Genomic DNA, 66,869 nt, shown 5'->3' with positions numbered 1-66,869 from the left:
CTCTTCATTTCCCCCTTGTGGATGGTGCTGATCATATTGACAACCTTCTTGTCATGCCACCTGATCGCAAGAAGCTTGTCTGACTTCTTCAGGTGAACATCTCCCCTGGATGATGATGATGCTTCGGGGAAACTAGGCCACTCTTTCCTATAGCTCCGTACAGTGCCAACAGTGCCAATGCCGTGTTCAGCAAGGTATTTGGAGAGTTTCGGTGCTGTGTAATAATTGTCTGTGTACAGCACATGATTACCACCAAAATACCTCTCCATCAGCACTTTTACAACGGAGCCAGAGAAGCCAAGGGGGTCTTTCCTATTCACATCCATTGTGCTAGCCGAGTAAATGACAAAATCCATTATATACCCCGTCTCACAGTCACACAGCACAAAGAACTTTATCTCAAAGCGGTGGCGTTTGCTGGGGATGTACTGCCTGAATTTGAGACGTCCTCTGAACAATACCAGGGACTCGTCTATGACGACTTTCTGCATAGGCCTGAAAAATCGCATAAATCGATCCCTAATCTTGTTGAGGAAATCCCTCACTTTCCACAAAGGGTCAGTTTGGGACGGGTTGTCATTATCAGCGAAGTGCAGGTATCCAAGCAGCTGTCGGAACCGATCCCGTGACATATACTTCCCGAATATGGGGATAGTAGTTATGTCATCCACGAGCCAGTACTCCTCCAACTCATGTCTCTTTATATGGGGCATCAAAAACATGAGTGCAATTAAAACATACAGCTCTCTGATCCCGACAGGCAACCACGACACTTGCTTTGGCGAGCCAATAGGTCCCAGCCCTTGTGCTGCACACTGAGTTGCATACCTATTGGTCTCATCGCTGACATGCTGCACAATTTCATCATCAAGGAAGGCCAGGAAGTAATCAACAAACTCATCACCTGCGTTGCATGGGAAGGCAGGCTGTATTCCAGCATTTGTCATATCAAACGGTGGATTGTGTGGCTGGAAATCTCCACCGTCAGTCCAAACAAATGCATCAACTTGCCCTGTGCGTGGTTCAGTGGCAGGGGCAGGTTGCATTTCACTTGTTTCCCCGTGAGAAGGAGCTGATGTAGAGGCAATGGGTGAGGCAGGAGGTGAGGCAGGAGGCAAGCAGGAGGTGGGTGAGGCATGAGGCAACGGGGAGGGGGGTGAGTGCGGGGGCGGTGAGTGGGGGGGTGGCGCGGGTGAGGGAACTGAGCGGGGGGCAGGCGGGGGGGTTCTGACCTGGTGCGTGGTGAAACTTGACCCTTTCTACCCCACTTATCACCTCGCTTATCGCCTTGCTTATCGCCCAGCTTTGCCCTCCAACTGCCACGCATCCCCTTTGTTCTAGGCCTGCCTGCACAGCCTGCACGGCCTGCCTTCCCTCGCTTTGCAGGCTTTGGTAATTCGTACTCCTCAGATGATGTAGACTGAGGAGAGGGCACGACAGATGATGATGATGATGATGTGAGGGCAATTGGGCTAGGGGAACGGGAAATTGATGGGAAATGCGTACTAGGGCCTGGTGTGGGAGACGTGAGCCTGCGCTTCACTCCCTTCCCACGTGCAATACCAGATTTGCCCATAGGAGCCTTTCCTTTCCCAGAGTAAGTTGGGGGTGGTGGGGGGGAATCAACACGATCACTTTCATCACTGTCACTATCAATGGAAAATGGTTCACCACCAATCACTGCCAAATCATCACTGCTTGCTGTGAGTGTATCACTTTCACTGCCACAATCAAGAGTAGTACTTACTGTTTTGTCCAGCTCAGTTCTAATTTCAGGAGTGCTCAACCCCTTCTGCCTCGCCGTCGGCAGTTCCTTTACCGGTGTAGAGGTAGAGGGAACACTAGCACTAAACATTGTAGAGGAGGAAGCGAGCGACGATGAGTCGGGACGGAGTGCCATTATCACGCACAGAGCTGGACAGATACTGACTGACGCGGGTCAGGGCAGGGGTGGGGGGGGTCCCCTCGGGGTTGGAGGAGGGAGGTGTGGGATGGCTGGCGTGAAAGAACTCGACAGCTACTCTTGCGTGAGAATATTTGCGCGCCGGGAAAACACGCGGTGTTCAAAATATTCACGATCATTCCAGAATGCCACCCGCGGTTTGGTCCAGTTTTGTCGCCGTCATTCTGGAATGACACCCGCGGTTAAGGGGTTAACCTATATATCTCAGATCTCAGTTGATCAGAAGTATTGTATCTGGTGTTAAACATATTTTAATCACTGTAGTGCATGTACTACTCTTTTTTTCTTATTTACATATTGCTATTGCATGGCAGTGACGTCTTTGATCAAAATGTCAATAATGAACTGGCAACACTGTGGCATTTTTGAAGTTATTACATTTGATGAAATTTTATCCTGAACAGCTTCACTAAGCTGTTCCCTTACTGAGGAGCTACTCAAAATTAAATCAACACAGGTTTTGAAGACTGCTTCTGCTTTTGAATGGAGGTCTTATACAGCAGTGGATGGATGCACTAGTATTCCTTTCTTATAACTAGCTGTCTAACCATTTGGCATAAAACAATTCAGCCCTTCCTAAGGTATCAGTCTACCATGCGTATGGTATAAAAGATAGGGCTGGCGTGCCAAAAGATATGGACTACTCTTTTCACTTTTTTTTTTTTTTTTTTTTTTGCGCCAACTGTTAAATAACTGGGATAACCAACCAGGTGAGTAACTATGTAGTCAACAAAAGAATGTATTATCGGTTAGATACATTTTTTTCTTTTTTGAATATCAGTCATTAACTTTATAAGAATTATTTTTTCACAACTAAGCCTTAGCCTCATACGTACACCCAAGATTAAAATGCCCCACATGTATGGTAGCCTATACAATACCTGGGGTTATATGCAGACAAAGGTCTTCCCTTACCAACCAAACTCTCCCGTTTATTGATAGGAAAGAGGTAAATTTATCGTTTAAGCCCCCGACTCCCCTTTAACTCTATGTTTTCAAAAACCTACTGATTTTAGTGTTTTCTGTACGATCTTGATTATCGATTTTACCGATTTTTTTTAGAAGGGCTAAACTCAAGGTCCAGCATAAATCATACCCTATTTCCATTTCATTTATGAAAATATCCTGTAACCTGATACTGCCTCTTTCAGTTTTTGTTATGGTATAACAACTCGTTTCATAAATGGGCCAAATACATGTAAATTAATTAAACTTACCTGGGCAAGCCATGATGCTCACTTGCTGTCCCTCCTGACGGGCTTCCCTTGCTCGTGTCCACTATTGATATGTAATAGATGGACGAATCTTAACACGCTCACTGGAGGACCAGTTTGCTCTTTTCAACTTAATTTCTTAATTCCCCATTAATTTCCTTCTTACTGGATCGAAAGTAGTCGGAAAAGACACACAAAAGTTCCATGAGTGTAACTGTCCCTACTGTAAATGCAGCACAACCAACCATTAATAAGGGAAAACACACACACACACACACACACACACAGTAAAGTCAACAGGAAAACCCCTAGGATCAGAAAAGTTGTCAACATTACAATTTCGGCGATTATCTCGGTATATACTGTACGTGTACTTTGAAGTAAAATTCGTATGTAGGCTAGAGGTGAATTTTAAAAATATTTTCAGTAGCTCAAATTAACAAACTACACTACAGTTAATCTATCTATCTATCTATTGCCAGACGCCATAATCCCTTAAGGGGTGGCCATTTGACTTTGAGTTATTGGTTTTATGGGGAGGGGCACTAACCCTCTACCAACCCACTTGTTGACACGTAGGGAGCAAGTATGAGTTGGTTATATGGTTACTACCAAGCGTTGTAAATGGTTTCTTGGCTTACAGGAAACCATTTGGTTTGTCACTCAGTGTAAAGCCACCTGTAAAGGAAAGAAGAGCAATAAGAGGAGACAGGAAAGATGGGAAATATAGGAAGAGAGGAGGGCAAGCACAGAAAAAGAATGATAATGGATAAGGAAGAAGTAGGCAACACAACTACAGTTATTACGACATATTATTTATCAACAATCTTGCATCACAGTAGGTGATGAGATGTATTTTTAGACGAATCTGCAGTCAGCCAGCATCTGGATTGCGAGGAGTTTGCATGAACATGGCGCAGAGTCACGAGGGACATATGTCGTTGATGCCGGGACGTCGGGTCAGGTAAATTAGCCCTTCCTTCATCTCCTTGTGGGGTGGGTATCACCCCCTCACTCTCTCCTCCTGGGGTGGTGGTGTCGGGTTCACCCCGGCGTGCGTGCATTTCATTTACTGGTTGGTAACCATATAACCAAATTATGGAGCCTGGTGTTTTAGTGTACAGTATAATTAAGGCGCTCTAATCGGATTGGGCCTGTGCAAGTTTCCATATGCAAGGGGTGATTAGGATTAATTGCTCACGTATTGCCATTCAGGAATGAGGGAGGCTGGTCCCTCTCATCTTAAATGTCAGGACCAACATACCTAGCCCCGGGCTCCTACGCTCCTCATGGGGCAACACAGGTTTAAATAATGAATATATATAGATAGATAGATAGATATGCTATGCTAGGTGTTTAAGGGCCAGCTTCCCATCCCTTGAATGCCTATTCTGCAGCTGGGTTCCCTAGACCGGAGCTTAGGAGACTGAGAGACGCAGGGCACAAAAACTCATGGCAACAACCTTACACGGAACAGGTAGATGTCATAAACAGGAATCTAGGCAATTATATAACATGTACTGAGATCGGGAGTAGTAGTATCTCGCAGGATACTGTTGAGACAGTAGTTCAGGATAAAAGTGAATAGTAGCCTACAATGAGCAGCACTTAGGGTGTTGGGCAGGGGAATCGGTCACTGTCACTTTGAGGGAAATTTACACTGTGATTGGAATAGGCAGCTTGGCTATAGGTCTTATGTCGTGGAAGAATTATATTACTATAGCTGAGATACACATTCACTCGGGTCCCTGTAATCACTGCTCGGCTTCGCTCGCCGTCAGTGTTTCACTGTTGGTCTATACTTCCGGTACTGTAGCACTGACAGAATTTGGGCTCAGTTTCCCTCTAGTATTTTAACACACTGCCCGATGTCTAGGTCACTGTTTCACTGTCACTGCACTTCCAGTCACTCACTGTTGGGACTGGGTAGGGTGGCGGCGTTGGCAGAGGACGGTGGGAGAGCTCACAGCCCGGCTCTTGAAGAGGGCTGAGCTCCGCCAGGGGTCTCCATGTCCTGCGGCCATGGGATCACTCATAGGGGCGTCCTCTCTCGTCCGCGGCTGCGTGCAGCGAAGGGCCCCACACTGTTGGGGCTGGGAACTGGTGTCCGGCCCTTGGGACTGGGGCCGAAGAGTTTCCTGAAGTGCTCACTCAGGCGCCTGACAGAGGACAAGTGTTGTCTGCTTCGGGGTGGGGAGAGATCTCTCCTGGGGGCAGCCTTGGGGGCCCATCGGCTGCAGTTTCCTGCTGTCAGGGATGCCATCAGGGGTGGGCTGCGGCTTCGGCCTCTGTAGGAGTCCGTCAGGAGTCCATCTGGAGCCGGCTATGCAGAGAATAACCCTGGGGATAGTACAGGGCCTCTCCACGAATCCTCAAGGCTGAGGCCTTCCTCTTGAAGGTTGCTTCGCTGGTGGTAGACAGTAGAGTTGACTGCGCCCACGCCGGTCGGCGGGTCTAATGGCAGAACGCCCTCTCGTAGTGGAGTCACAGGGGGCAAGAGGCTTTGGTGCTCCTGGTGTGGCTGCTGGCCATTGTTGGGTTCCCATGGGCAACGAAACAAGGATGGCTAGCAGCTGTCCCATCATCGTAGGTGCGGCTACCGGCCGCCGCTTGGGCCCGACTCCCTGACGGGGATGCAGGCGAAGTGTGGCTAGTGGCTGTTACTTGCCTGTCAGCACGACTACCGGCCATCGCCTGAGCCCCGTGTGGAGGACGACATGCTGACGAGGAGCAGCTGCAGGCCGTCTCCTGGCGACAGGCACAGCTACCGGCCATCACCTGTGTCTTGTCCTCTGAGGCAACTACAGGAGGAGAGGGGATGTACCCTTCTCTCCCTAGCATGGCTACCGGTCATCACTGGTTCCTGTAGGGGGATATAGCAGCACCTGATGGGGGAGTGGCTACCGGTTGTCTCCTGCCATGTTGCCCGGCTACGGGCCATGGCCTTTTAAGGGCGCGGCTACCGGCCATCATCTGAGCCCGGCTACAGGCCATGGCGCTTAGGGGGGTGCAGCTACTGGCCGTCTCCTGCAGGGCAGAGTGGCTGTAGGCCATCTCTGGGAAGCCTTCCGAGCAGCTACCGGCCATCTCCTGAAGGTCTGAGCGGCTACTGGCCATCTCACAAAGGGCGCAGCTGCTGGCTGTCGCTGGGGTGGTGCTTGAAGTTAAGGAAGTAGCTCCACTCCAATCCTGTCGAGGGTCAGCTCACCCGCAAAGTAGTCTCTGTTTCCTGATATGGTGGTGGCGGGCGAGTTCTGGGTCATAGGGGCGCATGGCCCGGGCGGACTTATGTCCCTGTCACACGGGGTCGGGTCGCACTCTGTCTGCCCCTCTGTGGACTCCTCTCGGGGGTGTTGTGCTGCCCTCAGTGACTATTCCTGGCATTTTACTACCGTCGTTGGGGAAAAAGTCACGTCCCCGTGACTGGAGGTGATAGACTTTGGCATTCTCGGTGTGATGCATGGGTTGGAGATGTTGGAGGAGGGCATTCCATGCTGTGGTGGCCGGGTTTTCATCCATTTGGGTGTCGCAGGTGATGAAGAGGGTGGATGGGTTGGTGGTGGTGCAGAAGAGTCGCAGGAAGTAGAGGGGGCCACGGACATGATGTTTGTGTTCGAAGGGCGGTGCCCATTTGGCTTGTTGGATTCTCATGTTCGTAGGTCTTGTCTCCTGTAGAGAGCTGTGCTGAATGCTGGAGATCGCTGGGGAGCATGGGGTTTTATGACAAGGTAATGCGGCGTGGTGTCTCTGGGGAGTGGTGGTGGCCGGGATTTGTGCTTGGTGTAGTATGAGTGTGATCGGCTTGTGTCAGGAGAAGGAGTGTGGTTTTGCGATGAGGTGGGTGGTGTAGGGGTGGGGGCATATTGTGCGGGTGAGTGTGAAAGGTGGCCAGAGCGTGTGGTGGTTTATAGGGTTAGTGTGGGCGGTGAGTTGGGTGCATGTGGGCAGTGTGTTGGAGTCAAGTATGGTGGGGAGGTTGGTGGGGTGTGTGTGGGTGGAGGTGTGGCGTGTCACGAACTGGCGCGAGCGTGTTTATAAGTTCGTGACATTTTTGTTCACTGTGAAAACCGTGAATTCTATTGAAATTCCCAATAAGTATCACTCAATCAACCGCCCACGCATTCATTTGATTGGGACGGTTTTTAGAACATTTTTCACTGTTTCATAAGTGATCGTCCTTGCGTGTGACATTGGCGCTTTTGCTGAGTGATTTGTTGTGGGCATGTATCGCTCACATTATTTCCATTGGCTGTTAGCAAGCGCGGCCAGCCCTCGCCTCTCTCTCACAATTTGAAGTCAGTCAGACTTTGTGCGCCATGATAGCAGGTCGTTCTTCAGCGAGTTCCTGAAATCTCCACTCAGTGTGGTACAGCGTAGAGGTTCAGCGTGGTGGCAGCATCCTTCCTACGTAACGATGCCCAGTTCATCCCGCCTAGCCTCCCCCTTTTCTGACCAGTATTTCTTTTCATTTTTCCTAGGCTTAAGAGTTTAGCTTTTGAGTGAGGGATGAGTGTGTTCTCCTTATTTTGAATTCATTTGAGACTCATGTAACGTAAATTTATTTCACTGTAATTAATAAATTTACAGTTCTTTTTTCTTGAGCTTAATGTAATGTAAACTCGTGTTTTATTTCTCCACATTAAGCTTGTCTTACTTGCCGCTTCTAGTTTGCATAAAAGCTTTGTTATTCATAACTGGTACTTAGGCCAGTCCTCTTGTATTAAGCGTAAATTCGTTGTGCCAGCCTGGAGTTAATGCACCGGCAAGAACCTGTTTATCATCAATAGCATTAGTTACTGATTGTCAGGGGTTGAGTCACTTTCTCCAGAGGCTAACAGTACACAAACAGCACGTGTGAGTAATTAGTCTCTGCTGTGTACTGTTGAGAAAGTATATAAATTCTCGTCCTTAGAGAATCAGCGAAGTAAGCCGGCATAAAGTAAACTTACTGATTGCTTTTCACAAGTCAATTCATTGTCTTTATTTTCAAGCAAATCATATAACCTTTATTTAATTTTTAAATTCACAAAAACCCTGAGACATGGCGATGGGGCTGAGGGTGGTGATGGGCGGTGGGAGGGGTGAAATGTGGGCAGGTGGAAGAGAGGTTGGTGCATGGGCGGGACATGTGGTGGTGGGCATGGAGGATGGGGAGGTTGGAGGAGAGGTTGGTGCATGGGTGGGATATGTGGTGGTGGGCATGGAGGATGGGGAGGTTGGCGGAGTGAGTAGGGGTGGAGGGGTGGCAACGGGGCTGGGGGTGGTGATGGGCGATGGGTGGGGTGAAGTTTGGGCGGGTGGAGGAGGGGTTGCTGCGTGGGCAGGACATGTGGTGGTGGGTGTGGGGGATGGTGGGGAACGGGTAGGGGAAAGGTCGGGAGTTTGTGGCATTGGCGAGTCTTCAGGAGAGGTGTGATGCAGCGTGATGGGGAGAGGGGTGGAAGAGGATGGGGAGGGGGAGGCGGAGAGGGAAGGCGAGGGGGATATGTAGCTGTCTTAGGAGGTAGGGGGGGTGGGGCAGATTTGGCGGGTGGCATGGGGTGTGGGGTGGGAGTGGGGGAAGCGGGGGCACGGAATGGGCGCACATGGCAATTCCTGAGTGTGCGGGGCATGTTGTGATAATCAACCATCACTTGATAGAGGTTGGAGCCGTTGGTGATGGTGTAGGGTCCTGTGAAGCGAGGTGCAAGCTTGAGGGGTGTAGGGAGCTGTGCTATCATGACAGTGTTGCCCAGCTTGTACAGGTTGGAGGTGGTGTCAGGTCGGAGGTCTAGGTTACTATGTAGGTGAGAAAGCCGCCTTTTGAGATGGTGAAGGAGGTGGCGGGGGGTTGTAGGTGTTGCCGCATTGGTAGGAGGAGAGGCGCTTCCCCAAACACAAGTTCGTGAGGTGAGATGCCATCCTCTCGTGGGCAAGAGTTTTTGCCCCATTGCACGATCTTGATGTATGCGGGCCAGTCGTAGTTCTTTGTTTCTTCTATTCGGGTATGGAGCTGGTTCATTAAGGTAAGATGGCTTTGTTTGCAATTCGCGTTGCCCTGTGGCCAGTAGGGGGATGAGTGGGAGATGTGATACCCGAAGATCTGAGCTAACTCCTGCCAGATTTCACTGGTGAACTCTGGGGCGTTGTCAGAGTGGATAGCCTGTGGGATGCCAAAATATGGAGAGACATGATAGATTAATGTGTCAGCGACTGCAACGGCATGATGTTCCTTCACTGGGCAGGCGACGATGAGTTTAGAGTACGTATCAACAAAAGTGATGACGTACCGACAGCCTGATTTTGGTGGCAGGAGCCCCACTATATCGATTGATAGTAATTGCCAGGGCTTGTGGGCAGTGATGTGGCCTGACGGGCCGGCAGTGCGGGTGATATATTTCCCTAAAGCACACGCCCGGCAGGATTGAATAATGTCTGTGGCTAGGGTGGATGAGTAAGGGGTCCAGTATGCATCACTGAAAACCTGCAGGAGTTTCTTCACGTCCAGGTGGATCCCATTGTGGGTGTGCAGGTGTCAGAGGGCATCGAGGACGGTGTCAGAGGCGAGGACGATATGCCCTGACAGGGTGAACAGATGGTCACCCTGGCGATGTAATTTTTGGAAGAGATGCTGGGGGATCCATGAGGGTCGTTCTTTGTGTTGCCACTGTTGGAGGAGATCAGGCTCGGGCTGTACAGTGTTCATGGGGAGCTGGGAGAGGGCATCTGCATTTGTGTGGAGTTTGCCAGGGCGGTAGGAGAGCCCGTAGTTAAACTCCTCCATTGTTTCACACCATCTGATGAGCTGGGTGTTGTGCATGTCAGACTGCCACAGCCATTGAAGGGACTGGTGGTCGGTAATGATGGTAACTTGGGTCCCTGACAGGTACTCCTGGAAGTGTTCTAATGCCCAGACAATCCCCAGGCATTCCCTCTTTGTGGCAGCATAGTTTTTTCCACCTGATTGAGGGTACGGCTGACACAGGCAATGATGTGTTTGTGGCCCTCTTGGGCTTGGGCTAGCACAGCACCTATTGCTATCAGGGAGACATCAATGTAAAGTCAGAATGGGAGGGAGTAGTCAGGGAAGGCCATGACTGGGGCAGAGATGAGCTTGTCCTTAAGTTGTTGGAAGGCGTCTCATCTTTTGTCCGTCCAGATTAAGGATTCTCCCCTCCGGGTAAGGTCGTGGAGTGGCTTGGAAATGTGGGTGAACCCCTCCACAAAGCGTTGATACTAGGAGGTTAAGCCGAGGAAGGCCCAGACTATGTGGACGTCTTGTGACAGGGGGATGTCCGTGATTGCACGGAGCTTGTCTGAATCAGGGGATATGCCATCCCCTGATTCAGACATGCCCCAGCAGGGAGACGGTTCTGGTGGCTAGGATGCACTTGGAGGGCCGGAGTTTGAGGCCGGCCTGTTGGATGCATGAAAAGACTTTTGGGAGGCGCTGGAGGTGGTTGGCCCAGGTCCTGCTGAACACAATAACGTCATCTAAGTAGACCAGACAGATCTCCCAGGTGAGGCCGCAGAGGACAGACTCCATTAACCGTGAGAAGGTGGCAGGGGCATTACAGATGCCAAAGGGTAAGACATTAAACTCATACTGCTTTCCATTGCTGGTAGAGAAAGCAGTTTTGCCTCTGTCTTCCGGTCGCACTGGTACCTGCCATTACCCCGACTGGAGATCAAAGGTGGAGAACCAAGAAGTGCCGTATAGGGAATCGAGGAAGTCATCTATCCTGGGGAGTGGGGTGGCGTCCTTGACGGTCATGTCGTTGAGCCGGCGATAATCAACACAGAACCTCATGGTGCCATCCTTTTTCTTCACGAGTACGACAGGGGAGGACCAGGGGCTGGTGGAAGGGGAAACGACTCCTGCCTTGATCATTTCCTGGACCTGGTGGTCTTCCTACCATTGCTTGGGATTTTTCCGCCAAGATGGCTGGCGGATCGGCGGACCCATCATGTGGATCTCATGAGTGAGGTAGGTGGTATGTCCAATGTCGGCGGGCCCTGTTGCAAACAGGTCCTGGAAATCCAAGAGAAGGCAGCGGAGGATGTCTGATTGGTAGGAGGAGAGATGGTCGGGGATGGGGGGTAGGAGGAGGGGGAGCTGGGGGGAGGGGGGACAAGGCTCGGCCTCTTCCCTGTCTCCTACTACAAGCCCTTTAGGTAGTGTTAGGGGGGAGGGGGCGAGGTTTGCAATTCGGACTGCCATGACATGAGGGGGAAGAAAAGTCAGGGGCAAAAGGCAGGCCGAGAGGGTTCCAGGTGGTAGGTGGGGGGAGAACAGGACAGACCATGGGCCTGTTCAGGGTCAACCAGGCTTCGTGGTGGGGGGGTATCGTTACTGTGGAGGAGGTGGTAGCGGGGAATGTTGGAGAGGAGGGGAAGAGAGAGAAGGGGGGAGGGTTTTTCTGGGGTCGGGGCGTGCAAGTGCACACCGCTCTGGAGGGGAGGGGGGTCAGGGGACTTCCGGAACTGGAGCTGTCTGTTATGACAATCAATGGTGGCTTTCAATTCCTGTAGCAGGTCCAGTCCCAGGTATCCATCATAACTGCGGCAGATGGAGTCGAATATGAAGAATTTATGTTGCGTCGATGCCCGTTGGTGGGTGTCAACACGTAGGGCCCAAGGATAGGCAGGGGACCATCCCCCGCATCCACAAGATGAGTTGACATCGGGAAAAGCGGGCCAAAGGTCGACTTGTGACAGAAGTAGAAATGACTGTACAGGCAGAATCTGGCTGCTCCCGTGTTGACCAGAAGTTTGGCTTTCACCCCGTTCAGCCTCATCTTCTTGTAGACTGGGGGGCAATATCTGGGGGAAGTGGCCCCCACCACCGTGGGGAGGTGCAGGGGCAATCCTAAAAATCCAACTGTTGTGGACCGCCATCTTCTTCCTCTTGTTCCGTCTCCCCGGGTTCGGCTTCCTCCACGGTGCGGGTCCGTCTTCTGGCTTCCCTTTTTCCAGGGAGACTTTAAGTCGGCCTGGGGTGGTTGGCTTGCTCCTGGCAGCCTTCAGTTGGTCCCTGATGTTGTGGAGTGGGCACCTGGAGCTGCACGCAGAGAACTCCCAGGGAGTTATCAGGATAAGGTTAGGGTTCTCCTTATGGCTGGGCGTCTGTGGGTTGGGTGATCCCTGGGCAAGCTGGGTGTCGGGGTGGGGGTGGTATGTGGCATAGGCTGACGTGGCTTGGCTGGTGGTGCAGGTTTGTTCGTGGGGAACTTATTCACCATGTTGATTTGTTGACGGGTAGGGGGGGAGGTCAGAAGGCGTCGTGTGAGTTGGATGTCCCTGTCTAGGTCTCCCGTCGGGTCGTGGATCATGAAATGCTCCTTAACCATGCTGGGGAGGTCTCTGAGGAGGGTGTTGAAGGTGTGTTGCTCCTGAGTTTCGTCATCCGCCTCCAGGTAGGCGGCGGTAACCAGGTGCCTGGTCTGGATCAAGGTATCATCCAAGTTGCCATCATATGTCAGGCTATCCAACTGGGATAGTGCCACTTTTCCTAGTGAAGGTGTGATGGCTTGGATCACGAGCTTTGTGAAGTTTTGCCATGTGAGCCTCGGGACGTTTTTTTTGCATATTTGCTGCCACTTTACCCAGTAGTTGAAGTGTAACTGCTATTTTCTGTCTGTTGTCCTCAAACCCGATATCTAGTAATGGTTTTAATAATTGCTAGATACGTGTGGATGTCATATTGTTCCGGGTCGAATTTAGATAATTATACGAGAGGTTTGGTTGCCATTTTGCCGGTTCCCTGAGTGCCTCTCTCATATGCCTGGGTCAAGAACCACCGCTGTCCACCAGTGTTATGCTAGGTGTTTAAGGGTCAGCTTCCTGTCCCATGAACACCTAGTCTGCAGCTGGATTCCCTTTCTAGACCGGATCTTAGGAAACTAAGAGAGATACAGGGCACAAAAACTCAGGACAATAACCTACACGTATATTGGTAAATTTTAAATGTGGAACAGGCAAATGTCACAAACAGGAATCTAGGGAGTAGTAGTATCTCACAGGATACTGTTGAGACAATAGTTCAGGATAAAAGTGAATAGTACAATGAACAGCACTTAAGGTGTTGGGCAGAGGAATCAGTCACTGTCACTTGAGGGAAATTTACACTGTGGTTGGAATAGGCAGCTTGGCTATAGGTCTTATGTTGTGGAAGAATTATATTATTAGAGCTGAGATACACATTCACTCAGGTCCCTGTAATCACTGCTCGGCTTCGCTCGCCCTGTCACTGTTTCATTGTTGGTCTATACTTCCGGTACTGTAGCACTGACAGAATTTGGGCTGAGTTTCCCTCTAGTATTATAACACACTGCCCGATGTCTAGGTGACTGTTCACTGTCATTGCACTTCCACTGTCACTCACTGTCGAGACTGGGCATTGGCGGAGGGCGACGGGAGAGCTCACAGCCTGGCTCCTGAAGGGGGTTGAGCTCGGCCAGGGGCCTCCGTGTCCTGTAGTCACGGGATCACTCATAGGAGCATCCTTTTTCGTCCAGGGCTGCGTGTGGTGAAAGGCCCCACACTGTCAGGGCTGGAAACTGGTGTCCGGCCCTTGGGACTGGGGCCAAAGAGTTTCCTGAAGCACTCACTCAGGAGCCTGACGGAGGACGAGTGTCGTCTGCATTGGGGTGGGGAGAGGTCTTGCCCGGGGGTCCTGGGGGCAGCCTCAGGGGCCCATCGGCTGCAGTCTCCTGCTGTCAGGGACACCATCAGGGGTGGGCTGCAGCGTTAGCCTCCGTAGGAGTCTGTCAGGTAGGGTCCCTCTGGAGTCGGCTGCGCAGAAATTAACTCTGGGGATAGTACAGGGCCTCTCCACTAATCCTCAAGGCTGAGGCCTTCCTCCTGAAGGTTGCCTCTCTGGTGGTGGACAGTAGGGTCATCTACACCCCCGCCAGTCGGCAGGTCTGATGGCAGAACACCCTCTCATAGTGGAGTCACAGGGGGCGAGGGGGTTTGGTGTTCCTCCCCGGCGCGGCTGCTGACCACCGTTGGGTTCCCGTGGGCAACGAAACGAGAGCAGCTACCGGCCGTCCCTTCATCATAGGCATGGCTACCAGCCGTCGCCTGAGCCCCATGTGGAGGACAACGTACCAATGAGGAGTGGCTGCAGGCCATCTCCTGCCAAAGGATGCGGCTACTGGCCGTCGCCTGTGTCTTGTCCTCTGAGGCAACTACAGGAGGAGAGGGGACGTACCCTTCTCTCCCTAGCGAGGCTACCGGCCATTGCTGGTTCCTGTAGGGGGGTATAGCAGCACCTGACAGGGGAGTGGCTATCAGCCCTCTCTTGGTGTGTGGCCTGGCTACAGGCAGTGGCCTTTTAGGGGCACGGCTACCGCTCGTCACCTGAGCCTGACTACAGGTCGTGGCTCTTAGGGGGGAGCAACTACTGGCCGTCTCCTGCAGGACAGAGCGGCTGCAGGCCATCTCTGGGAAGCCTTCCGAGCAGCTACCAGCCGTATCCTGAAGGTCTGAGCGGCTACTGGCCATCTCACAAAGGGTGTGGCTGCTGGCTGTCGCTGGGGTTCTGCTTGGAGAGAAGGAAGTAGCTCCACCCCGATCCTGTCGAGGGTCAGCTCCCCCGCAAGGTAGTCTCCGTTTCCTGCTCTGGTGGCAGCGGGCGAGTCCCGAGTCATAGGGGCGTGTGGCCCGGACTGACTTATGTCCCTGTCTCCCGGGATCGGATCGCGCTCTGTCTGCCCCTCCGTGGGCTCCTCCCGGGGGTGTTGTGCTGCCCTTGGTGACTATTCCCGGCATTATAATATATACTGTATATATATACTGTATATATATATATATATATATATATATATATATATATATATATATATATACCACCTAACATAAGCAATTACAGTCGAACTAATTAAAACATAGGCTACAACAGCTGTGTATAAGAAAATTACCATATTTTATTCCATGAGAGATAATAAAATTAATATAAAGCAATAGAGATTACTGTCTAATATATTGTAAAGCCGAAATATAAAACTCGTACTGTAATGCTAGGTGTTCTAGGCTCAGCTTCCCGTTCCTTAAGCACCTAACGTGTAGTGGGGTTCTCTTTCGAGACCAAGGCTTAGACAAATAGGAGAGAGGCAGGACACAAAAACTCCAGGCAGTAACCTTACACGTGTATTACTCAGACAAGGGAATCAGCAGATGTTACAGACACGATATTCTGGGTGATCATAAACTCTTATAACTATGGTCCGTCTATTTTATGAAGAGCGCTTAGGCGTTGTCCCTCTTGGGAATTTCCTAGGCCACCTCGCTGCCAAGTGTGTACACCTCTCTGTCTCATGTCAGCTATTTACTACTTCTAAATGAAGTTTATTTACAGTATATATATATTTAATTCTTTAATAAGGCTATATCGTGTTATAAATGCCCCTTTTTTTTTCTTTTAATAACAATTATTTTTTATAAGTACCACAACACTTGGCAACGTTGCTTTCCAACGTTGCCACGCTTTTAAGGGTAGAGTGACCATGTTTATCCAGGTCATTTCCACTCTGGCCGCCACCTGAGATGGATGCTCTTACTCCTGCTACTCGCTCTCGTGTGCTCCGCAGTAGAGAAAAAGAACTTATTTACAACGTAAATTTTTTAGAAGAGAAGGCAGACAGAGGACCTATAATTGATCCCTCAAAAGCTGTTATAAACCACAAATAAACATCACACTTTAAGGAGAAAATCACAGTCATAATAAAAAATAATGTTAGAGACAGACAGACAGACAGACAGACAGACAGAAACAGAGAGTAGGGAGAAAGGGAATGAATAAGAGCGCAACAAGACAGACTGGCGGTCAGTCTGGAGACTTTTCCTCGAATTCTAAAAATTCATAAATGTATATAGACTTTTTATAGAAATATATCTATAAAAAATGCAATTTCTATATGCAGAGAGAGAGAGAGAGAGACAGAGAGAGTGGTATGCTGGGGGGGGAGAGTTGTCATTAGAACCTTGTTTCTAATCCAATTAAGTTGCCCAGTACAAAGTATGGCAACACTGTGGGACGGGGACTCCCCAAGAGGGACAACGCCCAAACGCTCTTTATAAAATAGACGGACCATAGATAAGGTTACTACTTCTCGCAGTATCTCGCAGGATACTGTTTGGGAATACAGTGAAAACAATACTTGAGGCGGAATGTTCTAAATTAGTAGAGTCCAGGACCTTTATGGGAGTGGAGAGGCTAGAGCTATTTCTCACAAAAGGGGGGAGGTGTAAGGCACTGGGGTCTAATTGTGATTATGGTAGTATGAGGTAGAGTCTAATGGTAGCGTGTTCACTTTGTTATTTTCTACTTGTAAGTTACTTTTGATCAATTACCGTCATTTACTCCACGGCCCTGGTGTTTATCTTATTACTGTATGGCCTTTCACTGTGTCTATTCTTCTTTCTAACACTTTGGTCTATCACTGTCAATTCACTATTCCACCTCATCAATGCTTGATCACTATTATTACACAGTCACAGTCACTATGGTTCATTTGGCGCCAAGGGTGCGGCTGAGGGACAACACAGCTCCGCTACTGATGGGGCTGGGCACCACCAGGAGTCTCCGTGCTCAGGGGGCACGGAATCATGCACAGGGGCATCTGCTCTCGACCAGGGCTATGGGTGGCGAAGGGGCCTGTACTCTCAGGGCTGGGGACAGGAGTGCGGCCCTCAGGACTGCGGCTGAACAACTGCCTGAACCGGCCGTTCAGGCTCCTGACGGAGGGGGAGGTCCTCCACCATTGAGGTGTAGAGAGTTCCCGCCCGGGCATTCTGGGGAGGGTCTGGGGTTCCCGAGGACTGCGGTCCCCAGGGCTGGGTGGCGTCGACAGGAGGGGGCTGCGGCACCGGTCTGCGTCAGGGTCCGTCAGGTGGGTCTCCTCCAGAGCCAGTCATAGGGAGCAGAGGCCAGGGAGACTACAGGGCCTCTCCAATACTCCTCTATGCCCTCTGCGCTGGGGGTCGGGCAACAGGCGTCAAGCTTAGGTGGCAGAGCGGCTCTCAGGCACTTCCTGCCGTAGGGCCCGGCTCCTGGCTGTGGCTTCCTAGGGGTGCGGCTACAAGCCGCCAAGGCCTGGCTACTGGCCGTGGCCTGAGAGGGTGAGTGTCTGCCAGCAAACCCAGGGACACCTTTGGAGTGGCTACAGGCCGACTCCTGCGGGAGCGGTGTAGAACGGCTACAGGTTGACTCAGGGGAACACCTTCGGAGTGGCTACTGGCGTCTGGCGAAGGCAGGAGCGGCTATTGGCCGTCTCCTTGTTACCCTCAGAGTGACTACCGGCTGCCTCCTTAGCGAGGGGCAAGCAGCTACTGGCCGTCTCAGGGGGAACACCTTTGGAGCAGCTACAAGCTGTCTGGCGAAGGCGGGAGCGGCTACAGGCTGACTCCTTTAGGAGGGGTTTGGAGCGGCTACCAGCCGTCTCAAGGGGAACACTTTCGGAGCGGCTACAGGTCGTCTGACGAAGGCGGGAGCAGCTACCGGCCGTCTCATTACGCTTAGAGCAGATACAGGCCGTCTCCTTAGCGACGGGCGAGTGGCTACTGGCCGTCTCAGGGGAAACGCCTTCGGAGCAGCTACAGGCCGTCTGACGAAGGTGGGAGCGGCTACAGGCCGACTCCTGCAGGAGGGATTGGGAGCGGCTGCCGGCCGTCTCCGGAAGGACACCTTCAGAGCAACCACAGGTCATCTCTTGGTGAAGGCGGGAGTGGCTACCGGCCGTCTCCTTATTACCCTCAGGATGGCTACTGGCCGCTTCCTTAGCAAGGGACAAGTGGCTACAGGCCGTCTCAAAGAGGAAGACACGTTCAGAGCAGCTACTAGCCGTCTCCTGACGAAGGTGGGAGCGGCTATTGGCCGTCTCCTTTGGGGTGCTGGCAGGAGCTGGATAGGCAGCTCCACCCCTTAGCTGGTTGGTGAAGGCTCGCCCAGAAAGTAGTGCAGTATTCCTGCTATGGTGACGGCAGGCGGGCTCCGGGTCATAGGGGCTCACGGCCAGGGCTGACTTAGGCCGTTGTCGCACCAAGTCCCGGCGCGCTGCTGCTGCTCCTCCGTGGGCTCCTTGTGGGGGTGTCCGGGAGGTCATGGGGGCACTATGCTGTATTCCTTGTGGGGGTAGCTGGGTGTTCCAGGGGGCACTATGTTGCATTTTACGTACCATATACTGTCTAATATTAATAGCTATAGATGATTTTAATATTAATACATTAGCACAGTATGAAAAAGTACTGTATATATTCTCCCACAAATGGTAATAAATATACAGATATGTATACTGTCAAACCTAACCTAACCTAACCTAACCCAACCTAACCAATGTTATCTTGAAATGTGTTATCCAGGCTGTATACAATTTATCCCGTATGTTGTTTAGGCCGTTAGGCGATTCGGCCATATGCCAGTTTGGGCGTTACGGCCCGAATGACTTACGGCCAAAACGACCAGGACCGATTCCATCCCCCCCTTGGGATTTATATATGGATCATTAGAGATTTTCTGACAAAAATGGGGATGAGCGAGAATAGTCTGCGAATCTCTGGCCTAACTTAAGGTTAGATAAGATAAATTTAGCTTGATAGGTCAGGTTAAAATAGGTTGTTCAGTTGGCTTAGGTTAGGTTGTCATTCGATTAGGTTGTTATGTGGTTGTTCAGGTGGCATAGATTAGGCTGTCGTCCGATTAGGTTATTATGTGGTTGTTCAGTTGGCTTAGGATAGGTTGTCGTTCGATTAGGTTGATATGTGGTTATTCAGTTGGCTTAGGATAGGTTGTCGTTCGATTAGGTTGATATGTGGTTATTCAGTTGGCTTAGGTTAGGTTGTCGTCCAAGTAGGTTGTTATGTGGTTCTTCAGTTGGCTCAGGTTAGGTTATTGTTCGATTAGGCTGTTATGTGGTAGTTTAGTTGTTAGGTTAGGTTAGGTCATTTAGTTAGGCGAGTTATAGAGGTTGGGGGCGTGGACTTTCTGACCACTACTTGGTGGTGGCCAGAATTAGAATTCAGGTAAGATGGAGGAATAGAAGAAGGGAAAGACGAGAGGAAGGAGTAGTTGCAAGGAGAGTGGAAAGGTTACAAGAGGATGAGAAAAAGGCAGAGTATAAGAGAGAAGTGGAGGAACGATTGGGCAAATATGAATTGGAGCTGGTGGGAGACGTGGAAGGTGTGTGCAGGATATTTACAGAAGAAATATGTGCAGCATGTGATGTGGTGTGTGGAAGAAGAGAAGACGGAGGGGGGTGCAAGGAACAGCGTGGTGGACTGAAGAGGTGAAACAGGCTGTGGCACAAAAGAAGAAAGCATATAATGAATGGATGAGAAATAGGGGCGTGGAAGAAGTTGAGAGGCGGAAGAGAGAGTTATATGTAGAAAGAAAGAGAGAGGTGAAAAGATTAGTAAGAGAGAGTAAGAAGAGAGTGGATGAGGAATTTGGAAGGAATTTGAGTGTAAAACGGAGGGACTGTAAGAAAATGTTCTGGAAAGAGGTGAAAAGAGTAAGAAAGGGTGGAAGTGAAGTTAGCAGGGGAGTGAAAGATAAAAGTGGTAGATTACTAGTGGAGAAGGGAGAAAAAGTGAGCAGATGGAGAGAACAATGAAGAATGTTAAATTGGGGAAAGCCCAAGGAATTGATGAAGTGTGTGGTGAAATGCTGAAGCATGGGGGAGAGATAGTAGTAGAATGGTTCTGGAAGATGTGCAGATTGGCCTGGGAGGAAGGTAGAGTCCCGGAGGATTGGAAGTCAGGTATAATTATTCCCTTGTACAAAGGAAAAGGGGAAAAAGAAGTGTGTGGTAATCATAGGGGCATTTGTCTTCTTAGTATAATAGGAAAAGTGTATGGTAGGATACTTATTGACAGAGTTAGAGAAAGAACAGAGGAATTAGTTGGAGAAGAACAGGGAGGCTTTAGGAAGGGAAGAGGTTGTGTAGATCAGATATTCATTCTTAGATCTTTAGTGGAAAAGTTTCTAGAGAAGGGAAAGAAGTTGTATGCGGCTTTCATGGATTTGGAGAAAGCATATGACAGGGTGGATAGACAAGGATTGTGGAAAGTGTTAAGAATATATGGAGTAGATGGGAAGTTGTTGAATGCTGTGAAGAGTATGTACGATGGTGCGAAGGCTGCAGTGCGTGTGGATGGTGAACTAAGTGAATTTTTCTCTTTGAAAGTTGGGTTGAAACAGGGATGTGTCATGTCTCCATGGTTGTTCAATCTGTACATGGATGGGGTAATAAAAGAGGTACAAGTTAGGGTAGTGGATGTTGGAGTGGCCCTGGTGAGAGAGGATAGTGTTTGGAAACTCCCTGTACTGTTGTTTGCAGATGATACTGTGTTGTTGAGTGAAGACGAAGGGGAGCTGCAAGGCTTGGTGGATGAGTTTGAGAGAGTGTGTAAGAAACGGCATCTAAAGGTGAATGTAGGGAAGAGTAAAGTGATGGTCTTTGAGAGAGGTGAAATCAGTGAATGTACAGCGAGGTTGGATGGTGAGGAACTGGAAAATGTGAGTACGTTTAAGTACTTGGGTAGTGTGATGAGTAAGGATGGAGGTTTGGAGGGTGAAGTGCTTGAAAGGGTACAGCAGGGAAGAAAAGTTGCTGGTTCTTTGAAAGCAGTGATAAGAAACAGGGAAGTGAGCATGGAATTCCATGTGAAAAAGTTACTACATGACAGTATTGTGATACCAACTCTATCGTGCGGAAGTTAAGCTTGGACGTTTTTGGAAGGACACAAGTCAAGAGTGAGAGCAGTGGAAATGAGTTATTTAAGAGGAGCCTGTGGAGTCACATGGAGAGACAGGCTGACGAATGAGGATATAAAGGAGCGTTGTGGTGTAGATGTGGATGTGATAGGATGCGTTATGAGGAACACACTGAGGTGGTTTGGCCATGTGGAGAGGATGGAGGGTGAAAGACTGACGAAGAGAGTGTATGTGAGTGAGGTGGAGGGGGGAAGAGGGAGGGGGAGGCCGAGGATGAGATGGAGAGATGGCGTGGAGAGGTATATGAGAGAGGGGGGTGTGAGTTGGGAGCAGGGCAGTGAAATGGCGGGGGACAGGGCGACTTGGAGGCGATTTGTTTGTGGCCACCTAAAACGGGATTGAGGCGTCTGGCAATAGATAGATAGATAGAGTTAGGTTGTTCAGTTAAGTAAGGTTAGGTTGTCCAGTTCGGCAAAGTTAGGTTGTTTGATTAGGTAAGGTTAGGTTCGGTTGGGTAAGGCTTGGTTGTTCAGTTAGATACGGTTAGGTAGTTCGGTTACGTAAGGTTTGGTTGTTTGGTTAGGTAAGGATAGGTTCAATCTGGTAAGTTTAGGTTCAGTTTGGTAAGGTTAGGGTTAGTTAGATAAGGTTAGGTTCATTTAGCTTAGGTTAGGTTGTTGTTTGGGTAGGTTAGAGTAGGTTGTTTGGTTAGCTTAGGGTAGGTTGTTTGGTTAGCTTAGGTTAGGTTTTTCAGTTAGGTTAAGTTGTTTGGTTAGTTAGGGTTGGTTGTTTGGTTAGCTTAGATTAGGTTGTTCAGTTACCTTATGTCAGGTTATTTCAGGATGTAAGGTCAGCATAGGTTTCTGTTACACAAATAATAGAAATAATACATAAATTTATTTTCCTAGCTGGGGCTTTTATCCCAGTGGCTTCTGTTCTAGGAGCTTTTTGTTCTACATATATTGTAATGTAGTGTACAGCAGTGTCAGTTTAGTTCTGTACAAACCACATGAATGTAGTACTGTAGAAGTGTTGTATAGCTGTAAGGTTAAATATAATTTTCTCTGTACAGTATATTGAAAGTAATGAAAATTACTTTCAATATACTGTACAGTACTGCTGCACAGCATGCAGTGGTAGCTCTGCTGGTAATATGAGTAATTTTTTCTGCTCCCTCTGAACTTTCCAAACTGACAAACATTTCATATATTTCATCCCAGTGTGTGAGGGCCTGTCCTTTTTTTTTTTTTTTTTTTTTTCTCGTCTCATTTAAGTCTCCCAGCACAATGATTAGCTGAAACATCTAGGCACAGATGGATCCATATATTGTGACTAGTCAAAGAGATCATCAGCTAAGGGTGGAAAAATTCACCCAAATATAGTGAGTTCTCCCCTGTCCCTAGCCTTACAGTCACTGCACAGTGGTGGGAGTAATGCTATCTGTAGTACAGAGATCCCTCGATTATCCGACATAATAGAGCCATCGGTACATTCAGGTACAGACAATGTCTGGATATGGAGCAATACCCTACCTACCTTTATGTTCAGTACCCTTCCTAACTGCGGGAGTGTTCTTCAGTCTTTCAGTTATTTAGACATCAAAACATACATGGGAATATCCAGTGTAATGCAAGACAGTAAGAAACAATGCATAAACAACACAAATCCACAAATAAAATAAATGAAGTCGACGAAGGCTGCAAAAAGAATTTTAATAAAGTACAGTACTACAGTGGAGTAGACTGTAGCACCAGTCGAGCAGGGCAGTACTCCCGAGGTGGATGGAAAGCTGATGACAGGGAGCGCTGGAGCTCCTGTTTCATCAGCCCTCAGGACTAGTTCCTGACCATCCCCCTTTGCTGAACTTTTTCAGTGTCTCAGTTACACAGAGAGTAGGCCAGCATGCTCTCCAACACAAATTTCTCTAACTATCTACACCAAACTACATGGACAGTACACACTACACTTTCTTTTCCAAAATTAAAAAAAAAATCATGGCGTTTCATCACCCAGCCTCGGAGTCCCCGGGGGGGAGGACCATAAATGCCCCCACCTTCCGCCCCTCTCCCGGTGATGATTTGAGGTGCCTGGAACCACTGTCTGACTCTCTTCTTCATTTTTACAACATTCACGGCCTTTCCTTTAACTTTTGCTCTGTTGAGCACCACCTCTCCTCCTCTAAACCTCACCTTCTTTTTCTAACTGAGACACAGCTGTGTGAGGCAACTGACAGCAAACCCTTTTCTGTATCCTCCTACTTTCTCTATACTCATTTCAAAGCCAAAGGTGGCTGTTGTGTATATATACGCAACGGCTTATCTTGCTCTCATGTTCCTGAACTCGATTCTTCTGAATTCTCTACACTCTGGCTTCGGCTTTCCTGTCATTCTCTGACTAAATATGTCTGTGCTGTTTACTTATCCCCTAATTCTACTATCAAAAATTCTTCAACTATCTTACTTCTACGATGGAACACATTCTATCCATTTCTCCTTTCTCTGAAATCTCCATTCTAGGAGATTTCAATGTTCACCACCACCTTTGGCTCTCCTCTCCTTTCACTGATCCACCTGGTGAACAAGCCTACATCTTTTCTATCCTTAATGACCTAGAGCAGCTTGTACAGCACCCTATCTGTATCCCAGACCGCCTTGGAGAGAACTCCAACATACTTGACCTCTTCCTTACAACTAATCCTTCTACTTACACTGTTAATCTTTTCTCTCCGTTGGGCTCCTCCGATCACAACCTTATCACTTTAACCTGTCCTATCACTCTGGTACGGCCTGTGGACCCTCCAGGGAAACATCGTCTGTGGCATTTTGGAGCCGGGGATTGGGAGGCCTTCAGGCAGTACTTCTTTGATTTTCCCTGGAATGATTATTGCTTCCATGGCTGGAGCCATCTGCGTGTGCCTCGCGCATTACGGAGGTTATTCTCTTGGTCATGGATGCATACATTCCTTTCTCATATCCTTTGACTAACGCAAGAAAGCCTTGGTTTAATCACGCTTGTTCTCATGCTGTCCGCAACAAGGAGAGGGCCTACAAAAGGTACCTGAGCCAACCCACCCCTGAATCACATCATCTTTACGTTTCTGCCCGGAATCATGCTAAGTCTGTTCTTCGCTCTGCTAAAAACAATTTCATCCCTACTAAATGCTCTCAACTCTCCAACTCGAATTCTTCCCACTCCTTCTGGCACCTTGCCAAAAACCTTTCTAACAACTTTACCTCATCATCCTCCCTCCTCTTTTCTACTCTGATGGTTCTGTAGCTATTTCTTCTATTGACAAAGCAGATCTCTTTGCACAGACTTTCTCCTCCAATTCCACCTTAGATGATTCTGGTGCTGTTCCTCCATCACTTCCTGCCTCTGACTTCCTCATGGCTGACATTAAAATTTCTTCATCTGATGTATTTTCTGCCATCACTGGCCTCAGTACTAACAAGGCATATGGGCCTGATGGAGTCCCTTTTGTTGTTCTCAAGAACTGTGCTTCTGTGCTTACACCCTACTTAGGCAAACTCTTTTGCCTTTGTCTGTCAACTTGTACCTTTCTTTCTTGCTGGAAGTTTGCTCTCATTCAGCCAGTCCCAAAGAAGGGTGACCACTCCCAACCCTCCAACTATCGTCCAATTGCGTTAACATCCTGTATTTCAAGTTTTCGTATCAATTCTCAATAGAAAAATTTTAAGACATCTTTCCTATTACAACCTTCTTTCTGATCATCAGTACGGGTTCCGTCAGGGACGCTCCACTGGCGATCTTCTCACCTACCTTTCAGACTCCTGGTCATCCTCTTTTCGGGACTTTGGCGAAAGCTTTGCCATTGCACTTGACATCTCAAAGGCTTTCGATCGAGTCTGGCATAAATCTTTAATTTCCAAACTGCCCTCTTACGCTTTCTATCCTTCTATCTGTGCCTTCATCGCTAGCTTCCTTTCTGGTCGTTCTATAGCCGCTGTTGTAGACAGCCATCGTTCTTCTCCTAGATCTATCAACAGTGGCGTTCCTCAGGGCTCTGTCCTATCTCCAACTCTCTTCCTTTTATTCATCAATGACCTTCTAAGCTGTACATTTAACCCCATCCACTCATACACTGATGACTCCACCCTTCACCTTTCCATTCGGTTCCCGCAATGCCCATCTCAGCAGTTACTTCAACAAACATGGGATGAGGCTAAGGCACACCTAATGTCTGACTTGGCTCGTATCTCTGACTGGGATAAAAATAATCTTGTTGTTTTTAATGCATCTAAGACTCAGTTCTTACACCTATCAACCTGTCAAAATCTTCCACAGGTATACCCACTAATGTTTAATAATATTCAGCTTAATCCTGCATCATCCTTGAGCATGCTTGGGGTTTCCTTTACTCGGGACTTATCTTGGAAAGATCATATTACATCTCTTGTAAAATCTGCTTCCAAGAGATTGGGTGTGCTAAGCCGACTCCATTCCTTCTTTACCCCTGCACAATTGTTGATACTATACAGGGGTTTTATTCACCCCTGTGTGGAGTACAACTCTCATGTGTGGGGAAGCTCCCCACATACAGCTCTTCTCAATAGGGTGGAGTCAAAGGCTTTTCGTCTCATTAACTCTCCTCCTCTTACTGACTCCCTTCAACCACTGTCTCTTCACCGCACTGTTGCATCTTTATCTCTTTTCTATCTCTACTTTAATGGTCACTGCTCCTCTGAACTGTCTACATGCATTCCTCCACCTCTACGACAGGCGCGTAGCACCCATCTAGCATCAAACTCTCATCCCTTTTCTGTCCAACTCTCTAATGCAAGAGTTAACCGTTACTCCCAGTCATTCATTTATGCAACAGGTCAACTCTGGACCTGTCTCCCTCTGTCTGTATTTCCTACTGTCTTTGATCTCCAGTCTTTCAAACGCAATGTGTCCAGGCATCTCGAAATGAATGGATCTTAGTTTGGCTCTCTCTTGTATTCTGTTTTTCTCTTGGAGGGAACTGTTATTGCGGGCTCATGGCCTTTGGTTCCTTCTTCCTCCATAAAAAAAAAAAAAACTTACCACCCAATGAACAGTGGACAGGCGTCACAACCCGCTAGCCTCTAGCTGGTGTACTGTAATCCCATGTGGTTAGTGGCTAACACAAAAATCACTTAACAAAATGTCAAACACCTCCTCCATCTGCAGGATTGGGCAATGAGTGGGGACGTGCAGCGAGGTGATGGAGGCCTGCCCACCTCAGGAGACTCTGAAGATAGCCGCAAGCTCATGTCTCATGGCAACTCAGCGGCTGTCGATGTGCTTGTTTGTGGGTCCAAGAGTGAAGACGGGATAAGGTAGTGGTGGGGAGAGCAGGCTCGCACGCATGAAGGTGGCACACTTGAAAAAGGAGTTGATCTTGGACTGACAATAGGTGTGACGATTCTGACGGAGGATAACAGCATCCCTGACTGCCTGCAGATCCATTGCCTGCTTCAGTAGCATCAACTCCCCGTCAGTGTGGTGTGCATGAAGCACACCAAGAGGAGGGAGTGATGGAGTGGCGGGGCGCTAAGAGTCAGGGCCTTTGTCCTTGTCCTCGTCACTGTCCTCTATCTGCCCCACAGAGACAGCAGTGGCAATCTCTTCATCAGACAATGTCTGATAACCTGGATTGCCACAGTCATCATCCAACCAATCCTTCACATTGTCGACATCCATATCCTTGCCTGATGCAAGTAGACAATGTTGGAAATTGTCCTCATCAAATCCCTCAAAATCGTGCAAGGCCTTATATCCCTGAAGGAGATGAGACCAGCCACTTTTGAGATTTTTAACAGAGATTTCCTTCCAAGCATTTGCCCAGTTGAACGCCACAGACGACGTTGTAACAGCGAAGATTTTCCAAGCTCCACTTCCCACTTGTGTCCACCCCTTGCTCATCTTCTAGCACCAAATCACCTTGTTGGGGAACCTCCGATGCTACAGCCTCTTCGTTGCCACAAGAACATCTTGGTCCATTGGTTGAATAAGAGCAGTCGTATTAGATGGCAGGAACATGCACCTGATACAACCAATATCAGCAACCAATTCCTTCTCAGACAGATGCACAGGGGTCTTGTCAAGGATCAGGAGTGCCTTCACCTGGGTGTGAGGGATACCAACTTCCTCCATTTGATAACGGATAACCTACTTGATAAAGTGTCTGTGGAACCAATCTATGATGATTGCCAGACCTTCACAGAATGGTACCACACATCAGGCAGGTTATCCATCAACCCACAGAAACAACGTGGCCGTTTTGCGTGTCCAGCAACAATGGCCTTGAGGTGGTGCATCCCGTTAGCTTGGGCGCAGCACAAAGCTAAGACACACTGTTTGGACAACTTCAGACCAGGAACAGTCTTCTCCCTCTCATCTGCCAGGGTGTTGGTGGGTAAGGAGCAGTACAAGAGACCAGTTATGTCAGCACTGTATACTTGACTGAAAGCAAGGCCCTTGTCCTTGATCAAGCACTGCACTTTCTGGCGAAAAGGCTCTACATCCTCCGCTACCTCGTCCAAAGCCTCGTCATGTGCCTTATGGTTAATAAAGCCATGTCAAAATTTGAATAGGAAGAGCCATCCTTCAGAAGTCTTGATGTCATGCACGTTGTGTAGGTGTGCAAACTTCATGGCTCATGCCTTCAATTCGGTCCCACACAACAGTACCCTGGCACCACATTGCCACAGCCAAACCAAAGTCAACTGGTCAATGGTGGCATGGTGAGGCAGAGACATAACCTTCCAGTTGCCCTTCTGAATGGCATCACTGTAGTTGTGTCTGTACTGAGTCAGTTTGGGCAGTGATTTCTCGACATCAAAGCTGAACAGGCCAGATCATATTCCTGCACAATGCGTGAAGTGGTCCAGCCAACGTCAACCTTGCTCAATATCTCTTGCTTCTTCTCCAGAGTCAAAACCTTCCTCTTCTTGGGTGGTGATGGGGCCATCATCATATATACGAGGATGCCTCAGAAGAAAATCAAAACCTGAAGAAGGTAGGGAACCACCATAAATGCTACAATGTAAGCTGCCATGGTTACAACTCGGCCATGCATGTCCACATTCGAGAGATGAGTTGGAACTGAGGTGTGGTACTGCCACCTGAACACAGTGTTGCCATGTCTTTATTGGCTACGAGCACACGGGTAAAAATGCCAAACTGACTTGTGAGCACACAAGTCAATTTCGTTCGGCCAGGCAAATTCTGCCACAAGGCAGCAACACTAGATACACCATACATCATGGCATCAAGGAGTGCCCAAGTGATCTGGCCAGCCAGGCAACTTTGACTATTTGGTATGGAGGCGGATGGTTGCATGTGCCCAGGAGCAGCTGGGTGACTTTGACTGTTCAGTGAGAAGGTGGACGGCCATTTTTGCTCAGTTGGTGGATTGCTGTCTGTTACCCATGAACATCCAGGACAGGTCCAAATGATCCAGTCAGCCAGATGACTTTGACCATTCAGTGGGGAGGCGGACGTCCACGTGTGCCTGGGAGCATCCAAGTGATCCAGGCAACTGAGGGTCTTTGCTTGCATGTGGCAGCAACACTGGATACACCATACATCATGGTATCAGGGAACGTCCAAGTGATCCGGCCAGCCAGGGGACTTTGACTATTTGGTATGGAGGCAGATGTTCATGCATACCCAGGAGCAACCGAGTGATCCAAGTAGCTGGGGGACTTTGACCATTCAGTGAGGAGATGGACAGCCACTTTGGCTCAGCTGGTGGGTTGCAGTCTATTACCTGCATGCATCCTGGGGCATGCGAGTGATCCAGGCAGCCAGGGGACTTTGATCATTGGGTGAGGAGGTGGACAGCCATTTTTGCTCAGCTGGTGGGTTACGGTCTATTACCCACATGTGGCCAGAGAGGCCAGCCATCTGCCCAGCTGATTTTATGAATTTGAAGGCCGCCCAACTGGCCATGTTGGAACTTTTATGTTTGGATATGGACAAAGAAATCCGGATACTGACATAATTGAGCCAAGGCCTAACATTTGGATACAGAGCATGTCCAGATGTGGAGCATCCGAATAACTGAAGGGTTACTGTTCGTGGCCAAATGTTAACCATTGTACAAGGACTGTAGCAGGACCCTTACAGTGACTTTTTGGGATGCATTAGTACTTTTGCCCCTAGGAAACCACTTACAACAATGGGTGGTAACCATATAACAAGTTAATGGGTGATGTAGAGCCTACTATTGTGCCCCTGTTAACTGGATGGAGAGACACAAAAGCAATGTCAGTCCTAGAACCAAACCTCCACACTCTTCACAAGGAAACATCAGTTCACTGTTCAGGACAGCCCTTCAGGGGGGTTTGCTTACCTGTAGTTGATGGAACTGCTTGGCAAGACAGGCTGGGATTACTCAACAACAACCCTTCCTTCATCATTCTTCATGCACTGCTCAACTATGATATCCCCATTTAACCTCCAACCATTAAGGAGCAACATATGCTGCACCATTTTGGGTAGCCGTCGGGTGGCGGGTATAGCCGCATTTGTCTTCCCCCCACCATTTGAACCAACTGCCATTTCATATTGGTACCCAGGGGGTGGGAAGGGACCCTCTGCACCTCACACATGCTTGGTTCATTCTTGTGCTGTGACTTGCCCAGGTGTGGAAAAGGGGAAATTTTCCCCCAAGCTAGACCTTATTAGATCATATACCCTGCTCAATGACAGGAGGGCACTACCCTTCCTGGCATGGCAGCTACCAGGTGTGGCTCAAACTCACGACCCCCCAGTCCCGAGTCTGACTCTCTACCACCGAGCCACCCTGCCCCCACCCCCCTCCCAGGTATGGAGTGACGTCTTCTGAAACATCCTCATCTGATTCTGACCACCCCCCATCAGGTGGCCCCCTTGCGTCATCCACCCCTGTTAAATTTCTGCTGGTGAATACAAAGAAAGGGTTAATTGATAGTGCAATAGGGCATGCTCTAGATGAACTGTGTCCAGTTTATCTGAGAGTGGTCATACTTCATCTGAAAAAAGGGGGAAGTTATGTAGAGACCAATGTGTCACGTGCTCTGTCCCCTTCCCGCTCTGACACATCGGAAAAGGTCCTCACAATGCTTCAGGAGGCAGGACTGGCTCGTGACAGAGATGTCTTAACCTCTGAGGAAGAGGTGGACGACCCTGGAGCAACGAAAAGTGAAGGAGATGGTGGTGAGAGTGACGGGCATAAAGTCCATAAATGCTATTGCCATATCTCGCCAAACACACTCGTGATAAGTGCAATGCAGTCTTTCCCTGCCCTGACCCTCATCACCACAACCAAGCACTTCAAGGGCCATTTCTCCACAACCTGGTCCTCCATACGTGGGGACAGGGCAAACTATGGCCACACATGGTCTACGCCAGCATCTCCCCAGGGAGTCCCGGAATCAGATGAGTTATCACCTTGGTCGTCACCCACCTCCACCTTTCCTTCCTGTTTTTTTGACTACCTCCGTGAACAAGAGTTCTAAATACAGGTGTATGGGAGATTGTAAATAGTGGATAAGTATATATATATATTTGTAAGTGATAATGAACTGCCAAGATAAAATGTATATATCTTGAGCCGTCCCAGCAAAAATGAATGGGAAGCTAGGGTGCACCTGCAGAAAATTACTTTCTTGGGTAGAACTTATATATTTTTCTTGCTCTTGAAATTAGTTTGAAAAATATGTGGTATGCACTGTAACTGTGACATGAAGTACAATTATTATAAGTGCTGTAGAACTTAAGTAGTCTATCTGTCTATTGCCAGATGCCTTAACCCGCTGCATGCTGGCTATTTTTAGCCCTATGGGTCACCCCATTGCCAGCCATTTTTCGACCTTTTCTTTTTTTTTTTTGGCTAAAATGATAGATTTTGATGTGGAAACAACGAATTTCGCCATTAAAATGCTCACTGAGGCTCGGAAATGAGTTTTATTGAGTCCTGCATACTTGTGTACAGGTATAGCTGCTCTCTCATGCTCACCACGTACGTGAAAGCCGTTTTCTATGTAAGGTATACTCAGGTATTTATGCTGGGAAGGTATAGCAATGCTCAGTACACTTTTCTGATTACTTATTACTTCAGCATCTATCACAATTTGTGTGTCTTCCTCACTGTGAATGCATTATCTTACACCTACTTAAAGATAGGTACAACCTGACTTCATTACGTACAGTCCTGGCACTTACAAGAAGGTATTTACAACTTGATTTCACTAAATAGTCCTTACACTTACAAGAAAATATTTACAACTTACACTTACATGAAAATATTTACAAAATGCCTTCACTATGTACAGCACTGGGTGAGGCACACAGGCAGAGTGTGGCAGAGCGAGCGTGAGGGGGGGAGTGAGTGAGTGTATGGCCTTGACAGCCTGGTGGATGGTAGAGGAACAGTTACCTTACATGCCTTCCAGTTTTTACCCGCAAATCTTGAAAAATGCGGTCACAGTGAAGTTTTTTTATTTTAAATCATTTTACAACGGCACTGGCACTGGCAATGGCATTATGTCAGACCATTTTAAGACGGCACTGGCACGTGGCGGGTTAATCCAGTAAGGGGTGGTCACAAACAAATCGCCTCCATGTCAACCTGTTCCCTGCCATTTCACTGCCCTGGTCCCAGCTTACACCCCCCTCTGTCATATACCTCTCCACTCCATCTCATCCTTGGCCTCCCCTTCCCTTTCCCCCTTCCACCTCACTCATGTAAACTCTCCTTGTCAGTCTCTCACTCTCCATCATCTCCATGTGGCCAAACCACCTCAATGTGTTTCTCCTAACACTTCCTATCACATCCACATCACAACACTCCTTTACTTCCTCATTTGTCAGTCCATCTGTCTATGTGACTCCACATGCTCCTCTCAAATAACTCATATCCAATGCTCTCACTCTTGACTTCTGTCCCTCCAGCAAGGTCCAAGTTTCTCTTCCATATCTTAGAATTGGTATCACAATACTGTCGTGCAGTAACTTTCTCACTTCCATGCTCACTTCCCGGTTTCTTATTACTGCTTTCAAGGAACCAGCAACCTTTCTTCCTTGTTGTACACTGTCAAGCACTTCACCTGTAATGCCGGAAATTTTATCCCACCGGTTGACACCAGTGTAACGACGGGTTTTGAGACCTTTCCCCGCTTGTTATTGTTCCATCTGTGTAATGGTAGGATTTATAATCTTACCGGTTGTTGGTACTGGTCAACTTACCCATTGATAATACAAATGGTACTCGACTTAGTCTCCCCTCCTTGGTTAATAGGAAATTCACTTCAGTAAAACAAAAGGGGGAGGGGGTTGGTGTTTTTACTTGGTATGGTAAAGGATAATTGTTTAAGATAGTTTTGGTAGCGTTTGTAGTTTTTGGCCGAGTCGAGATTAAGTCAATACCACGTGTGGTCGTCGTTCCCAAAGCGGAGGAATCTTGAATTGGAAGGGGAATGAGTTAGGCAGGAGAGGACATAATTCCCTTGATTGGGTATAACACAAATAAAAATGACATACTTTACTTTAATAATTTTATACTGGTTTTCAAAAGACATTTTTAATTACATGACCTTTAGTCATATGAAAAAAAAAGGGTGGTACATTAAAACCATGGTTTGAGTGATCATTCCTACAACATTGTCACCAGGCGAAACAATTTGGAACATTCAAGTGATTTCTGAGGTCATCGTACCTTACTTTTTATTGTCAGTTATTCTTGGGCTCGACAATAGCCTCAAGACAGGTACATTTTTACGAGCCTGGGTTGTCCTTTCTGGCTGGCATAGCCTCGAACCAATAAAAATAATTACTCGTGTTCTATTTCGTCCGTATAGTACTCTCTAATAATGCAATTCACTATAATTCCCAATCACTATCAATTCATAATTATTAACAATTCATAATCATCATTAATGCATAATCACCAAAAAAAAAATACATAATCACTCAGGCTTGTGTAGCCTCGAGGAACAACTCATTTTTTTTCATTCATTCATTGCCAGACGCCATGTATCCCACACGGGGTGGCCAAGGGCTTAGAGTTAATTGTTTTACAGGGAGGGGCACTAATCCTCCACCAACCCCACTTGACACGTAGGGATGCCAACAGCATCTGGTGTTCCCAGGGGGTCACCCATCCAAGTACTAACCAGACCCAACGTTGCTTAACTTCGCTGATCGGACGGGAAGCGGTGTACTCAACAACTCAAAATTGCATAATCACCAATAGTACATAATCACTCGGGCTTGCTTAGCCTCGGGGAACACTCAAAATCACATTATTGCTCACAACCACTAAGTTCCCTTTCCACGCTCCTAATTTTCTAACATATTAATATAAGAGAAAGAAAACGGTTAATGGATTTGAATTTCGCCTTTCCGTTACAAGATCACGACACTTTTCAAATGTCTATTCCTTATCTACAAAAAAAAGGAAGTTCACTTGATAGATCAATAATACCATTTCAACTACATTCAGTTTATAAAATAATTAATGGGTAGTGTACGTGTGTATGTGCGAGTCTATGGGCAATACCACGAGAAGGCCTCGTGCACACCCTGACGTCGCCAGTGTCTGGGAACTGAACCAACGTCCATTACACACGATGTGTGAGCAGCAAGTCTACGTTAAGTTTTTAGCAATATTACTTCATATGGTTCATGCCAAGTAAGGATTAAACAAGGAAAAATAGGGGGGAATAGGAGAAATGTGGACAGCTCACCTGAACCAACGTCCATTACACACGATGTGTGAGCAGCAAATGTGGCTTCCCGGGTACGCCAGAGATGCCACTGCTAGGTCAAATGAGGTGGTGTTTTTGAAATATGGTGGGTTTTAATTCTCTTCACAATTTATTTAGCAGTGTACACATGACGTTAGGACTTTTGATTGGATTGGGAAAAATTTGGGATTCAATCCTCACTTAATTTGAATACTGAATTTACCACTATCCCGCCTTCAATTTGGGGCAGCTTATGCCATCTAGTGACAGCTAAGGCAAGCGGGACTATTAAATCCTCACAAATGACATTATTTAGGCCTTTTTGACTATTAATCTTACATATTTGGGTTCTAGCAGCTTCATTAGTAAGCATACTAGGAAACAGAGAGATTTGTATACCCATCATTATTCTGTTTAAGGTTTAAACTTGGCGCCCAACAACGACGCACAACCACGAGAAAGACTGCTCGCATATGTTATTCATTACTCGACCAGACGGAGGAATTCCCATAGCTCAACATCCACAACTACATCACCCAATGCATAGATACAGAGATGCATACATATAAAAATAAAGTTAACCCTACATCAATCATTAACATATGAACTACTGCTTAGGATAGGATTTTATAGACTAGTATTCAGATTACACCCTATCTAACTTAGAAATTACAGTACCTCTAAACACATACATGAATACTAAATTTGTGGCATTACACACCCTCTAAACTTCCATCCTTATGCATCACACAACCCAAGTACTTAAACGCACTCACATTTTCCATTTCCTCCTCATCCAGCCTTACTGTACATCCACTGGCTTCACTTCTCTCGAAGACCGTAACTTTACTCTTCAATACATTCACCTTCAGATACCGTTTCTTACACACTCTCCCAGACTCATCCACCAAGCCTTGCAGCTCCCCTTCGTCTTCATTGAACAACACAGTATCATCTGCAAACAACAGAACTGGGAGTTTCCAAACACTGCCCTCTCTCACTAGGGTCACTCCAACATCCACTGCCCTATCTTGTATCTCTTTTATAACCCCATCCATATACAGATTGAACAACCATGGTGACATGACACATCCCTGTTTCAACCCAACCTTCAATAGAAAAATTCACTCAGTTCACTATCCACACCCATTACAGCCTTAGCACCGTCATACATACTCTTCACGGCATTCAACAACTTCCCATCTACTCCATATTCTTAATACTTTCCACAATCCTTGTCAATCCACCCTCTCACATGCCTTCTCCAAATACATTAAAGCCGCATACAATTTCTTTCCCTTCTCTAGAAACTTTTCCACTGCACATCTAAGAATGAATATCTGATATACACAACCTATTCCCTTCCAACCTCCCTGTTCTTCTCCAACTAATTCCTCTGCTATTTCCCTAACTCTGTCAATACGTATCCTACTATATACGTTTCCTATTACACTAAGAAGACAGATGCCCCTATGATTACCACATACTTCTTTTTCCCCTTTTCCTTTGTACAGGGGAATAATTATACCTGGCTTCCAATCCTACGGGACTTTATGTTCATCCCAGGCCAATCTGCACGTCTTCCACATCCATTCTACTGCTATCTCTCCCCCATACTTCAGCATTTCACCACACACTCCATCAATTCCTGGGGCTTTCCCCATTTCAACTTTCTTCATTGGTTCCACAGCTTCCATCCTACTGATTTCTTCCTCTCATCTCACATCCCTCCGTCTCCCCGCCATTCCCCAGTCACATACACTCACATAACTTTCATTCTCTATGTTCAACAATTCTTTAAAGTGTTCTCTCCATCTGCTCACTTTTTCTCTGTTTTCCACTAGTAATCTATCAATTTTATCATTCACTCCCCAGCTAACTTCTTTGACACCCTGTCTAACTCTCTTTATTTCTTTCCACAACATTTTTTTACAATCCCTCCACTTTACACTCAAATTCCTTCCAAATTCCTCATACACTCTCTTCTTACTCTCTCTTACTAATCTTTTCACCTCTCTCTTCCTCTCTACATATAGCTCTCTCTTCCATCTCTCACCTTCTTCCATGCCCCTGTTTCTCATCCACTCACATTATGCTCTCTTCTATTGTGCCACAGCCTCTCTCATCTCTTCATTCCACCATGCTGTTCCCTGCAACCCCTCTCGTCTTCTCTTCGTCCCACACACCACCTCACCTGCTGCACAGATTTCTTCTGTGAATATCTTGCACACACCTTTCACGTCCTCCATCTGCTCCAATCCACATTTACCTAATCGCTCCTTCACTTCCCTATTATATTCTTTCCTTTGCACTCTCCTTGTATGAACTACTTCCTCCTGTCCTTTCCTTCTTCTATTTCTCCATTTCATTTGGACCTTGTTTCTGGTGGTGGTCAGAAAGTCCACTCCCCCAGTCTCTATATACTCTTGCATCCATTACACACCTTCTCATCCTGTCATCCACACACATTCATTCAGTTCACCACCCACCCTTCTCATCACTCGCCACGTATACCTATGGATCATTTTGTGCATGAAGAGGGTATTGGCTATCACGAACCCCCTCCCGGCACAAAAGTCCACTAAAGCACTGCCGTTCTCGTCCATCTCTACAAGCACACCCCACTCATCAACAACTCCATCCACCTTCACATTTCCTACTTTTCCATTCATATTTCCAATCAAAAACACTTTCATACCTGCATAAGTAGTAAGGCCAGTATTATCGCTATACCAGAAAAAAGTGCAGAAAAGCATAAACAGAAGTACAAGTGTTTACCTTATAGTCAAGAATAATGCATGCAACCTGCGGAAAAATTAGTATGGAAAATGCATCACTACTAGTCTTCTCTCCAAGTGAGTATAACGTGAAAACTTTGTAGACAATTATTGGAAAATAAGTACTGTATTTCCCAGTGTATAGCGCACCTTGGCGCTTAACACGCACCCTAGTTTTCAAGAAAAAAAATGAAAAACAGGTCTAGGCCTAACCTAACAAGAACATGAGGTTGCAGGACTTCCACCTACCTTACCACGATGTTTAGTTGGATACTTAGTGTGCCACTCTTAATTAGTTTATTTCTTTACCAACAATAGCACTCTAATTTCAAATGTACCGGTACGTGTATCATTTCATGCTACATCTCTGGAGAATCAGAAATCCCAGAGAAAAAATATTAAACCACTCGAAACAAACAAAATTTGGCATTTGTTTTGGCCAGCAGGCACGCCAGCTACCAAACAGCAGTATTACCAAGGCTGGCGAAAATTCCATTGTAACTCTGACGTCATACTCCTCCATTCTCCTTACTTAAAAGCAAATTGCTACCTCTTTACGCATATTCATGTAACTTCATTATTTAAAATATTAAGTTTAGCAGCCAAATTCGTTTAGGAGATGAATTTACTAACTGATATGGGTGTAGCGGTGTAGCACTATAGTTTGCCATGTTTTTATTTATTTTTTTATGCGAGGAAGAAGGAACCAAAGGCCATGAGCCCGCAATAACAGTTCCCTCCAAGAGGAAAACAAAATACGAGAGAGCCAAATTCAAGATCCTTTCATTCTGAGATGCCTGGACACTGCGTTTGAAAGACTGGAGATATAGGCAGCAGGAAATACAGACAGAGGGAGACAGTTCCAGAGTTGACCTGTTGCATATATGAAGGACTGGGAGTAACGGTTAACTCTTGCATTAGAGAGTTGGACAGAAAAGGGATGAGAGTTTGCTGCTAGACGGGTGCTACACGCCCATCGTAGAGGTGGAGGAATGCATGCAGACAGTTCAGAGGAGCAGTGACCATTAAAGTAGAGATAGAAAAGAGATAAAGATGCAACAGTGAGGCGAAGAGACAGAGATTGAAGGGAGTCAGTAAGAGGAGGAAAGTAAATGAGACGAAAAGCCTTTGACTCCACCCTATTGAGAAAAGCTGTATGTGGGGAGCCTCCCCACACATGAGAGTTGTACTCCACACAGGGGCGGATAAAACCCCTGTATAGAGTCAACAATTGTGCAGGGGTAAAGAAAGAACAGAGTCGGCTTAGCACACCCAATCTCTTGGAAGCAGATTTTACAAGAGATGTAATATGATCTTTCCAAGATAAGTCCCGAGTAAATGAAACCCCAACCATATTCAAGGATGATGCAGGATTAAGCTGAATATTATTAAATATTAGTGGGTATACCTGTGGAAGATTTTGACGGGTTGATAGGTGTAAGAACTGAGTCTTAGATGCATTAAAAACAACAAGATTATTTTTACCCCAGTCAGAGATACGAGCCAAGTCAGACATTAGGTGTGCCATAGCCTCATCCATTGTTTGTTGAAGTAACTGCTGAGATGGGCGTTGCGGGAACCGAATGGAAAGGTGAAGGGTGGAGTCATCAGCGTATGAGTGGATAGGGTTAGATGTACATGTTAGAAGGTCATTGATGAATAAAAGGAAGAGAGTTGGTGATAGGACAGAGCCCTGAGGAACACCACTGTTGATAGATCTAGGAGAAGAACGATGGCCGTCTACAACAGCAGCTATAGAACGACCAGAAAGGAAGCTAGCGATGAAGGCACAGATAGAAGAATAGAAAGTGTAAGAGGGCAGTTTGGAAATTAAAGATTTATGCCAAACTCGATCGAAAGCCTTTGAGATGTCAAGTGCAATGGCAAAGCTTTCGCCAAAGTCCCAAAAGGAGGATGACCAGGAGTCTGAAAGGTAGGTGAGAAGATCGCCAGTGAAGCGTCCCTGACAGAACCCATACTGACGATCAGAAAGAAGGTTGTGATAGGAAAGATGCCTTAAAATTTTGATCAAAAAGAAGGTTGTGATAGGAAAGATGCCTTAAAATTTTGATCAGAAAGAAGGTTGTGATAGGAAAGATGCCTTAAAATTTTTCTATTGAGAATTGACTGGAAAACTTTTGAAATACAGGATGTTAAAGCAATTGGACGGTAGTTGGAGGGTTGGGAGTGGTCACCCTTCTTTGGGAGTGGCTGAATGAGAGCAAACTTCCAGCAAGAAGGAAAGGTACAAGTTGACAGACAAAGGCGAAAGAGTTTGCCTAGGCAGGGTGTAAGCACAGATGCACAGTTCTTGAGAACAACAGGAAGGACTCCATCAGGCCCATATGCCTTTTTAGTATTGAGGCCAGTGATGGCAGAAAGCTGAGCCTAGTGCTTTTGAAGTTTTCTCTTTGGCAACACTGTCTAAAATGCGGTATACTGCCACAGGGGGCGACCTGACACCCCCACAAGGAGCCCATAGAGGAGCAACGATAGCGCGCCAGGACTCGGTGCGACAACGCCATAAGTCCGCCAGGGCCACGCGCCCCTGACCCAGAGCTCGCCCACTGCCACCATAGCCCAAATACCAGACTACCTTCCGGGCAAGCCTTCCCCAACCAGAATCGGGGTGGAGCTGTTCCTCCAGCTCCTGCCAGCACCCCTGAGATGGCCTGTAGCCACTCAACCCTCCTGAAGGAGACGGTTTGTAGCCGCTCTGACGGGAAATAAGGAGATTGCCTGTAGCCGCTCTGAAGGTGCCTTTCTTGAGATGGTCTGTAGTCACTCAACCCTCCTGAAAGAGACGGCCTGCAGCCGCTCTGAGGGGAATCAGGAGACGGCCTGTAGCCGCTCCCGCCTTCGTCAGGAGATGGCCTGTAGTCACTCAGAAGGTGCTCTTCTTGAGACGGCCTGTAGCCACTCAACCCTCCTGAAAGAGACGGCCTGTAGCCACTCTGAGGGAAATCAGGAGACAGCCTGTAGTCACTCCCACCTTCATCAGGAGACGGCCTGTAGCCGCTCCCGCCTTCATCAGGAGATGGCCTGTAGCCACTCTGAAGGTGCCCTTCTCGAGACGGCCTGTAGCCACTCAACCCTCCTGAAGTAGACGGCCTGTAGCCACTCAACCCTCCTGAAGTAGACGGCCTGTAGCCGCTCTAAGGGGAATCAGGAGACGGCCTGTAGCTGCTCCCACCCTCGTCAGGAGATGGTCTGTAGCCACTCTGAAGATGCCCTTCTCAAGACGGCCAGTAGCTGCTTTGAGGGGAAACAGGAGATGGCCTGTAGCCGCTCCGAAGGTGCCCTTGGGTCTGCTGGTAGCTGCTCCCTCCCCCAGGCCATGGCCAGTCACCGGGCCTTGGTGACGGCCAGTAACCGCACCTCTAGAAGGCCACGGCCAGTAGCTGGGCCCTATGGCAGGAGACGGCCTGTAGCCGTTCCTCCGTCAGGAGCTGACACCTGTTCTCCAGTCCACGACACAGAGGAGATCCCGAGCCTAGAAGAGTACTGGAGAGGTCCCGTGATTTCCCCCCGCCTCTGCTCCCTGCAACTGGCTCTGGAAAAGACCCACCTGATGGACCTCGATGCAAGCCAGTACCGCAGCCCCTTCCAGACGGCGCCGCCAAGCACCGGGGACCACAGCCCTTGGAAACTCCAGACAGCCCCCAGGTCTCCTGGGTGGGAACTCCCCGCACCCCGACGCCGGAGATCTTCGTCCTCCATCAGGTGCCTGAGTGAGAAGTTCAGTTATTCGGCCCCAGCCCTGAGGGCCGTACTCCCACCCCCCCAGCCCCAAGAGTGCGGGGCCCTTCGCCACCTGCAACCCCAGACGAGAGAGGATGCCCCTGCGCGTGATCCCGTGGTCTCTGGATGTAGAGACCCCTGGCAGAACCCAGCCCCGTCAGTAGTAAGGCTCTGACACCTCCGCCGCCCTTTTACCTGGCTGCCATGACGCCCAGATCCGACAGTGGTAGTACAGTGTCCGTGACCCAGTAACACAGAGGCAGAGCAGTGAACTAAATAACTAACGGAAGTCAGTGATAATACCAAAGTGGTGGAGTGAGTGACAGTGACAGTGCAACTGCGAATACGGCCACCCAGTGAGAGAAGGGTCTATCATAATGAATACACTACCACCATATAATACCTCCTAATACTAAAACCGTATCCAGACCCCAGTGCCACGCAAACACCTGCAGGAAACAATATCAGCGACTTCATGAATATATAAAACCCAGACTTCCTACAACTAATAATAAGTAAACCTCTGCCCCAAGTTCTATTCATTTTGATCCGAGCAGTATCATGCATGATACTGATAACCCATATCTAGACATAAGTTATAATTGTCCAGTGTATCTGTATCAGTGACATCTACTCGTTCCCCTGTCCAACTTAGTATATAATACACGTGTAAGGTTGTTGCCTTGAGTTTTTGTCCTACCTCTCGCCTATTTGTCTAAGCTCCATTCTAGAAAGAGAGCCCTGCTACACACTAGGCGTTTACGGGACGGGAAGCTGGCCCTTAAAACACCTACCATTACACTGTCCATTAGAGTTGGCAATAAACAATACAGTCGGTCACGTGAAAAGCAGCATTGATGCCCTTAAAGTACTTTGACAAAGATTGGAGAATTGTTCACTGTATGACAACATAATAGTACAGGCCTAGTATAAACACAGCCATGAGACTGTGAGGGATAAAAAATAATACACAATAAGCTTTAATCAGTTTCAGGAAAACACAGACACTTCTGGGTTTGACTGTGGCCCATTCCTTCCCTATTAAAACTGGTAACTTCGTTGAATATCACGCAGGACATACTTTGAGGGCATTTTTTTTTTTTTTGTAAAAAATGTGATAATACACCAGGAAATACAGTAAATATGTATTTTTCACCTTTTATTGTATCTGCGTCAGTTCTCCCTCACACTTACAGGGCATATGTCTCTCTGTTACAGCTGGAAAACCAATGATGAGCCACACATATAGGGTGATGAGTCATACCTATGATGGTGGGTATGGAAAGTTGAGGAAATGAGTGAGAAAAAGAGCGTTTTGCAAGGAAGTCTGGCCATTGTTACAAGCGCACCACTCTGACAGCCCAGTCAGTCTGCCAAAGCTAGCCAGGTGCTTGGCTTCCACAGCTGAAGTTGGAGCCGAGGGCTGCTGCACAGACACAACTGAGTTCACGGCAAGAAACTACCTCTCTTCTCCTCGTCCCTACTCATTAACGGGACAACCTGCAGACCTGGGGATGGTTTCATTTGCAAGACGAAGAGTTGGTAATATGGTTTTTAATTTGTATCCCTGACTACTATACTTTTCCTGATATGAAGGCTTGAAAACTGGCTATTTTCTGGAAAATGCCTGTACCGAGAATGCGTCGGCCTCATAACAGTGCCGGCGTGAAGGCATTAATAATCTGAACGCAGTATTTAAGAAATTTATCTCAAACTCTAAAATTAGTAACACCAAAATAGAAACTTTTTTTTTTAATATGTATAATAATACATTAATTTTTATACTGCATGGTATAGAAAAGTGTCATACACCACCCATTGATGTCCTGAATACTCATGCCAGCAAAAAAATATATATAATGAATAGGTGTATTAAACAAAATTTTTCAAAAGACTAAATCCAATTATTATAAACCTTTATTAAATGATTAGTTGAAATGAGTGAGAAAATGACCAAGGTAGGCTGGCCAGTGTTACAAATGCACCACTCTGACAGCCCAGTCAGTGCTACCAACGCTAGCCTGGCGTTTGGCTTCCACAGCTGAAGTCAGAGCTCAGAGCTGCCACGCGGACACAGCCAAGTTCATGGCAAGAAACTACCTCTCTTCTTCTCATCCCTACTCATCAACAGGACAACCAGCAGACTTGGGGATGGTTTCATTCACAAGGCAAAGAATTGTTGAGTAATACGGTATTTAATTTGTACCCCTAACTGCTATACTTTTCCACATATGAAGGTTTGAAAACTGGCTATTTTCAGGAAAATGCCTGTACTGAAAATGCCTCAAATGGATGGAATATCTCAAATTTGTTGTATGCTGATGATGCAGTACTACTTGCAAATACCAGACAAGAACTTGGTAGGCTAGTGCAGAGTTTTGCTGATGTCTGTGAGCATCATGCCTTGAGAGTAAATGTAGAAAAGAGTAAAGTGATGGTTATTGAGAGAGGTGACTCCCAGTGTGATGTTAGTGAATGAAGAGAGACTGGAATTGGTGAGAGAGTTCAAATACCTGAGTACAGTGGTAGAAAAGTGAGGAAAATGTGCAAAAGAAGTGGAAAGTAAAGTGACACAAGGAAGAAAAGTAGCTGGTGCAATGAAGGCCTTAATAAGAAACAGAGGCTTGAGTGTTGCAGCTGCACAAGGCTTACTTGAAGGGATGTTAGTGCCAACTGTAACATATGGATGTGAGACTATGGTGTGGCATGAAAATGCAGTCAGGAGTAAAAGCAGTGGAAATGGGACTGCTGAGTAATGTATGTGGAGTACAGAGGGTGGATAGGATACGAAATTATGTGATTCGTGAAAGATGTGAAGTGAGGAAGTCTGTGGACACCAGAATCGAAGAGAGTATACTGAGATGGCATGGTCATGTTGACAGAATGGATAACAATAGAGTGGTGAAAAAGGTATATCTGAGTGAATTTGAAGGAGGGAGGAGGCGAGATAGGCTAAGGAGAGGGTGAAGAAATATGGTGGATAAGTATGTGAGGAACAGAGGTTTGGAAGTCGGTGAGGCTAGGGAACTGACAAGAGATCGAGCTGGCTGGATGAATGTTGTGAGGAGAAGTACATGATCAGGGATTTGGAGTAAATTTTTACAAGTGGACAATACACCCCCCAGGTAGTGCAATATATTTTTCTGCCAGTTTTTGATGCGATTCGAATGTTTCCGACCTTCATTTTTGTCGGAAATGCCTCATTTTCCCTCTTTTCCAATCATGAACTTTGATTGGACAAGGTGAAATCAAGCATTTTCCAAAAAAAAAAAAAAGATGAAGTAAAAAACAACTGAACTCACATCAAAAACCACCAGAAAAATATAGTGCACCATCCGTTAACGTAACCGAACAGACCAAACCAAACGATACAGATTTAACGTAACCTCACCGAACACAATAAAACTAACCAAACCTACCCCAACATACCTAACCTATCCTAGGGGAATACGTTAACGTAACCTCATCAAACACACTAAACCTAACCCAACATACCTAATCTATCTGAGGGGAATGCTTACCCTAGATATACGATTGTCCAGGACGATGGTCATCTGGCAATAACGTCGTGGTTCCAGAACCTTTGAATCCAGTGGTTTATGAACAATATAATTTGCCGAGCCAGGTGTGTGTTGTCCAAAAAAGTTCCTTTGAAGTCAGAAACACAAAAACCACACTGTACCCATTTCTAGGTTTTTACTTTTTGTACCAACCACAGTACCACTGATGTCTGTCCTTTCTAAATTTACACGGTTCCTGACAGTCTGGGCAATAAACTTCCGAAGGTAGCACAGGGTCTTCTAAGAAACTTAATACCCTCCTCAGATTCCGAGTGGAAACGATTAATCACTCGTAAATAATCAATATCACACCCGGAACACACAGCATGTCTTTCTTCTTCAGAGGCCATACCGAGAAGGATTTTAATTTTTCCATCCACAAGGAATCAAAGACCGCAGTTCAAATTCATTGGTAGAATACCATCACGTGACCTAAAGCAGGCCTATGAGTGGGTGATACAGACCTACGAGACTCACTGCAGTCGAATGGATGAGAAACACACGTACGAACGCACACAATTTTTACCCGAAGTGGCTGAGTGAAGATCCAAGGTAGGTTTTTTTTGGAATTTTAAATTAATTCATTGTCTCTGAAAATATCAATTTCCGAATGGGGTTATGGGGTTCATTATGATCCTTAGGGACTATACTATACGGCAAAGGTGCTAAAATTCCTAAACTGCGTATTGTCCGCTTGTAGAATAATACCGGAATGGGCACCCCTTTTTAATGTGCGAGCATCCGGATTGACTCTATCGGATACGTTTATGTGAAGCTACAGAATGTGGTGAATGTTCTTGGCGTACAATAAAAGCTAGGATTCCAGGGGCTTGAATGATGAGTGAATGGAAGCGTGGCCTATTGGACTGGGCATATTTGGGCTGTCTGGATATTGCTACTCCTCACCCTGTCTTAGGGTGGGAAAGGAGGTCCAGATGATGATGATGATGATGAAACGATGTACACCCATACCCTAATTTCTGCAGTGTTGTGTTCCATTGGGAGTTTTCAGTCAGTGCGAGCATGTCAGATACTAAAGCAGTTTCCCCCATAAGATACTGAAGAAAAGCCAGAGATGCATTCCAGGTCCAAACCCAAAATGTAGCACCAGTCAAGCAGGGCAGTACTTCCAAGGTGGATGGAAAGCTGATGACAGGGAGAGCTGGAGCTCCCTTTTCATCAGCCCTCGAGACTGATTCCTGACCATCTCCCTTTGCTGAACTTTTTCAGTGTTTCATTAACACAGAGAGTAGGCCAGCATGCTCTCCAGTACAAGTTTATCTAACTGTCAACACCAATCTACTTTCACAGTACATACTACACTTCCTTTTCAAAATTTAAAAAAAAAGTTAATAATAACCAGGCCTCGGAGTCCCTGGGGGGGGGGACCGTACATGTTCCCATCTGCCACTCTTTTGGTGACAACTCAGCGAGGTGCCTGGAACCACTGTCTGACTCGCTTCTTCTTAATTTCTGCAGCATTCGCGGCCTTTACTCTAACTTTTTCTCTGTCGAACACCACCTCTCCTCCTCTAAACCTCACCTTCTCTTCCTGACAGAGACTCAGCTGTCTGAGGCAACTGACAGCAAACCCTTTTCTGTTTCCTCCTACTTTCTCTATACTCATTTCAAAACCAAAGGTGGCTCTTGTGTATATGTACGCAACGATTTATCTTCCTCTCATGTTCATGAACTTGATTCTTCTAAATTCTCTACTCTCTGGCTTCGGCTTTCCTGTCATTCTCTGACTAAATATATCTGTGCTGTTTACTTATCTCCAAATTCTACTGACTATGAAAAATTCTATGACTATCTTCTATGATGGTATACATTCTATCCATTTCTCCTTCCTCTGAAATCTCCATTCTAGGAGATTTCAATGTTCATCACCACCTTTGGCTCTCCTCACCTTTCACTGATCCACCTGGTGAACAAACCTACATCTTCTCTATCCTTAAGATCTAGAGCAGCTTGTACAACACCTTACCCTTATCCCTGACTGCCTTGGAGAGAGCTCCAATATACTTGACCTCTTCCTTACAACTAATCCTTCTGCTTACACTGTTAATCTTTCTTCTCCGTTGGCTCCTCTGATCACAACCTTATTACCTTGACCTAGCCTATCGCTCCGATACAGCCTGTGGACCCCCCAAAGAAACGTTGGTCGTGGCACTTTGGAGCTGCAGATTGGGAGGCCCCCAGGCAGTACTTCTTTGATTTTCCCTGGAATGATTATTGCTTCCATGGCCGGGAGCCATCTGAGTGTGTTTTGCGCATTAGGGAGGTTATTCTCTCGGGCATGGAAGCATACATTCCCTTCTTATATCCTTTGACTAATGCAAGAAAGCCTTTGTTTAATCATGCTTCTTCTAATGTCTGCAACAAGGAGAGGGCCTAGAAAAGGTACCAGAGTCAACCCACTCCTGAATCACATCTTGTTTATGTGTCTGCCTGGAATCATGTCAAGTCTGTTCTTCGCTCTGCTAAAAATAATTTCATCCGTACTAAATGCTCTCATCTCTCCAACTCGAATTCTTCTCGCTTCTTCTGGCACCTAACCTTTCTAACAACTTTACCGCATCATCTTTCCCTCCTCTTCTCTATTCTGATGGCTCTGTAGCTATTTCTTCTACTAATAAAGCAGATCTCTTCACTCAGACTTTGTCCTCCATTTCCGCCTAAGAGGATTCCAGTGCTGTTCCTCCATCATATCTCCCCTCAGACTTCCTCATGGCTGTCATTAAAATTTCTTCAGCTGACGTATTTTCTGCCATCACTGGCATTAATACTAACAAGGCATATGGGCCTGATCGAGTCCCTGCTGTTGCCCTCAAGAACTGTGCTTCCGTGCCTACACCCTGCCTAGGTAAACTCTTTCGCCTTTGTCTTTCATCTTGTACCTTTCCTTCTTGCTGAAAGTTTGCTCTCATTCAGCTAGTCCCAAAGAAGGGTGACCATTCCAAACCCTCTAACTATCGTCCAAATGCTTACACATCCTGTCTCAAAAGTTTTCGAGTCAATTCTTAACAAAAAAAAATGTTAAAGCATTTTTTCTATCACAACCTCCTTTCTGATCGTCAGTATGGCTTCTGTCAGGGATGCTCCACTGGTGATCTTCTCACCTACCTTTCAGACTCCTGGTCAGGACCTGGAGCGGTGGCGTCTTCATCGTGGGTCTACCCCCCAGAGGCTGTCGAAGAGAAGAGGAGGACAGCATGGGGGCCAAACCACCGCAAACCCCTCCGGCCCATCACGGGGCTCGAGCACCTGGAAGTGGCTTCGGTCGCCCGGGCAAGTACCACATCTCCCAACATAACACACACAACAACACCGTTTTTCTACACCGAGAAATGACTCCCCAGCTGTCATTTCTCGACGACTTCTAGCCGGGGACATTGAGAGCAATCCAGGACCCACCAACAAATACATATGTCCAACATGCTCAAAACCTATCACGTCGAGCCGACAGACAGAGGGTTCAGTTCAGTGCAATTCCTGCAAGAACTGGACCCATTACACCTGCACAACACTTGCATCCACAAAACATTACACAAACACCTGGACCTGCTCCTTATGCTCCTTGCCCCCACCAACCAACCCCCCTTCCAATCCTACTCCTACTTCCTTCACACCTCCACAGCCAAACCCACCGACCCTTCCCCCACCATCCAGTCCCTCAACTCCTCCCATTCCAACCCATCCTAATCCACCTCAACCCTTACCTCCATCACAACCTCTTCCTATCCCTTCCCCTCCACCCACACCACCTCCCCCCCGTGCTGCAGCAGCCAACACACATCGCACACACAATATAAACATCCTTCAGTTAAACATAGATGGCATAAACACTAAAAAACATGAACTCACACAATTCATCAAACAACAGAACATACACATTGCCATCTTACAAGAAACAAAACTACACAGAGCACAGAAAACACCAACATTTCATAACTTCACCACCATTCGACAAGACCGGGCCGACGGCGGTGCCGGTGGACTCATCACCCTGATACACAAATCCATCAACTTTGCAGATACCAGTGCACAGACAAAGTCACTTCTTCCCCCACATGACACCACAACAGAAATACAATCAATTAAAATACACACTGGTAACAAAACACACATAAAAATCGCTAACACATACATTCCCCCTAAATCGTCATCCACAGTACCGCACAATACTCTCCACAGATACACCACATCACTAACATACTCAACATCATCCTGGGTGGTGATTTCAACGCCAAGTCGTCGGCCTGGCATGTCAACAACCCTGACACAGACAGAGGGCTGGTACGACAATCCCAGACAGATCATCTTTTCATACTAAACAGTCTAGACCAACATACCCATATCCCACACCAAGCCCTCTTCCTCCCATCACCTCCAGACATCATCTTCTGCTCCCCAAACCTCGCCCCCACTACATCATGGAGAGTGGTCAAAACCCTAGGTTCTGATCACCTCCCAATCATCATCACTACCAAAACCAGAATCACCCCAGCTGGCGACAAAACACACATACACTAAAGAAAGCCAACTGGGAGGCCTTTGTAACTGAAACAGAACAACATCTCGAAACGCTAAACAGTACACCCATCACAGACATCAACACCGCTGTGCACACTTTCAATACAATTATACAAAATGCAGACAAAAGACACATCCCTAGAGGCAACAGAAAGAGACACAACCCCAAATTCACACCAAAAATTCAAGGCCTCATCAGACAACGGGACACACTGCGACACTCCCCAACACCCCATACACAAGACACCATACAAGAAATACAAGAACTCAACACTCTGATAAACAATAAAATATCAGAACAGCAAACACTAAACTGGAAAAATTACCTCCAAACACTTGACCACGAAACAAACATCAGTAAACTCTACAAAACACTAAACAGCATCACACTTTCCAACAGCAACACCACACAATCACATGCTACCATCACAACAACAGACACCATACCCTCAAACAAACAACAAGCAAACACTCTCATCAATCACTTTTCACAAGTCAGCCATCTAAACCCCCATCCCGAAGACTGACGTATCATCCGACGTAAGAGACAGTTCCCCACAGACCCAGACTACGCACCTTTCACTTACAACCAGACGAAGCACATCATTAACAACCTCAAGCACTCATCTGCCTGTGGACCAGACAACATAAGCAACATTCACCTTAAACACCTAGGACCACAAGGCATACAAGCACTCACCAACATATCAAACTACAGCTACTCACACAACATAATACCCAACATCTGGAAGCATGGCAATATCATCACTATCCCTAAACCCAAAAAAGACCCCACGTTACCCTCCTCACATCGCCCCATCACACTCCTCTGCACCCCCTCTAAAGTCACTGAACGACTGGTACTATAACTAGTCACACCTCACATTCCCCTAACCCAGTCACAACATGGTTTTAGGCTACTACACTCCACAAACACCCTTCTTACAGACCTTACATAGAGAGTTTTCGATGGCATGAATTCAGCTAGGCCACCAAACAGAACACTCCTAATCACACTAGACATTAGCAAAGCTTTTGATGCCATCCCCCGCTACAACCTCACAAACAAAATACTCAACACAAACATGCACAATAACACACACAGACACACACACACACACACACACACACAAAAAAGGGAGAAATGGAGTTCCCCCGAGCTAAGCACTGTATTGGACTATATAGCCCCGCTAGGGTTACAGGAGGGAGCTACCCCTCCCGGCACGGCAGCCCGGGCGAGGCTCGAACTTGCAATCCCCCGATCACAAGTCCAGCGCGCTACCACTGTGCTACCGCGCCCCCCAAATAACACAAAAAGATGGTGGCAAACTACTTAGCAGGCAGATGTGCACATGTAACATTTGCCGGTCGATCTTCTAACATCAGAAACTTCACAAACTGCGTCCCCCAAGGATCTGTTTTGTCCCCTACACTCTTTAACCTATACATGCACGACATACCCACACCCCACACACCACAGATACACATAGCTTCCTATGCAGATTATGTAACACTGACACGCACGCACCAAAACGCAAACACAGCTGCACACATCATTCAACCTTACCTCAACACACTACACGAATGGTTCACCACAAACAGGCTCAAAATAGCCCCAGCCAAATCTACAGTGACTCTTCTCACAAACTGGACAGCAGAACACAGTCACATCCCACACCTTACCATAAACAACACTCCTACCACATACATACACACCCAAAATCCTTGGTGTAACATACAATACATCAATGTCATTTAAACAACACATCACAAACATTAAAAATAAAATAACACCAAGACTCAATGCCTTGAGGTCACTTGCCCATACAACATTCGGACACAACAAAGAAACCACCACCACAGTATATAAACAATACATACGTTCAGTGATGAATTATGCAAGCCCTGTCTGGGCTTCTAACCTCACCAAAATACACTACAACACTCTACAGACCATACAGAGCAAGGCCCTAAAAATAATCACAGGCTGCACAGCTACTACACCCACAGACCACCTACATCAAGAAACCAAAGTCCTCAAAGTCAAGGATCACCTAGACATGAGAGGCACCCAGTTTCTTGCTGCAGCCTCCACAAACCCACAACATCCACTACAGTACATGGCAGCACATCCACCCACACCAAGGAACATCAAAACAACACCCAGCACACGATACCATACACAAATACTGTCATCTCTCCCCCCTCGCCCACCTCAGACCAGCTTCCAGAAGCATATCCACACTCAAATCACATGCCGCTCCATTCAGTCACTTAAAGACAACACACAGCTGCATGCACGGCCTCCTGATATCCACCCTTCTGAATCCTATCTTTCTCGTGAGGACAGGGTCCACCTGGCCAGGCTGAGATGTGGGCACCATCCAGCCCTCTTAAGATACCAGAAGAGGCTGGATGACTCCGTCACTGATGCCTGTCCAGGATGCAACACAGCACCCCATACCATTAAGCACATTATGGAAGACTGCATTGCACACAGTCACCTACGCCAACAACACAACATACACTCCTTGAGAGCGCTGTGGGAAAGCCCGGTCTCGGCCATGGCCTTCCTAAGGGACTCGGGGCTGTTAGGCCTGACTGTCTAGGGAACAACTACTACTACTGCTCCTGGTCATCCTCCTTTTGGGACTTTGACGAAAGCTTTGCCACTGCACTTGACATCTCAAAGGCTTTCGATCGAGTCGGGCAAAAATCTTTAATTTCCAGACTGCCCTTTTACGGTTTCTATCCTTCTATCTGTGCCTTTATCTATAGCATCCTTTCCCGTCGTTCTATAGCCGCTGTTGTAGACGGCCATCGTTCTTCTCCTAGATCTATCGATCTATCAACAGTGGTGTTCCTCAGGGATCTGTCCTATCACCAACTCTCTTCCTCTTATTCATCAATGACCTAAGCTGTACATCTAACCCTATCCACTCTCATACGCTGATTATTCCCCCCTTCACCTTTCCATTCGGTTCTCACAACGTCCATCTCAGCAGTTACTTCAAAAAACAAGGGATGAGGCTATGGCATACCTAATGTCTGACTTGGCTCGTATCTCTGACTGGGGTAAAAATAATCTTGTTGTTTTTAATGCATCAAAAACTCAGTTTTTACACCTATCAACTCGACACAATCTTCCACAGGAGTACCCACTAATGTTTAATAATATCCAGCTCAATCCTGCATCATCCTTGAACATGCTTGGGGTTTCATTCAGTCGGGACTTATCTTGGGAAGCTCATGTTACATCTCTTGTAAAATCTGCTTCCAAGGGATTGGGTGTGCTAAGCTGACTCCGTACTTTCTTCATCCCTGCACAGTTGTTGACTTTATACATGGGTTTTATTCGCACCTGTGTGGAGTACAACTATTATTTGTGGGGAGGATCTCCACATACAACTCCTCTCGATAGGGTGGAGTCAGAGGCTTTTCATCTCATTAACTCTCCTCCTCTTACTGGCTCCCTTCAACTTCTCTCTTTGCCACACTGTTGCATATTTATCTCTTTTCTATCGCTACTTCAATGGTCACTGCTCCTCTGAACTGTCTGCTTGCATCCCTCCACCTCTACAACAGGTGCATAGCACCCGTCTATAGCAACAAACTGTCATCCCTTTTCTGTCCAACTCTCTAATGCAGGAGTTAACTGTTACTCCCAGTCCTTCATTTAGGCAACAGGTCAACTCTGGAACTGTCTCTTTCTGTCTGTATTTCCTACTTCCTGTGATCTCCAGTCTTTACAATGCAGTGTGTTCAGGCATCTCAATATGAACGGATCTTGAATTTAGCTCTCTTTTGTATTTTTTTTTTTTCTTGGAGGGAACGGTTTGCGGTCTCCTGGCTTTTGGTTCCTTCTTTCTTATATGAAAAAAAAATCAGTAGAAACTGACAGAGAAACACCATAGGTACTGTTATGATCCTCATGAACAATACTGTTGCTAAAAAATGAGACTCAAACATCACATGCAGCAAGGTAAGGTGGGTGGGATTTGTTGTGTGAGCTGCTTCAGGGCAACTGACAGGCAAGCAGCTGCTAGCGCACCAAGCGGGGGTGGGGGAGGGCAGGGGAACGTGGAAGGAGACAAGCAGGGGTTGGGGAGGGTAGGGGGACTGGAGAGAGACAAACAGGAGTTGGCGAGGGAGTGAAGTGGAGATGGGGAGGGCGGGTGGATGTGGAGGGAAACAAGCAGGGGTGGAGGAGGGTGGAAGGATCGGGAGGGAGACAAGCAGGGATTGGGAAGGGCAAGGGGATGGGGAGGAAGACAAGAAAGCCAAACTGCCCTACTACTCCCCCCCCCCCCCGTCTCAAATCACTAACTCTCACTGACTCACTTTCTCACCCGCACTTACTGACTCTCGCTCATTCCCACTGACTCACTCTCTCACGCACACTTACTGACTCGCTCACTCTCACTGACTCTCTAACGCGCTCACTGATTCACATTCACTCACTTTCTCACTCACCCACTCCCCCCTCCCCTCTCTCTCTCTCTCTCACACACACACACACACACACACACACACACACAGACAATTAGACAAGCAAGCAGTCTTATGGACCAGAGCAGTGATATTGAGGAGAAGATAACACAGGTGAATGAAGCTGTGCAAAGCTACAAAAATGATGTAGAAACCACGTATGCTGAAATAGTGAAAGTAAAGAAAGACTTAGAAACAAGGGTGGAGGAAAAAAGCATTAAAAAGGAAGTGAAAAGAATAATCCAAAACAATCCAAATTTAGTCAGAGATTCAGTAGAAATAAATAAATCAATAGTAATCACTGGTATAGAAGAGGAAGAAATTAAAAACAAGATCACTAGAGACAAAAAGGAGATGGCAAATGTAATGAGCTTACTGAAAGAAGTATCAGAGGAAATCTGTAGTAAAGACATAGAGGAACACAAAAGGTTAGGGAAATACGAGAAAAGCAAGACAAGACCTCTAAAGGTGACTTTCCACAGTGTAAACACTGTGGAAGAGATACTAAAAAATGCAAAGAATCTTATGGAAAAAAAAAAGAGTTCAAAAATGTATGGATAAAAAGATGCCTAACACAAGAGGAACTGGAATTACTGAAAGAGAAAAGGGAGGAAGCAAAAACAAAAAATGAGGGAAGATCAGAAGAGGAGAAGAAATTTTTTTACAAAGTAATAGGATTGCAGGTACGAAAGTGGTACACAAACAGGATGGAAGAAAAAGGAGGAAGTTAGTAGAACCATGTCATGGCAAGTATATAAACAAGATGATAAAGTTGATGTACTCAAATGTGGATGGAATGGTATCTAAATTACTAGAGATGAATGATTATGTCAGAGAAAATGAACCACAAATAATATGCCTAACTGAGACAAAATTAACACCAAGGATATCCAATGACATACTAAACTTAGAGGAATACAATATATGGAGAAGAGACAGAAATTTAAAAAAGGGAGGAGGAATTATAATATTAACTAAGAAAAATCTAAAAGTAAAGGAAATAAACCTAGATATACCATCACAAGTAGAACTGATTGCAGCAGAGATCGACACATCTGAAGGTAAAGTAATTGTTGCCAATTTGTACATGCCACCCAGATCAAACACATGGGCAAGAGACAAATATGAGGACCTGGCAGAGAGTACAATTCAGAGTATAAGATCCTTGCTACATAAAATGGAAGAGAAATCGGAAAGAATTATACTAACTGGGGACTTCAATACAAATATAAATTGGAATACTCTAGATATAAATAGCCAAGAAAGCTGTTGGGACCAAAAGCTCCTGGATCTCGTACAAGAGTTTTTCTTAACGCAACATGTGAGGGAAACCACTAGAAAAAGAGGACTTGATGTACCTTCAGTGCTAGGCAAGAAAATGACATTGACAGTTTAATATATCACCCTCCACTCGGCAAAAGCGATCATGCAGTACTAAATTATAACTTCAGGATAGCATATGACATAGTAAACAGCAATGACAGTTACAAAAAGAGCCTAAACTATAAAAAGGGAAATTATCAAGACCTAAAGAAGTATTTCTTAGAAGTTGATTGGGAAAATAAGCTTAGAGGACAAGATTTAATGCTATATATAAAAAATTTTGTGAATTTTATGAAATAGGAGTCCAGAAGTACATCCCACAGCACAAAGAAGCAGATAAGAAAATACAGAAATGGTTCAATACAGAATGTAAAAAATCAAAAGAAAGAAGAGATTTGTTGTGGAATAGATACAGAAGACACAATAGTGAAAGGGCGTATAATAATTACAAACAGGCAAGAAACGACTATACAAGAATAAGGAGGGAAGCCCAAAAACAGATTGAGGAGGATATAATAAATAAAAGTAGTGATCAACCAAAGCTGTTTTACAGCTATATCAGAAGCAAAACCAAAGTAAAAGATATAATACAATCCATTACGGACGAGGGAATCACTTATACACAAGAGAAAGATATTTGTGAAGCACTAAATAAGAATTTCCAATTAGTTTTTACAAAAGAAAAAATTTTTGAGAGGGACTATGTGGAACATGCATGTCCACACATACTACCAGATATACAAATAGCAGAAAAAGTAATACAGGAGGAGTTAAGTAGATTAGACAGAGGAAAAGCAAGTGGTCCTGATGAAATTTCATGTTGGGTGTTACAAGAATGTGCAAAGGAGTTAAGTAAACCATTATTTTTAATTTTCAAGAAATCCTTGAGTCAAGGTAAACTACCTGATATTTGGAAAAAAGCAAATATAGTCCCCTTATTCAAGAAAGGAAATAGACAAAATCCTCTCAACTACCGACCAGTATCACTGACCAGTGTTGTAAGCAAAGTATTAGAAAAACTTATAAGAAAAGCTTGGGCAAATCATCTAGAAGAACACAGTATGATAACAGAAAGACAGTTTGGTTTCAGAAAAGGAAAATCATGTGTTACTAATCTGTTGAGCTACTATGACAGAGTAACAAACACAATACAGGAAAGGGAAGGATGGGTGGACAGTATCTATTTAGATTTCAAGAAAGCTTTTGACACAGTACCACACCAAAGACTTTTATGGAAGCTGTACCATCAAGGAGGAATTCGAGGCAAACTGTTTTGTTGGATGCAAGACTTTCTCATAAAAAGAGAAATGAGGACAGTACTAAGAGGCAACTACTCATCATGGAAAGAAGTGACTAGTGGAGTACCACAAGGTTCGGTGCTGGCACCAATCATGTTTTTAGTGTACATAAATGATATAAACAGTAACACTGGAAATGAGAGCTATCTGAATATGTTTGCAGATGATGCAAAAATACAAAGGAGAATTACTAGCACAGACTCTTGTAGGGAGCTACAAGAAGAATTAAATAAACTTCATGAATGGAGTAGTACATGGCAAATGGAATTCAATGTGGACAAGTGTCATGTAATCAAGTTTGGTAAAAGTGGAAAAAGACCTGATTGGGATTATGAGTTAGGAAATAAAATCCTATACACATCAGAAAGAGAGAAAGACCTAGGAGTGATTATCAATAACAGACTATCTCTGGCTGACCACATCAGCGAGAAGGTACGGAACATGTATACACTGCTTGCAAATATGAGAATAGCATTCACATACATAAATGAAGACATGCTAAGAAGGATAATAACATCATTCATTAGACCAACCCTGGAATATGCATCAATAGTCTGGAGTCCTCATCTCAAAAAGCATATAGACAAGATTGAAAAAGTTCAAAGGGCCGCTACAAGATGGATACCAAGCTTAAGGGACCTAAGCTACGAAGAAAGACTAAATAAACTGAATTTACCAACACTACAGGAGAGAAGTAAAAGAGGTGACATGATATTGCTATATAAGTGCATATCAGGAAAGGAGAAAATAGACATAAATGATTACTTAACATATGGAGAAGCATCAGCAAGAGGACACTGCAAAAAACTGCATAAGAAGAGAGGTGATAAAGACGTAAGGAAATTCAGTTTCCCAAACAGAGCAACTGATCAATGGAATGCACTACTGAATGAAATAGTGTGTGCCAAAACAATTCACAAATTTAAGGATATGTACGATAAATATGGTTTAAGACACGGGACAGTACGAGCTTGACTCATTCCTGTAAAGATACAATTAGGTAAGAACACATGAATGATTATGTCAGAGAAAATGAACAACATATAATATGCTTAACTGAAACAAAATTAACACCAAGGATATCGAATGACATCCTAAACTTAGAGGAATATAATATATGGAGAAGAGATAGGAACTTAAAAAAAGGAGGAGGAATTATAATATTAACTAAGAAAAATCTAAAAGTCAAAGAAACAGAATTAGACATACCCTCACAAGTAGAACTGATTGCAGTAGAGATAAATACATCTGAAGGGAAAGTAGTTGTAGCCAATTTGTACATGCCACCCAGATCAAACACATTGGAAAGAGACGAATATGAGGACCTGGCGGAGAGTACAATTCAGAGTTTAAGAGCCTTACTACATTAAATGGAAGAGAAATAAAAAAGAATTATATTAACTGGAGATTTTAATACAAACATAAATTGGAATACTCTAGTTATAATAAGCCAAGAAAGCTGTTGGGACCAAAAGCTCCTGGATCTCGTGCAAGAGTTTTTCCTAACGCAACATGTGAGGGAAACCACCAGAAAAAGAGGACTCGATGTACCGTCAATGCTAGATCTCATATTTACTAGGCAAGAAAACGATATTGACAATTTAATATATCACCCTCCATTCGGCAAAAGCGACCATGCAGTACTAAATTGCAACTTCAGGATTGCATAATTATGACATAGATAACAGCAATGAAAGTTACAAAAAGAGTCTAAACTATAAAAAGGGAAAGTATCATGACCTAAAGAAGTACTTCTTATAGAAACAGCTTGGGAAAAGGAGCTTAGAGGACAAGATTTAAATGCTATATATGAAAAATTCTGTGAACTTTATGTAATAGGAGTCCAGAAGTACATCCCATAGCACAAAGAAGCAGAAAAGAAAAGAAAGAAATGGTTCAATACAGAATGTAAATAATCAAAAGAAAGAAGAGATTTGTTGTGGAATAGATAGAGAAGACACAATAGTGAAAAGGCATATAATAATTACAAATAGGCAAGAAACAATTATACAAGAACAAGGAGGGAAGCCCAAAAACAGTTTGAGGAGGATATCATAAATAGAAGTAGTGATCAACCAAAGCTATTTTACAGCTACATCAGAAGCAAAACCAAAGTAAAAGATAAAATACAATCCATTACGGACGATGGAATCATCTATACACAAGAGAAGGATGTTTGTGAAGCACTAAACAAGAATTTCCAATCAGTTTTTACAGAGGAAAAAATTTTTGAGAGGGATTATGTGGAACATGCATGTCCACACATACTACCAGATATACAAACATCAGAAAAAGATATACAGGAGGAGCTAAGTAAATTAGACAAAGGAAAAGCAAATGGTCCTGATGAAATTTCATGTTGGGTGCTATGTGAATGTGCAAAGGAGTTAAGTAAACCATTATTTTTAATTTTCAAGAAATCCTTGAGTCAAGGTAAACTACCTGATATCTGGAAGAAAGCAAACATTGTTCCCTTATTCAAGAAAGGAAATAGACAAAATCCACTTAACTACCGACCAGTATCACTAACCAGTGTTGTAAGGTATTAGAAAAGCTTATAAGAAAAGCTTGGGTAAATCATCTAGAAGAACACAATATGATAACAGAAAGACAGTTTGGTTTCAGAAAAGGAAAATCGTGTGTTACTAATCTGTTGAGCTACTATGACAGAGTAACAGACACATTACAGGAAAGAGAAGGATGGGTGGACAGTATCTACAGTATTTAGATTTCAAGAAAGCATTTGACACAGTACCACAGCAAAGACTTTTATGGAAACTATACCATCAAGGAGGAATTCAAGGCAAACTGTATTGTTGGATGCAAGATTTTCTTATGAAAAGGAAAATGAGAACAGTGCTAAGGGGAAATTACTCATCATGGAAAGAAGTGACTAGTGGAGTACCACATGGCTCAGTGCTGGCACCAATCATGTTTTTAGTATATATAAATGATATAGAGAGTAACACTGGAAATGAAACCCATCTAAATATGTTTGCAGATGATGCAAAAATACAAAGGAGAATTACTAACACACACTCTTGTAAAGAGCTACAAGAAGAATTAAATAAACTTCATGAATGGAGTAATACATGGCAAATGGAATTCAATGTGGACAAGTGTCATGTAATCAAGTTTGGTAAAAGTGGAAAAAGACCTGATTGGGATTATATGTTAGGAAAAAAAACCCTACACACATCAGAAAGAGAGAAGGACCTAGGTGCGATTGTCAATAACAGACTATCTCTGGCTGACCACATCAGCGAGAAGGTACGGAACATGTATACACTGCTTGCCAATATGAGAATAGCGTTTACATACATAAATGAAGACATGCTAAGAAAGATAATAACATCATTCATCAGACCAACCCTGGAGTATGCATCAGTAGGCTGGAGTCCTCATCTCAAAAAACACATAGACAAGATTGAAAGAGTTCAAAGGGCCGCTACAAGATGGGTACCAAGCTTAAGGGATCTAAGCTATGAAGAAAGACTAAATAAACTGAATCTGCCGACACTCCAGGAGAGAAGGAAAAGAGGTGACATGATTATGCTATATAAATGCATATCAGGGAAGGAGAAAATAGACATAAATGATTACTTAACGTATGGGGAAGCATCAGCAAGAGGACACTGCAAAAAATTGCATAAAAAGAGAGGTGATAAAGACATAAGGAAATTTAGTTTCCCAAATAGAGCAATTGATCAGTGGAATGCACTACCAAATGAAATAGTGTGTGCCAAAACAATTCACAAATTTAAGGATATGTACGATAAATATGGTTTAAGACACGGGACAGTACGAGCTTGACTCATTCCTGTAAAGATACGATTAGGTACAATTAGGTAAGAACACACACGGGAGACAAGCTGGGGTGGGGGAGGGAGGAGGGGATGGGGAGTTAGACAGCCAGTGAAGGGGGAGGACAGGGGGATGGAAAGGGAGACATGCCTGGCTGTGCTGAGCGTGGTGGGGGATGGAGGGGGGATTGGGGGAGAAGAGAGGGGATGGAAGGAAGATAGGGAGAGCCGTGTGCACCACCACATCCCGTTCAGACACGCTTGTTTCAAACCTAGGGAGAGGTGAGTGTTCGGACTAGGGAGTCGATGGCTATTTGGACTGTGGAAATGTTCTCCCATTTCTTTTGTTCAGACTACCAAATCGCCGATTATTGATGCATCGGAAATCAGGTATAGGTGTACATGAAATGGTTTGCATCTGACATGTTTCAGCTGCATTAAGCATTGTAAGTATGGGAAGTTGGCTCATGTAAAACATTATGCCACTACATTAAAATAAACTCTCAATTTTCCGGTGTAATTCGGACAAGCCCTATGCTGAAGAACGTGAACTGCCAGATATTGCATAGTACCCCCCATGGGTTCAATATTCTGCATCAAGACAGATACTGTGTTATTACCCATCTCAACCCTCTATCCTAAAAAAAATTCCCTTGCATAAAAGATGAAAATTAATCATAAAATACAATAAAGTAATGGTACAGTACAGTAATGGAGTGCCAGATGGCTACCATTTATGAACCGGTTGATACACCTTGACGGTGGATATCGCATAGAACCGCCGGTTACATCCTGTTTCAGCGCCAGATATTGCATAAGTTCGCCGGATATTGCCTTAATAGAGCCAAGTCAGCAGCACTACATATCGGCCATGATGGATCTTCACAGCACATCTTCAACAATGTATGGTACACTCCAAACAGATAAAAGCACCACTGCCCAAGTTATCCTTCCCAGAACAAAAATCTTCATGACACTGCATAATATCTATTTGTCATAATTTTGTTCTTATATCTAAAAATTAAACCTTAACCACTGTCTCGGTTCTTCGAAAGTGTGTTTACTCTTAATCATTGCTTCATTCTTCGACATCTGTAAATCCGGATTTATAAGAGTACAACGTTCATAACAAATATACTTCTAGTATTTTTCCTAAACATTTGTTACATGACAGTAACCACTAGTTCAGCTTTCGTACCAGTTAATATCTGCAAAATAAACAGGAGGGGAGCATTTGGAAACTTCATGTACTGTTGTTTGCAGATGATATTGTATTGTTAAGTGAAGATGAAGAACTGCAAGGCTTAACAAATGAGTCTGGGAGGGTGTGTAAGAAATGGAAAGTAAAGGTAAATGTAGGGAAGAGTAAAGTTATGGTCTTCGAGAGAAATGAAGTCACTATGTACAGTGAGGTTATATAAGGAGGAAATGGAAAATGAGTGCATTTAAGTACTTAAGTACTGAATGTACAATGAGGTTGGATGATGAGGAAATGGAAAATGTAGAAATGAAGTCATGAAATGTACAATGTGGCTGGGTGATGAGGAAATGGAAAATGTAGAAATGAAGTCATTGAATGTACAATGAGGTTGGATGATGAGGAAATGGAAAATCTGAGTACATTTAAATACTGTAACTGGGTAGTGTGATGAGTAAGGACAGAAGTCTGGAGGATGAAGTGCTTGAAAGGGTACAACAAGGAAGAAAGGTTGTTGGGACTTTGAAAGCAGTAATAAGAAATAAACTGGGAATGGAAGTAAAAAAGTCGCCACATGATAGTATTGTGATACCAACGCTAATGTATGGGTGTGAAGCTTGGACCTTGTTGGAAGGACACAAGTCAAGAAAAAGAGCAGTGAAAATTAGTTATTTGAAAGGAGCATGTGGAGTTACACGGAGAGACAGACTGACAAATGAGGAAGTGAAGGAGCATTGTGGTGTGGATGTGGACGTGACAGAAAGTGTTAGGAGAAATACACTGAGGTGGTTTGGCCATGTGGAGAGGATGGAGAGCGAGAGACTAATGAGGAGAGTGTATGTGAGTGAGGTGGAGGGGAAAGGTGGCCGAGGATGAGATGGTGGGATGGAATGGAGAGGTATATGAGAGAAGGGGGTGTGAGCCGAGAGGAGAGCAGTGAAATGGCGGGGGACAGGGTAACATGGAAGCGATTTGTTTGTGGCCACCCCTTATGGGACTGAGGCATCTGGCAATGGATAGATAGAAAATAAACAAACATAAAAAAAAACATAACATCATCAATACTAATTTATTCTTAAATAACGGTACAAACAATAATCTTACACTACGTTCTTTACTTAAGATCAGTTTTTCCCTCCATTTCCCCATCATATAATAATGTCCACTAGGTACTGTACTGTAATGTGTTACAATATGTAAGTTTTCCCCCTCATCACATCAAATAGGTAAGAAAATTAGGTAATGATTAACAGCCAACAATAAATTACTTCTCTGAAGGACTAGGATTACAGCAACCAAATCTGTATTATAAGAATGACTGAATCCATAACAAAAGTTAAATTTGTTGTAACAACTTAAAATTCAAATTTAATATCATTTTTATTATCAGGAATAACTCTGTACTACTGTATGTGGTATATGACAATGTGATGCATGTGTGCAGCCATGTATGTAGTGATATTTAGAGTGTACAGTATCATGGCTGCTCAAACATCTTGGCTAACATGATTACAATCTTCAGTGGCTTAGTGCAAGAACAAAGACATCCTGAATATCTTTCACAAAACTATACCTGTAGTGTGTATTTTGTAATTCACCATTATATTATATTCAAATTAAATTTAAAAAGCACTACAAATACAGCTGAAGAAAAATGTACTTTGTGTAGGCACTGAACCAAACTCACGGTTAAAAAACCTTTGAATACAGGAATTATACATTACTGTGAGCTTCATTTTTTTTTTTTTTTTCAGTAACCATTCATTCATCATTCATCATCAAATCCTACGTTACCCCATGAGAAGCGTAGGAGCCCGGGGCTAGGCAAGTTGGTCCTGACATTTAAGATGAGAGGCACCAGCCTCAATCATCCCTGTGTGGCATTATGTGAACAATAAAACCCAAGCATCCCTTGGATATAAACCTTCACCTGCTTAATCCAATTAGAGCACCATAATTACTCACTAAACCACCAGGTGCCAAAATTTGGTTATATGATTACCACCCAGCATAGTAAATGGTTTCCTGGTGTACAGGAAACCATTTGGCTTGTCACTCATTTTAGAGTCACCCACAGGCAGTAGGAAGAGGAAAGAAAGAAGGACAGAAAGACAGAAGGAGTGTAAAGTCACCTGTAGGCAGAAGGACGAGGAAAGAAAGACAGAAGAGAATGGAAGGAAAGAAGGATGGAGGAGAGGAAAGGGCAGACATCCGAGAGCAGCCCTACATCAAGTGAGTGGATGGTGAGTGCCCCCGCCTTTCACAATGATTATTTTTTAAAAGCTAACATACTAATATAATAATATACAATCAATATATGAAGTTCATTTACCTTATGGAAAAGATGAAATTGTTCATGAAAATTTCGGGATGCAACAAAATTACACCATACGCTAAACTGTCTAAGCATTGATGCACACAAGCACACTAACGCTCTCTATCTCTCTCACAGAAATAAAAATAAAAACACTCAGCAGGGAGGCAAGGAGATACCTGCAGGTTATAACCAATACAGTACCTTCACAAGTAAGAGACTGTGGAAGCAATCTTCATTTCTGGCCAATAATTAGGACATATATATACACAACACTCCTGCTGCACTCATCAGCTGCTGAATATAAGTCAAAGCAGCTTAAATATTTACCTGACACCTTGCAGGTCATGAGGGGGAAACTGAGGGTAGGAATGGGGAACTCTTCAACAGATGTGTTGTGATCTCAACTCGCATGATGCACAATTAGAAAAATTAATTTATACCATCTGGGGAATGAATCAAACCTGACAAGCTAAAACCTGAGTCACTAGGATTCAGTGGTAGCACTTGTCTGTCACCTGACAGGTTTGTCTTCACTTACTGTATAAATGAAACTGGCCTCCCTATCACAGACAAAATGTCCAAGACTATTCACCATTTTTGTTTTTTTACACCTACAAATAGTTACAGTATTTGTTAGAGACCTGCCAAAGCAACAAGGACATTTCCTCCATGCCAGCTTCAGATCCTCATAATTGTGCCATGGAAATCTTCAGTCTTCTTGACAAAAGCCAAATTGTTAGGTACTGTATACATTGCAACAGTCCTGTACATGCTAATGTAGCCAAATCATTTCAGTGTCACCACAGATCCATTACACACAGGTGAAGAGTAAATACAAAATAAAAACTGTTCATGTGTGGAGCTGATCCAGCAAGGTTCGAAGAACTCTGTAGCATACAAAACAATGGCTAAGAAGTCCAACATTCACCAAATACTTGACAACCACCATCATCATAAGTAACAATTCATGTACCCAAAGGGAACAGCAAAGAACAAAGACATCCAGGCAGTAGTCACAAACTTGGATAACAACCTTTGTGCCCCTACATGATCATGGTTAGTGACTGATTCACTATAGTGAATTTACTGATTACGGTATAGTAAACGGATATGAATCCACCTCATCACGGTGACTCTGAAGGAAGGCCAGGAATCCTAAGCCATGCCAAGGATGGTATACAGTACAGTACTCTGTTCTAAAAGTGGACTGCAAAGTAAGAGGGCAGCAGATTACGTTCTTAAAAGATGATTGCATCAAATATATCTGCCAGAATGGGGGAGGGGGGTTAGACAAAGATTCTAAGCCACCAGAGTATCTGTGTATGTTACTGACTGAAGAACTCAGCACTATGGCCATATACACTCTTCACTATAAACCACCACACACACTAGACTCCTTGTCAATGAGCCTTACCAAATCAAATTATTAGCTAATGAGATGGAGTTTTAAGAATTTACAAAAAATACTATATCTCCACAACTTTGGCTGCATACTGTCCATAGAAAGCCTCCACATCCTGTGGCTCACAGAGACTTTAGAGAGACTATAGGAATATTGTTATATCATTATACAAGATGATTCACTATTCTGTGGACACAAAATAATTTCTATATTTTTGTTACTGATGAACTAATTAAAGTGAAACTTGGTACTACTTTTTCATGTCATTACAATGTATCCACAATTACCATATATAAAATTTTGAAAGCTGTCTCGTTCAGCATTTAAACGTAATTGAACCTAATGTGCTATCCATCATCCAATCCTATGTCACCCCACAGAAGAGCACAAGAACTCGGAGCTAGGCAAGTTGGTCCTGACATTTAAGATGAGAGTGACCAGCCTCACTCATCCCTGAGTGGCATTAAGTGAGCAATAAACCCCAGCTACACCATGGATATAAACCTGCACCGGCTCAATCCAATTGGAGCACCTTAATTACCCACTAAACCACCAGGTGCCATAATTTGGTTATATGGTTACCACCAAGCACAATACTGTAAATAGTTTCCTGATGTAGAGGAAACTATTTGGCTTGTCATACAGTGTACAGTCACCCATAGGCTGAAGGAAGAGGAAACAATAAAAAAGGAAAGACAGAAGAGGGAGAGTAAAGTCACCCGTAGGCAGAGGAAAGAGAAACGAATGAAGGAAAGAAAGACAAGAGGAAGGATGGAAGAGAGCAAAGGGCAGACACCCAAAGCAGCACTACATTGAGTAAGTGGATGGTGAGCACCCCCACCTACCACACAACCCACTGTGCCAACTTTACAAATTTCTGATACAATTTATCTACTGTACTGGAAAGGATGCATTTTCCCTAAGAAAATTTTATTTTGGCTGACCAAGTGTGCAAGGCCTGTTTTTAAATGTTTTTCCCTAATAATGATCCCACTACCATGGAAATACTATAAAAAGAGCTTAAAGTACTTAGTTGCAATAGTTATCATCCATGGCATGATCATTAGTCAGTGCAGCTGACTAAGTGATGCCCACTCGGCAATGTACTGGTAAAAGAACATTTTGTTTCCAACATAGGTCTTTTTAAATTCAATTGTGAAGGAATTTCTCAAATGCAGTACAGTATATGACTGACACAGACTGAAGATTATATGTATCATGGATGACATGAAAATTTCTTTAATTGATGTATCTTCTGCCATCGCTGGCCTGATCAGATCTCTCCTGTTGTCCTCAAGAACTCTGCCTCTGTGCTTACACCCAGCTTAGGCAAATTCTTTTGCCATTGTCTGCCAACTTGTACCTTTCCTTCTTGCTGGAAGTTTGCTTTCATTTAGCCTGTCCCAAAGAAGGTTACCATTCCCAGCCCTCTAACTATTGCCCAATTGCTTTAACACTCTGTATTTTAAAATTTTTTCAATCAATTCTTAACAAGCAAATCTTAAAGCACCTTTTCTATCCCAATCATCTATCCGATCATCAGTATGGGCTCCGCTAAGTCTGCCCCACTGGTGTTATCCTCACCTACCGTTCAGACTCCTGGTCATCCTCTTTTCGGGACTTTTGGCAAAAGCTTTGCCATTGCACTTGGCACCTCAAAGGCTTTTGATCAAATCTGGCATGAATCTTTAACTTCCAAACTATCCTCTTACAGTTTCTATCCTTCTGTCTGTGCCTTCATCTCTGGCTTCCTTTCTTGTCGTTCTCTAGCTGCTGTTGTAGACACCGTTCTAGAGCTATTGGTGTTGGCGTTCCTCAAGGTTCTGTCCTATCACCAACTTTCTTCCTTTTATTCATTGGTGACCTTCTAAGCTGTACATCTAACCCTATCCACTCATAAGATGGTAACTCCACCCTTCACCTTTCCATTCGCTTCCCGTAGCGTCCATCTCGGCAATTACTTCAACAAACAAGGGATGAGGCCAAAGGACACTTAATATCTGACATGGTTCATAACTCTGATTGGGGTAAAAGTGATCTTGTTGTTTTTAATGCTTCAAAAATTCAGTTCTTACATCTTTCAACCTGTCAAACTCTTCCTTGGGGGTATCCTCTAACTTTTAACAATATCCAAATCAATCCTGCATCGTCTCTAAACATACTTGGAGTTTCATTCTCTCAGGATTTAACTTGGAAAGATCATATTACCACTCTTGCAAAATCTGCTTCTAAGAGACTACAGTAGGTTCTATGCCTTCTTTACCCCTGCACACTTGTTGACTTTATGCATGGATTTTATTTGCCCCTGTGTAGAGTACAACTCTGGGTGGGGAGACTCCCCACATTCAGCTCATCTGAACAAGGTGGAGATTAAGGCGTTTCATCTCATTAGCTCTCCTTCTCTTACCGGCTCCCTTCAACCTCTGTCTCTTCACCACACTGTGGCATCTTTATTTCTTTTCTATTACTACTTCAATGGTCACTGCTCCTCTGAACTATCTGCTTGCATCTCTCCACCACTACAGCTAGCACGTAGCACCCATCTAGCAACAAAGTCTCATCCCTTTTCTGTCCATCTGTCTAATGTAAGGGTCAACTGTTACTCCCAGTCCTTCATGTAGCAACAAGTCATCTCTGTAACTGTCTTCCTCTGTCTGTATTTCCAACTGCCTATAACTTCAGTTTTTCAAATGTAGTGTGTCCAGGCATCTCAAAATGAACAGATCTTGAATCTGCTTTCTGTAATTTTTTTTTAAATTCATTTTTCTTTATTATTTTTTTGAGGGAACATTCTTATGGGCTTCTAGCCTTTGGTTCCGTCCTCCTTGCATAAAAAAA

The 66,869-nt window shown here is 45.2% G+C and overlaps 1 protein-coding gene and 1 pseudogene across 1 annotated transcript; both read right to left on the bottom strand.

The window, feature by feature from the left end:
* Window positions 1-9,691: 9,691 nt before the first annotated feature.
* On the bottom strand, window positions 9,692-10,966 carry LOC145393316 (uncharacterized). Its single transcript, XM_080267424.1, has 3 exons — window positions 10,833-10,966; window positions 10,508-10,628; window positions 9,692-10,132 (listed from the first exon to the last, which is right to left on the bottom strand). The coding sequence occupies exons 1-3, from the start codon at window positions 10,964-10,966 to the stop codon at window positions 9,692-9,694; spliced, it is 696 nt and encodes a 231-aa protein (XP_080123550.1).
* Window positions 10,967-32,966: 22,000 nt separating this feature from the next.
* LOC145393605 (5S ribosomal RNA) lies at window positions 32,967-33,085 on the bottom strand (annotated as a pseudogene).
* Between the last annotated feature and the right edge of the window lie 33,784 nt (window positions 33,086-66,869).

This window comes from Coenobita brevimanus, chromosome 24, assembly GCF_032717465.1.
Source record: "Coenobita brevimanus isolate Jiangsu-jjx chromosome 24, ASM3271746v2, whole genome shotgun sequence".
NCBI classification, from domain to species: Eukaryota; Metazoa; Arthropoda; class Malacostraca; order Decapoda; family Coenobitidae; genus Coenobita; species Coenobita brevimanus.
This window is presented reverse-complemented; position numbering and strand designations above follow the sequence as displayed.

Bases quoted from the DNA above. Each gene is read 5' to 3' on its own strand.
- LOC145393316 (XM_080267424.1), bottom strand. From the start codon at position 10,966: ATGAGGTTCTGTGTTGATTATCGCCGGCTCAACGACATGACCGTCAAG. The intron at 10,629-10,832 runs GTAATGGCAGGT...TGTGTTCAGCAG, and splicing joins ACCTTTGATCTCCAGTCGGG to GACCTGGGCCAACCACCTCC. The intron at 10,133-10,507 runs GTCTGAATCAGG...TGCCTGTGTCAG, and splicing joins CCGTCTCCCTGCTGGGGCAT to CCGTACCCTCAATCAGGTGG.